This window comes from Candoia aspera, chromosome 5 (assembly GCF_035149785.1).
Source record: "Candoia aspera isolate rCanAsp1 chromosome 5, rCanAsp1.hap2, whole genome shotgun sequence".
Taxonomy (NCBI): domain Eukaryota; kingdom Metazoa; phylum Chordata; class Lepidosauria; order Squamata; family Boidae; genus Candoia; species Candoia aspera.
This window is the reverse complement of record NC_086157.1, coordinates 116,763,136-116,831,573: the sequence shown is the minus strand read 5'-3', so window position 1 is coordinate 116,831,573 and position 68,438 is coordinate 116,763,136. Positions and strand designations below refer to the sequence as shown.

General features: G+C 49.8%; 8 protein-coding genes, 2 non-coding genes and 1 pseudogene across 11 annotated transcripts; 2 read left to right on the top strand and 9 right to left on the bottom strand.

Annotated features, from left to right (window-relative positions):
* Window positions 1-247: 247 nt before the first annotated feature.
* On the bottom strand, window positions 248-1,357 carry LOC134499360 (olfactory receptor 52B2-like). The gene has a single exon (XM_063306053.1). The coding sequence runs from the start codon at window positions 1,276-1,278 to the stop codon at window positions 325-327; it is 954 nt and encodes a 317-aa protein (XP_063162123.1). The 5' UTR covers window positions 1,279-1,357; the 3' UTR covers window positions 248-324.
* Window positions 1,358-14,098: 12,741 nt separating this feature from the next.
* LOC134498623 (olfactory receptor 52E8-like) lies at window positions 14,099-17,710 on the top strand (annotated as a pseudogene).
* A 1,748-nt stretch (window positions 17,711-19,458) lies between these two features.
* LOC134498622 (olfactory receptor 51V1-like) lies at window positions 19,459-20,407 on the bottom strand. Its single transcript, XM_063304782.1, is given in 2 exon segments — window positions 19,459-19,984; window positions 19,986-20,407. Coding segments are annotated over 2 exon segments (948 nt in total).
* Window positions 20,408-26,929: 6,522 nt separating this feature from the next.
* LOC134499357 (olfactory receptor 52P1-like) lies at window positions 26,930-27,892 on the bottom strand. Its single transcript, XM_063306049.1, has one exon. It carries the CDS (start codon window positions 27,890-27,892, stop codon window positions 26,930-26,932), a length of 963 nt encoding a protein of 320 aa, XP_063162119.1.
* A 5,260-nt stretch (window positions 27,893-33,152) lies between these two features.
* LOC134499354 (small ribosomal subunit protein uS17) lies at window positions 33,153-41,117 on the bottom strand. Of its 2 annotated transcripts, none has more exons than XM_063306042.1 (5): window positions 40,203-41,117; window positions 34,951-35,082; window positions 34,786-34,861; window positions 34,309-34,438; window positions 33,153-33,327 (listed from the first exon to the last, which is right to left on the bottom strand). In XM_063306042.1, exons 1-5 carry the CDS (start codon window positions 41,115-41,117, stop codon window positions 33,204-33,206), a joined length of 1,377 nt encoding a protein of 458 aa, XP_063162112.1. In that variant the 3' UTR covers window positions 33,153-33,203. The 2 variants fall into 2 exon arrangements, with proteins under 2 accessions (XP_063162112.1, XP_063162114.1); XM_063306044.1 differs by lacking the exon at window positions 40,203-41,117 and adding an exon at window positions 35,187-35,273.
* On the bottom strand, window positions 33,935-34,029 carry LOC134499407 (small nucleolar RNA SNORD35). Its single transcript, XR_010068131.1, has one exon. It is a non-coding gene; the product is annotated as a small nucleolar RNA SNORD35 (small nucleolar RNA).
* LOC134499406 (small nucleolar RNA SNORD35) lies at window positions 34,559-34,647 on the bottom strand. Its single transcript, XR_010068130.1, has one exon. It is a non-coding gene; the product is annotated as a small nucleolar RNA SNORD35 (small nucleolar RNA).
* Window positions 41,118-47,429: 6,312 nt separating the features above from the next.
* Window positions 47,430-49,800, top strand: LOC134498621 (olfactory receptor 52K2-like). Its single transcript, XM_063304781.1, has 2 exons — window positions 47,430-48,360; window positions 49,745-49,800. The coding sequence occupies exons 1-2, from the start codon at window positions 47,430-47,432 to the stop codon at window positions 49,798-49,800; spliced, it is 987 nt and encodes a 328-aa protein (XP_063160851.1).
* A 3,885-nt stretch (window positions 49,801-53,685) lies between these two features.
* Window positions 53,686-54,684, bottom strand: LOC134498620 (olfactory receptor 51G2-like). Its single transcript, XM_063304779.1, has one exon. The coding sequence runs from the start codon at window positions 54,682-54,684 to the stop codon at window positions 53,686-53,688; it is 999 nt and encodes a 332-aa protein (XP_063160849.1).
* Window positions 54,685-62,091: 7,407 nt separating this feature from the next.
* LOC134498619 (olfactory receptor 51G2-like) lies at window positions 62,092-63,083 on the bottom strand. Its single transcript, XM_063304778.1, has one exon. The coding sequence runs from the start codon at window positions 63,046-63,048 to the stop codon at window positions 62,092-62,094; it is 957 nt and encodes a 318-aa protein (XP_063160848.1). The 5' UTR covers window positions 63,049-63,083.
* A 2,201-nt stretch (window positions 63,084-65,284) lies between these two features.
* Window positions 65,285-66,809, bottom strand: LOC134498618 (olfactory receptor 52K1-like). Its single transcript, XM_063304777.1, has 2 exons — window positions 66,736-66,809; window positions 65,285-66,290 (listed from the first exon to the last, which is right to left on the bottom strand). The coding sequence occupies exons 1-2, from the start codon at window positions 66,807-66,809 to the stop codon at window positions 65,285-65,287; spliced, it is 1,080 nt and encodes a 359-aa protein (XP_063160847.1).
* Between the last annotated feature and the right edge of the window lie 1,629 nt (window positions 66,810-68,438).

The window sequence follows — 68,438 nt, the reverse complement described above, 5'->3', positions numbered from 1 at the left end:
TGGACAGAGGGAGGGCAACTGACCCTTCTGCTGACCCTCCCCAGCAGCTGCCTGCGATTTTGGAGGCAGGATACTCCTTCTGGCACTCATGGACCACACCAGAGATGGATGGGCAAGGAGGGTGCAGCTTTAATGGACCTGGGGTCACACTAATCACAACAAGGAGGTTCCCTTGGGGGTAAGACACAAGAGTAACCACACCACAACGATTCTTGCTCATTCCAAGTTGCGGGTCCATCTCCTCCCTTTGACAAGCAGGCAGCTCTCATCCTGTAGCAACCGTCAACAAAAGGCTTCCGTTGGCGTTTGGCCAATGTTTCAGTCTTAGAAGCAGGTCCTCCCCATTTGTGAGAGCACATGGATAACCCGCTCCCGGATTTGCCTCGTTCTGACCCCATAGACAATGGGGTTCAGCATGGGTGGCACAATCACATAGAGGTCAGCCAGCAAGATATGGATCCAGCTAGGAATGTTGTGGCCAAAGCGATGCGTGAGGAAGGAGAAGAAGGCTGGCACGTAGAACATGAGTATGACACAAATGTGGGAGCCACACGTGCGGAGAGCTTTGCGTCGGGCTTCCTTGCAAGGGAGCTGGAAGACAGCCCGGAGTATCAAGGCATAGGAGGCACTAATAAGCACCACATCAACACCAGAGGACAGGAGGGTGGTTGTGAAGCCATACCAGATGTTGACTGTTATGTCTCCGCAAGCCAGGCGGGCAATGCCCATGTGCTCACAATAGGTGTGCGGCATTGTGCTGTGGCCACAGTAGGGCAGCCTCTTCAGGAGGAAGATGGGTGGGAACATGATTGCGAGCCCCCTGACGATGGCAGCGATGGCCACCTTCCCTATTGCTGAAGGCGTGAGGATGGTCATGTAGCGCAATGGGTCACAAACAGCAACGTAACGGTCAAACGCCATGGCTAGGAGGATTGTGGACTCTGCAATGAAGCTGAAGTGGGTGAAGAACATCTGGGCAATACAAGCATCAAAAGAGATCCTCCTGGACCCAAACCAGAAGATGGCCAGCATCTCAGGCACTGTGGCTGTGGACAGCATTAGATCAGCTACTGCCAGCATGGCCAGGAAGATGTACATGGGCTGGTGGAGGCTGCTGTCCGTGGCAATGAGAAAGAGGAGAAAAGCGTTCCCCAGGAGGGCCACCACATACATCAGGCAGAAGGGGACAGAGATCCAGATGTGAGATGCCTCCATGCCAGGGATTCCAGTCAGGACAAAGGTTATGGGGTCAAAGCTGCTGTCATTAAGGGTGGCCATGGGGGAGCAGCCTTCTCCGGTGGCGATCCTGGCTCCTGGACAGAGAAGTCGAAGTGAGAGTTGCGAGCATCAGCACTCTTTGCAAACCACCTCAAGGAGCCCTGTGCAAGAGCAGCCCAGCTGGGACCTGGGGGCGGGAGGAAGAGGAGGAGGAGGAGGACCACCAGTGCCCTTGCCAAGTGGTCTGGAGTGGCAGGAAAAAGCTGCTCCAAATTCTCCACCTCTTCAGTTTTCCTGCTTGGATCTATGGCCTTCCTGCAGCCCTTGGGCTGCTTAAATTGCTCCCTTTCTCAGGGCCCTGGAATGGGACTCCCTTCCTTGAATGGCCCGACCCATACCCTGCCCTGGACCCTCACTGGTAGGAGCATCATCCCCTTTTGGCTCAGGGCCACAGCAGGGCTTTCAGGGGCCTGCTGGACTCACCAAGGACATGTCTGGCCCGGACTTTGCAGCACCCACCTCTTCACCCCCAGCCTGCCCCGGCCCCCCACCCCTTATTGCTCAGCTCTCCCCCGCCTGTGTGCGGCTCTTGCTCCACCCTTCCCTGGCCAGGGTCCCCCACGCTCAGCGCATGCAGGAGGATTCTGCCCACTGGCCTCTGCTCCTCTGCTTGGCCCTCTCTTTCCCGAGCACCTTGGCTCAGACTTCTCTCTTTCCCTTTTACTGCTGTGATCGGCAGCCTGGCTGACCCCCACCCACTCCGTCTCTATTTTGCTCTTGTTTTCTTGCACTTAATTAACGCTGTAATTAGTTTGGGGTACAGGGACGCAAGAGAAACAGCTGCTGCTGCTGCTGTTATTTCTCTAAAATGTATATTCTGACCCTTTTGTTATCTGTGGGGTCCTCGGTGCTCTCTGCGCTTGGCTGTTGGCTTGCAGACGTTTCATCACTCGATTAGTGCCCTGATGATGTGACATGGTCAGGTCATGAAACGTCTGCAAGCCAACAGCCAAGCGCAGAGAGCACCGAGGACCGCACAGTTCAACCCTGAGCTCCAGAGATTCTCTTCTTCTGGAACCACACATGGGTGTCAAATGCTTCAGAAAGCATGCAAGTGGCCGAAACTGGCATGCGGGCAAACTGCCACCAAGAAACAACTATTTGTTCTACACGGATACCTATGGCACCATGCCCTGTCCACCAGTGTCATCAACTGTACAGCTGGATGGAAAATAGCCCTTTTGCTCTACGCACCCTGCAAAGCAGCTAAAACCAGAAACTGCATCAACCCACAAAGAAACAAAGGCAGCTGGTACAAGGAGAAAGCGCATTCTACCCATGTGTCCGCAGAGCAGAAACACTGAGCGAATAGGAATTTCACTCTGCACAGCTTTAAAAATGATTAACCCGATCATTATGTGGGTGCCCCAGGCTGTTCAAGACCCATTCTGGAAACAGATCCAGGAACCCCACCCCCACCCCACTGAGCATTAGGAGGCACTGCCAAAGTAAAGCAGGCTCCATCTTCCCAGTGACTCCCACACCAAGATGCATCCCTCTCTTCGCTTAGGGAGTTGTGGGAATACAGCCTCAGGTCTTTCCCTGACCTGGGTAAGGGTGTTGTGTGAATAAAGCCAAGGTGCTTGAACACCCATGGGCTGCCAAGTCTCCCACTGGCTTCAGAGCAGCATCGGATGTCACCCCGGCTCTAGATCCCCACTGAGGGTGTCCTTCAAGATCAGCCGGGAGGCCCTCTCCAGGCTTCTTTCCCATCCCTCCACCCCCCACCCCCCGCCCTTGGACTGCCCCCGTCCGAGGCGGCAGGCAGGCCGTCCAGTCCCCGCGCAGCGCAGCCCGCGGGGATCGCTGCTAAGCGAAGAGATCGCGGGGACCCTTGGCGCGTCCACCCAACCCGTCGGCCGGGGAGACGGGGCCCATCCCGCCTGCGGACCGCTCCGTCGCCCGGGGCCGGCCAGAGCGCTCGTCGGCATCGAGCTGCGCCCCGGCCGGCGGGCGCCACCGGGCGCCGCGGGGCGTCCACCCGGGGGAAGGGAGCCCTCCCGGCCCCGCTCCAGGCGCCCAGCAGCCTTCCAGGCAGGCACGAGGCTCCGCTGCCAGGAAGCCACCGCCCATCGGGCGTGGCCCGTGGAGCTGCCTGCCCGAGGCCGGGCGCTCGGCGGGCAGGAGAGGCGGGCGGGGGCATCCGCGGCAGCTCACCGGTCGGCGGGCGGGCTACGTGCCTCCGTGCCGCGTCCGCGCTAAGGGCAGCTGCGCGGGGAAGACAGCGGCCGCGTCGGAAGGGGCGCGCCAGGCGCCGGCTATTATTGCCCACCGCCTCCCTGCCTGGGAATTCCAGCCCGCGGATGCCGAGAGGCCGCAGGGACCGTTAACCATTAACTGGGCTCAGCTGCTTCCCGGCCTGACTGCCGGGGAGGGCCGCCTCCAAGCGCCCCCTCCCCTCCCCGCCCCGCCCCGCCTCGCCTCCCCGCTAGGGACGGCGGGCGAGGCGCCTGAAACCTGGCGGGGCTCGCCCTCCCTCCCTTGCCCGGCCGCCCCGAGGCCGCGCCCGGCACGTCGGAGGCTTGTGCCCGACCTTAGCCTGTCCCGCTTAAGCTGGCCCTGAGCCGCGGAGTGTAGCCCTTCGCCCTTGGCTCTCGCGCCCTCGGGGAGGTGTGGGGCCAGGGCTTCTGCGGGGCGGGGAGCGAGGTGTTCAGCAGCTGATCAGCTGCCACGAAACCCGCCCCGCATCAGCCCCGCCTGCGAATCGGCAACATCGGACCGGCAGAGCTGTGCCAACTCCTCCCAGCAGTGAGGTGGGGGCTCAGCGGGCCCTCCACTGAGGAGCGGCTGCCTGCCCACCTGCTGGCCTTCTCTAGGGGGACCTTTAAGGAATGCTAGATTGGGGGCTTTCTGTGGCCCGCTCCCTGAGCCCCAACAAAGCTCTGCCCTGTTGGCCAGCTGCACCTGCTTCCAGAAGAGGAATTCATAAGGCCTGGGGGAGAGCCGTCTCTAAACTCCCAGAAGCTTCAAACTGGGCAAGGGGGGGCGGGGCGGGGAGGGGGGGAGCGGAGGTGTCCGCCCTGGGCTGGTTTGCCCTGGCCCAGAACAGCCCAACACAGGAGCCACCTGGCTCTGCCCGTCCTCCCAACAGACACTTTCCGGGGCTTCCCAGAGAGCCCAGGCTCAGCCCCACTGCTGCCCCGTCCTTTTCTCTCTATCGCCTGGCCTGAAGGCCTGAAGACCTTTTGCTCCTTGGGGAGCCCAGGTAGCCCCCATCCAAACATCCTGCTGGGCCAAATGAAGTGGTTGCCTCACCTTGCAGCTCTCCCGGTCCTTCTTGATCTGCCAGTGGCCTTCTGGACCAGCCATTGTGGCATCCTCCTGGACTGGTCCAGTGTTGGGAGTGGGGAGCATCGCGTGGTGGCCGCTTCCCTCCTTCCTCCCGGCTGGTCTCCCGTAAGGTCCTTCTGAGGCTGGTGGGTGAGGTCATCCGAGGGCACAGGGTCCGGTATCCTCACCTACTGATGATGCTCCATCTTCCATTTTGGCTCCGTGCCAGTCAGGAGAGGCTGTTGAGGCTCTCCCCCAGCGCCTGGAGGCTCTCAGGGTTTGGATGGAAGCCCCTTGCATTTTGCATCTTGCATTTACTCGGGCCTTAGTGACCTCTTGCTTGGACTACAGGAGTGGGCTTTGCTCGGGGCTGCCCTTGAAGACCATGTTGAAGCTATAGCAGGTGCAGAATAGTTTTGGGTACACCTCACTGTGCCCACGGGACACCACCACTGTATGAGCTGCACTGGTTGCCAGTTGAATGGCTTCTGGGTGCCATTCATCCATACAGCCCTTCACAGCTTAGGGCTGGTTGTTTTCAGGACCACCTCTCTGATCAGCTTCCCCGGTGGGTCTTCCGGCTGCCCCTGGGCTGTGGGACCTGGTGAATTCACTGGTGTGCTAACTGCTTTAAATGTCAGTTTCCCTGGGTTCTTCTTTTATTGTAATACTATGTTTTTAACTTTTTCTATATCCCACCTTGAGTCATTTGATGATTATTAGACAGCCAGTCAATAAATGAATAAAAGTGGACACGTTGTAATAATGACATCTGGAAAGAAGCAGAAACAGATCCAGGGCCTGATTCCCAGCCTCCTTTGCACCTCCTCTCCCCCTCCCCCCATTGCCAACTTAGCCTCCTGATTGTGGTGATCTTACACCTTGTACAAGGCCCCAAAGACGACAGGCCTGTGAACTGATCAGCATTGCAAGGAATGGCTGCCCCAGACCAGGTTTACAGCTGGGCCACAACCACACAGCATGTGCATGCTCTCTCTGCACAAACACTCTCTGATCCATTGGTCAGTCATTGCACAGCACCATCATATCCCCCTTCAGTGGACCTTTCACAAGGCTGAATCTTCCCAGTTCTTCCCAGTTCTCTTTGTAGGATTTACACTCCAGTCTCCTGACCACCTTCACAATCCTTCTCTGAACCTGTTCAGGTTCTCTGAATATCTATCTATCTATCTATCTATCTATCTATCTATCTATCTATCTATCTATCTATCAAACTTTATCACTGCCCATCATATCCCCCACATCTTCCTTTAAGACTGCCCAGGACTGGAGACCATGCTGGAGGAGTTGGCCAGTCCACAATGATGCCGAACTCTTCCTTCCCCTGGCTTGGAAACTGCAGCAGATGAGGCTGGAAACAGCTCCTTGGAGTTCCTCTCTCAAGCCCAGAGATCCATCTCAGTTTCAGCTGTTTGGTCCCTTCTTCAACATCTTGCAGCCACTATCACAAAACATTCTGGTGAGTTTTACCTGTGCTATACTGTTGGCAGGTTGTTAGGAAAGCCTTTAGCCCAGGAGAGATCAGAAAAGTCACACACCAGGCATTTCTATAAAAATAATTTTATTTACAGAAAGCAAAACATCTTTAAAGGCTTCTGCATTCTTACAGGCTCTCAGTGAGAGCTGCTTAACTCAACTCTACATGCCTACACAGAAGGGAAAACTGAAACTAAAACAAGTCCAGGCAAGTTCTTCCCCCCAGCTGCAAAAATTAACATTCAAAAAGGGGACAGTTGAATTCAACCTTTTCACCCGGCCAAAATGATTAGTTACCATAGTAACTTTAATCTGTAATAGAAAACATTAACACTCCCCTTTTTATACTACAGAATAAGATGCAAACCAATTTTCTTTGACAACTCTGTATGTCTTTCCATTCACAATATTTTAACATTATCTCCCCTTTGGTTTTACAGAAAGCTACCATCCTTCTCCCTGTGTATTTCCAAACCTAGGTTATTTGTTACAGTTCCAAGGCTTTTTAATGTGAAATGGCTTTTCATGCAGGCTTCAAAATCAAGCCTTTGTTTTTCTGTTGGTGTGAACAGCAGCAAATCATCAACATAAATGCACAGATACATACAGCCTTGTTTGTCTTTCTTCATATATACACATGTATCTGCTTTTCCTTTTTCAAAACCAAAATTCTGCAGTATTTTTTTTCATCTAATTTTTGGTTTCAGGATCTAGAGCTTGTTTTAACCCATAGATTGACTTCTGCAGTTCACAGACTAGATTCTCCCCTTTTTCATAGCCAGGGGGTTGCTGCATGTATAATTTGTGGTCTAAATCACCATAGAGAAATGCAGTTTGAATGTCATAGTGGTGAACTGACATTCCTTTGAGTGCAGTAATTTTTAACAGTAATCTAATTGATTCACCTTTAGTAACTGGTGCAAAAGTCTTGTCAAAGTCTAAATCTTTCCTTTGAGTGAACCCTTTTGCAACTAACCTTGCTTTATATTTTTGGATTTTGCCATCAGCATCCCTTTTCAGTTTGAAAACCCACCTGCAACCCGGACAGCGTTCACTGGGAGGTAAATTTACTAGTTTGCATGTTTTGTTTTCTTTCAAGGATGCTAACTCCTGTTGCATGGCAGAATGCCAATTTTGTGCAATCTCAGCTGGTAAAGCATTCACTTGTTCTAAAGACTCAGGTTCTGTGAATATGTGAAATGCCTTTACTGTTTCAGCCTGAAAATGTGATGGAGGAATGCCTTTATTACTTCTCTGAGATCTGTGAGGTAATACAGGGCTTAAATTTTGACTCCTATCACTTTCCTGAGAAGCATCTGTCTCATCAGACAGATCTTGAGTTTGCTTTTCTGTTTTAGGTCCTCATCAGGCAAAAGATCACCATCAGCAAGTCCTTGCTGTTCTCTTGTGGTGGTCAGATCAACTGGAGAGCTAGAGTTTAATCTCCCCCAGTTTTGTTCAGCAAAAGAAGCGCTTTTGCTAATTATCAATTTCTCTCCCACTATGAACCTGTAGCTCCTTTGGCTTTGTTCATAGCCAACAAAGATGGCTTTCTTTGTTGTGGGGCCTCCTTTCCTTCTCTGTTGTTTTGGAATATGAACCCAAGCAGTGCTACCAAACACTCTAAGATGGTTTACCTTTGGTTTCACACCATAAAACAAATGGAACGGAGTGTCCTGAATCACAGAGTTATACAATCTGTTTTGTACATAACAGGCAGTAGATATTGCCTCTCCCCAATACTTAAAAGATAAATGTGAATCCTTAAGCATGCATTCCATCGCATTTTGCAAGGTTCTGCCCTTTCTTTCAGCAACACCATTTTGCTGAGGGGTGTAAGGGTTAGAAAGAATTTGTTCTATCCCCTTTTCTGCCAGGAACCTTTTGAATTTGTGATAAAGGTACTCTCCTCCCCTATCACATTGGAGTGCAGATACAGGCCTAGGGAATTTTCCATTTGCCCATGTCACAAAACCTTTAAATTTCTCAAATGCCTCATCTTTGTGTTTTAAGATGTAGATGAATGTGTATCTTGAGAAATCATCAGTGATGGTCATTGCATACCTTGCTTGTCCAAGACCTGGAGCAAAAGGACCAATAATGTCAGAGTGTACAATTTCCAAAGGTCTAGTTGGAACTCTGTCACTGTGCTTACTCACAGGAGCTTTTAGCATTTGGCATTCTTTGCAAACTACACAATCTAAGTATTTGTCACAGGGCTTCAGCTTTAGGTCAGCACACAGCTGTGGCATTTGTGCTATATACTTGAAATTAGCATGACCAAATCTCCTGTGCATCAGGTGTACACATTGGTCATGATATGGAGTGTTGCCAACTGCAGCCTTGCAGCTTGGCTTCCTTGCATTTTGCACAATGTACAAGGAGTCTTTTAACATACCAGTAGCACACAATTTTCCATGTTTACATATCTCACAACCATTTTTCTTAAATGTTATGACATACCCTGTTGCAGCCAATTGTGCCACAGATAAAAGGTTTGATTGTAAATTTGGCACATACAACACACCTTTTACAGTTTCTCCCAAGCAGGATAAATACAAGTCACCTTGTCCCATAATTTTGGTGACAGACCCATCAGCCAAAGATACACTTTCTCTTTCAGTTTTAGACAGTGACACAAAAGAGCTTTTACAATTACATAGATTCTGGGACCAATTGTCATTTAACACCCATACATCAGAATTACCCTTCTCAGCAACCTGTGCAATTTGGGTTGTCTGAAGAGCCTTCTTCTGTGTTGCCCTTGTGTTCTTCTTCTCTGTCTTTCTACTCTTGGGTCTCAAGGCACAGTCTTTCTGCAAATGTCCAGCTGAACCACAAGTGAAGCATCGCTGGCTGGCTAGTGCTGTGGCCTCAGCTTCCTTTCCCTCATTTTCTGGTCTTGCAGCTTTCCAGAAGAGATGGGGGGGGGATCTTTCCTCTCTCTTCTCCCATTCAGTGAGTAAGCGCTGTGTAACATACAATGGGGTGAGGTCTGCTTCAGGCATAGCCTCCAGGGTACAAATCAGTGTGTCCCACGTTTCATTCAGTGAGGACAGGAGGATATAGGATTTTGTGAGAGGTGTAAATTCCATTCCTCTCTCCTGCAACTCAACAAACAGCTGCTGAATATAATGCAGGTGCTCAGGAAGGCTTTCTCCTTCTGCCAGGTAGGCTCTGTACAGCTTTTTTCGTCAGAGTAACTTTACTCCCTGCTGTTGCCTTTACATATAAGTCTCTCAAAGCGTCCCAAAGTTGCTTTGCAGACTGCATGCCTCGCACGTGGACTAGCTGATTGTCCTCAACTCCCAGGATAATGGTGGCTCTAGCCCGCTCATCCTGTCTCAGCCATTCAGCACTGGGATTTTGGGGGGTTTGCTCACCAATTGGCAGCCAAAGGTTCTCTCTGCGAAGATACATCTCCATCTTCAGGGCCCAATTCAAATAGTTGGTCTCTGATAGGCGCTCCAGAGGCATCGCTGAGGGCTGGGAGGTAGCCATGGCTTCTTCCTTCTTTTGCAAGTCACCTCAGCTGGCTTCTTTGTCCTGTAGACTGGCAGTTGCTGGAAAATCTCCAGGTGGCTCCAAAGGAAATCTTCACAGGTCTTTGCTACCTGCCTTTAAATTGTGCATGAGGTGCGGAGCTGATCTCTCTTTTCTCTCTGGGTTTTACTGGGCTTACTGGGCTGTTTACTGGGCACATAACCTGTTGGCAGATTGCTAGGAAAGCCTTTAGCCCAGGAGAGATCAGAAAAGTCACACACCAGGCATTTCTATAAAAATAATTTTATTTACAGAAAGCAAAACATCTTTAAAGGCTTCTGCATTCTTACAGGCTCTCAGTGAGAGCTGCTTAACTCAACTCTACATGCCTACACAGAAGGGAAAACTGAAACTAAAACAAGTCCAGGCAAGTTCTTCCCCCCAGCTGCAAAAATTAACATTCAAAAAGGGGACAGTTGAATTCAACCTTTTCACCCGGCCAAAATGATTAGTTACCATAGTAACTTTAATCTGTAATAGAAAACATTAACACTCCCCTTTTTATACTACAGAATAAGATGCAAACCAATTTTCTTTGACAACTCTGTATGTCTTTCCATTCACAATATTTTAACATTATCTCCCCTTTGGTTTTACAGAAAGCTACCATCCTTCTCCCTGTGTATTTCCAAACCTAGGTTATTTGTTACAGTTCCAAGGCTTTTTAATGTGAAATGGCTTTTCATGCAGGCTTCAAAATCAAGCCTTTGTTTTTCTGTTGGTGTGAACAGCAGCAAATCATCAACATAAATGCACAGATACATACAGCCTTGTTTGTCTTTCTTCATATATACACATGTATCTGCTTTTCCTTTTTCAAAACCAAAATTCTGCAGTATTTTTTTTCATCTAATTTTTGGTTTCAGGATCTAGAGCTTGTTTTAACCCATAGATTGACTTCTGCAGTTCACAGACTAGATTCTCCCCTTTTTCATAGCCAGGGGGTTGCTGCATGTATAATTTGTGGTCTAAATCACCATAGAGAAATGCAGTTTGAATGTCATAGTGGTGAACTGACATTCCTTTGAGTGCAGCAATTTTTAACAGTAATCTAATTGATTCACCTTTAGTAACTGGTGCAAAAGTCTTGTCAAAGTCTAAATCTTTCCTTTGAGTGAACCCTTTTGCAACTAACCTTGCTTTATATTTTTGGATTTTGCCATCAGCATCCCTTTTCAGTTTGAAAACCCACCTGCAACCCGGACAGCGTTCACTGGGAGGTAAATTTACTAGTTTGCATGTTTTGTTTTCTTTCAAGGATGCTAACTCCTGTTGCATGGCAGAATGCCAATTTTGTGCAATCTCAGCTGGTAAAGCATTCACTTGTTCTAAAGACTCAGGTTCTGTGAATATGTGAAATGCCTTTACTGTTTCAGCCTGAAAATGTGATGGAGGAATGCCTTTATTACTTCTCTGAGATCTGTGAGGTAATACAGGGCTTAAATTTTGACTCCTATCACTTTCCTGAGAAGCATCTGTCTCATCAGACAGATCTTGAGTTTGCTTTTCTGTTTTAGGTCCTCATCAGGCAAAAGATCACCATCAGCAAGTCCTTGCTGTTCTCTTGTGGTGGTCAGATCAACTGGAGAGCTAGAGTTTAATCTCCCCCAGTTTTGTTCAGCAAAAGAAGCGCTTTTGCTAATTATCAATTTCTCTCCCACTATGAACCTGTAGCTCCTTTGGCTTTGTTCATAGCCAACAAAGATGGCTTTCTTTGTTGTGGGGCCTCCTTTCCTTCTCTGTTGTTTTGGAATATGAACCCAAGCAGTGCTACCAAACACTCTAAGATGGTTTACCTTTGGTTTCACACCATAAAACAAATGGAACGGAGTGTCCTGAATCACAGAGTTATACAATCTGTTTTGTACATAACAGGCAGTAGATATTGCCTCTCCCCAATACTTAAAAGATAAATGTGAATCCTTAAGCATGCATTCCATCGCATTTTGCAAGGTTCTGCCCTTTCTTTCAGCAACACCATTTTGCTGAGGGGTGTAAGGGTTAGAAAGAATTTGTTCTATCCCCTTTTCTGCCAGGAACCTTTTGAATTTGTGATAAAGGTACTCTCCTCCCCTATCACATTGGAGTGCAGATACAGGCCTAGGGAATTTTCCATTTGCCCATGTCACAAAACCTTTAAATTTCTCAAATGCCTCATCTTTGTGTTTTAAGATGTAGATGAATGTGTATCTTGAGAAATCATCAGTGATGGTCATTGCATACCTTGCTTGTCCAAGACCTGGAGCAAAAGGACCAATAATGTCAGAGTGTACAATTTCCAAAGGTCTAGTTGGAACTCTGTCACTGTGCTTACTCACAGGAGCTTTTAGCATTTGGCATTCTTTGCAAACTACACAATCTAAGTATTTGTCACAGGGCTTCAGCTTTAGGTCAGCACACAGCTGTGGCATTTGTGCTATATACTTGAAATTAGCATGACCAAATCTCCTGTGCATCAGGTGTACACATTGGTCATGATATGGAGTGTTGCCAACTGCAGCCTTGCAGCTTGGCTTCCTTGCATTTTGCACAATGTACAAGGAGTCTTTTAACATACCAGTAGCACACAATTTTCCATGTTTACATATCTCACAACCATTTTTCTTAAATGTTATGACATACCCTGTTGCAGCCAATTGTGCCACAGATAAAAGGTTTGATTGTAAATTTGGCACATACAACACACCTTTTACAGTTTCTCCCAAGCAGGATAAATACAAGTCACCTTGTCCCATAATTTTGGTGACAGACCCATCAGCCAAAGATACACTTTCTCTTTCAGTTTTAGACAGTGACACAAAAGAGCTTTTACAATTACATAGATTCTGGGACCAATTGTCATTTAACACCCATACATCAGAATTACCCTTCTCAGCAACCTGTGCAATTTGGGTTGTCTGAAGAGCCTTCTTCTGTGTTGCCCTTGTGTTCTTCTTCTCTGTCTTTCTACTCTTGGGTCTCAAGGCACAGTCTTTCTGCAAATGTCCAGCTGAACCACAAGTGAAGCATCGCTGGCTGGCTAGTGCTGTGGCCTCAGCTTCCTTTCCCTCATTTTCTGGTCTTGCAGCTTTCCAGAAGAGATGGGGGGGGGGATCTTTCCTCTCTCTTCTCCCATTCAGTGAGTAAGCGCTGTGTAACATACAATGGGGTGAGGTCTGCTTCAGGCATAGCCTCCAGGGTACAAATCAGTGTGTCCCACGTTTCATTCAGTGAGGACAGGAGGATATAGGATTTTGTGAGAGGTGTAAATTCCATTCCTCTCTCCTGCAACTCAACAAACAGCTGCTGAATATAATGCAGGTGCTCAGGAAGGCTTTCTCCTTCTGCCAGGTAGGCTCTGTACAGCTTTTTTCGTCAGAGTAACTTTACTCCCTGCTGTTGCCTTTACATATAAGTCTCTCAAAGCGTCCCAAAGTTGCTTTGCAGACTGCATGCCTCGCACGTGGACTAGCTGATTGTCCTCAACTCCCAGGATAATGGTGGCTCTAGCCCGCTCATCCTGTCTCAGCCATTCAGCACTGGGATTTTGGGGGGTTTGCTCACCAATTGGCAGCCAAAGGTTCTCTCTGCGAAGATACATCTCCATCTTCAGGGCCCAATTCAAATAGTTGGTCTCTGATAGGCGCTCCAGAGGCATCGCTGAGGGCTGGGAGGTAGCCATGGCTTCTTCCTTCTTTTGCAAGTCACCTCAGCTGGCTTCTTTGTCCTGTAGACTGGCAGTTGCTGGAAAATCTCCAGGTGGCTCCAAAGGAAATCTTCACAGGTCTTTGCTACCTGCCTTTAAATTGTGCATGAGGTGCGGAGCTGATCTCTCTTTTCTCTCTGGGTTTTACTGGGCTTACTGGGCTGTTTACTGGGCACATAACCTGTTGGCAGATTGCTAGGAAAGCCTTTAGCCCAGGAGAGATCAGAAAAGTCACACACCAGGCATTTCTATAAAAATAATTTTATTTACAGAAAGCAAAACATCTTTAAAGTCTTCTGCATTCTTACAGGCTCTCAGTGAGAGCTGCTTAACTCAACTCTACATGCCTACACAGAAGGGAAAACTGAAACTAAAACAAGTCCAGGCAAGTTCTTCCCCCTAGGTGCAAAAATTAACCTTTGCTTTTGTATTGTTTTTGTTTCTTATATTGTTTTTAAATCATTGTGAGGGTCATAGATTTGAGATGGCAGCTATATAAATTGAAATAACAAATAAATTAATAAATTTATAATAATAATCATACTCTGCTCGAACTGCCTCAAATCAAGCTTCCTGCCCATGCCAAGGAGGAGATGGGCTCAGTGCTCTTTCTAGGCTGCCCAGCCAATCCTCCTCGTTTCCCAGCAGAGCTTCCTTGTTGGAGCAAAAATCAAGGGAGCAGGCAGAGGGCAGATCCATTTTGGCGCCCAGCCCCACTAACACTCCCTCTCCCTCTGCTTGAGTCTGGGGCTTCTGGGAACTCTGCTAGGCATTTTTCTCTCATGTAGGGAGTGCCTTCTTCTGTGATGGTGGAAGGGCAGCACCATGTTCCTGCAGAACATCAGCCATTCCTCCTTCATCCTGCTGGGCATCCCGGGTCTGGAAGCCACCCACCACTGGCTGTCCATCCCCCTCTTTTCCATGTACCTCATTACCCTCCTGGGGAACAGCGTCATCTTGCTGGTCATCAAGGTAGAAGCCAGTCTCCATAAGCCAATGTATATCTCCCTCTCCATGCTGGCGGCTATCGACCTGGTCATCTCATCAGCCACGCTACCCAAGATGTTGTGTTCCTTCCTATTCCTTGACAGGGAGATTAGCTTTGCTGGCTGCTTGGCCCAGGTGTTTTTCATCCACTTGTTCTCTGTGATGGAGACTACTGTCCTTGTTGCCATGGCACTTGACCGCTATGTGGCCATATGCTCTCCACTGCGTTATGAAGTGATCTTGACCAATCGGCGGCTTTTCAAGATTGGAATGGTTGTGGTGGCCCGGGCTGTTGCTCTCATCATGCCACTCCCAGTTTTGGCCATGAAGCTGCCATTCTGTGCAAGCAACATGGTGCCCCACACATATTGCCAACACATGGCCGTGGTGAAGCTGGCCTGCGCAGACATCACTGTCAACAGCCTGTATGGACTGTGGCCCTCTATGTGGGGCCTTCAGACATTCTGCTCATCTGCCTGTCCTATGGCATGATCCTGCAGACAGTCCTTCAGCTGCCCAGGGAAGCCTGACTCAAGGCCTTCAACACCTGTGGCTCTCATATCTGTGTTATCCTAATTGCTTTTGTGCCAGGCCTCTTCTCCATTCTGACCCACCGCTTTGGGCACCAGCTTGCCCCCCACGTATGGGTCCTCCTAGCTAACCTTTACCTGCTGCTCCCTCCCACCCTCAACCCCATTGTGTATGGCATCAAGACCAAGGAGATCCGTGACAGTGTGCTCCGCCAGGTTGGGTGGAGGAAGAAATTCTTCTGAACGTACTGACAGAAATGAGGTGCATGGCCCCACAGAACCACAAAGACACCACATCTAGAAGCAGACGTGGGGCCTCTGATGCTAATCTCCATATTCAGTACCTGAAAATGATGAGGTGGAAATTACAGGCCATCATCCTTAGAACAGAAAATTAAGAAGGGATCTCTGCTATTGGAGTCAGCACTTTTAAAGTGACTTTAAAGTTTCACCCCTTAGAAAGCAGTCATTCTGTGGTTCAGAATTCCTGGGACGATAATCTTACATTTGGGGGAAACTGGCACTTTGATCTATTGCAATTCATAACCCTTCAAGTAGGAAGGACTTGCCTCACCAGAATAAAAAGGGATTGGCATGTCAGTATGAAGTAGGCAAGGGTTCAGCTGTGGGTTATTTTCTGAGAGGCAGGGTGGGAGGGATGAGCCCCAAGACCAGGCTCCGCTGAACTGCTGTGCATGATGCAGTTTGCCAGCTGAGGAAGCCCCTTAGGAAGCGACCGACAGTTTTATAACTTCTGGAGTAGTTTTAATAACGGCATTATCCCACTCCCCTGTTATGGTTTTTTCACTTTGTAATGGATTTGAATGGGCACAAACATTTTGTAAATAGGTTCTTTAATTTTTGTAAAATTATGTCAACTCATAGAGGGGAAAGGCCACACTGATACATTAAAAATAACTGTGGGTCACAAAGGAACAGCTGGCCCACCAAGCTGTTTGGTAGCTGGCGGTGTGGTGGCAGCCATGGAGCTGGCAATGTCGGGGAGGCCTGGAGGCACTTGGCAAAGTGTCCTTTGGGGCGGAGGTGGCCGTGAGAAACTAGGTGGCAACGGGAGATCCCTCCTGGTGCCCGTGCCATTTGGCAGCCGTGGGTTTGCTGCTTGGTGGACTGCATGTGACCCACGGGCCCACACGTTGTGCAGGCTGCTTTAAACCTTTGTTTCTGGTCTTTTCCACTGCAAAACTCTAATCTCTCCAAAGTTATTTTTTCTTGCAACATCATATTCAACAAACAAAACAAATGGCTTGCTTCACTGTTTTTGCTCCACAGAAGAACATAAATAGCTTTCTCATGCAAGCGCTGACTGGAGAACTTGGTTCAGTTTGTACCACAATATTTGGCAGTATGCAAAAGTAAATCCAGTTGCTATTTGAATCCATCAAAGATTTTGCAAATTGTATTCCTGTAAAGCGTATTAAATAAGACACAGAATTCTTAGAAACCAACCGTTTGAAGGGGTCGGGTCCCTATGCTTTGGGGTGTGGGCATGGGGTGGTTGTGACATGGAGTTGGTCTTCTGGTCAGACGTATTATTTTTTGATGTAGGCTGTTTTCGTTCCTTGTGAGCCACCCAGAGTGATTGGGGAGCTCAGCAGCCTGGAAACTGCCATGCACAAATGAGAGGCAGGGCGGTGATTATGGGGATGTGGCCAGCGTGGGAAATTAGCCCTTTCTTCCCTCTTTCTGAGGGGGGAGATTGACTCATCTCACAACTGATCAATAGAATCAATCTCTTTTTTAAAAAGAAAATGGAGGGTAATGCCTTTTTAATTTTAAGTAGTCACATGTAAGACATTCATTGGAAAAGGAAATAAAAATATTTTTATTTTTTTAAATAAACAGACAGCATCTGAATTTTTCTGTGTGCGTGTGGGGCAGTACCACAGGGTGATTTAAGCAAATTAGGATTTTGATTGTTGGCCCTTATTGTTCTGGGGGAGAGGAGAGCAGCAGATTTACAAAACAAGAAATTACAGCCTGGCAGCCTAGATTTTGCTTAATGTGCATGCTGAATCCTTTCCATTGCCCAATTGCCCAATTGCACAGTACTCAGTCTTTGCTGCAAAGCTCAACAAAGAACAAATGCAAAATTTTGCATGTAGCAGCGAGGATGCTCAACTGCACAGCAATTCAGTATTCTCTGAAATACACACATATAGGGCACTCTTTTGCATTTGGCACCACAATCTGCCTGAAAAAGGAAGTACAAAGCATGGAGAATAAAACAGATGACAATGTCACATTATAACTCATGAATTACAATGTCTGTGTAGCTTAACTAATTAGTAATGCAATTAATTATTGGAAGCATGCATTCAAAGAAAGAAGGAAGCGTGAACATGCAGGATGGGTACAATAGAAGGGCTAAAAATTAGGCATACCATAGAAAAAGTGGAACATTGTTGTCCCCTTTCAAATTATTAGAAACCAATGGGATTAGGAAAAATTGCACCCAACCCATACCAGATCCATGGCTGACAGCGCATTCCAACACATGCCTGATTAGAAGATCATGTTGAATTCAGTGAGATTTACTCCTGGGAAAGTCTGTGCATAGGATTGCATACTAATGTTGTAGTCTTTTTCAAACTGATGTTCTCTAGATAGGGTGCAGTCCCTAGAATTCCTAGCAAGTGCCAGCACACCTGGATGGGGACTTGGTTGAGAAAGGCTGGCCTGCTGTTCTTCAAGTAGCAACTGAGATTGCCCACCTTGTCAGCAGGATGCAAATCTCGGCTTGCAAAGAGCCACTGGCCTGTTTCTCTGCTGCCAGTAGCCAACACAAGACTGCTCTCTCCAGGATGAGAAATCTGAGGATGGGGCACCCCTCAGCATCCAGGAGCTGAAGAAGCTCCTCACACTTGGGGCTGAAAGGATGAGTGTTACCTGGTGGGCTTAGAGAAAAATGGTCTACAGTGCTGTAAGCAAGAACCTCAACATCCTTTCTAGTTGAAAATGTGTTTCTCAAGATACTACTGCAGGAACATTGCACCTTTTTAAAATTTTAACAATTGGTGTGTTTCTTTTCCCCTATTCTGTTTTTTTTCCTATTTTTCTCCACTTGGAGAATAAACATATGAACTGAAAAATGAATTAACTGAACAGGTACTATCTGCATACGGGTGGCCTGTGAACCATCAAGAGCGACTCCACAAAGCAGCTCGCTGCCTCAGAAGACACCAGCCAGAGCTGCGGGAGAAACATCTGGCCCTCAGAGAAGTAACCCACAGCCATTTGGCCTGAAAGCTCATCACTGCTTGACTGGCGCCAGTGTATTGACTCTATTATCGTACCGGGAAGTAGAGGAGCTCAGTTATAATAGCAAAGACATGGCCAGAGGCTGACTTTGAAACAGAGCATGCCCTGCTCATGTGCAAATTCCAAGTTAAGCCAAAGAGGAGGAAGGAACCAACCTGTTTCCATGACATGATCTTCAGCATAAAGGAGAATATCAGGAATCTCTGTGAAGTCCTGAACCTCATTGAGAGAGAACCAGAGGAACCGTGGGATGAACTTAAAGAAGTTGTTACAGAAGAATGTGAAAATGCACTGCCAAAAAAATGAAGAAACCGAAGAGACGTGCTCACTGTCAGAGCAAACCATGGAAATTGCCAAGAAGGGAAGAGAAGCCAAAGGCAAAACAAAAATCTCAGAAATGAATTTAACAAAGAGTTTTCAGAGAAAGCTGTTCAAAGAGGCAAGAAGCAGTAGTACAACAACACCTGTAAAGATACTGAAGATGGAAACAGACATGGAAACACAAGGAAAGCCTTTCAAAAGGTCTCCGAACTTAGAAGAAGGTTCCCACCTTGAATTAGTGTGCCTGGGGATCCCAGATGGTAACTGATTCCAAGAAGATCAAAGATGGAAGGAGTATACTGAAATTCTGTAGAGTAGATATGTTCTTATCCAAGAAAGCTTAGAAGATATTCCCTACTTATAAGAACTTCTAGTCCTGGAAGAGGAAGTTAGATCAGCACTCTGATCAGTACCAAGTCAGAAGGCTATAGGACTGGAAGGAGTATCTGTGGAAATACGGCAGGCAACAGAAGAAGCATCTGTAGAGGTTCTAACCGAACCATGCCAGGAAATCTGGAGAACGACACAGTGGTGGTCAACAGTTTGGAAGAAGTCAATCTGCACTCCAATACCAGGAGAGGAGACTTTGCAGAGTGTGCAAATTATCATTCAATAGCCTTAATTTCACTCTCTAACAAAATGCTGCTCAGGATCATCCAGTGCAGATTGGAGCCCTACGAGAAAAAGATGCCAGATGTTCAAGCTGGCTTTAGAAAAGGCCGAGAAACATGAAACATTATAGCTGACGGAGGGTTGTTTTTTTTAAACGGAGAAAGCAAAAAATATCAAAAAGGAGTCAATATGTGCTTCAATGATTATAGAAAGGCTGTTGATTTTATTTATCATATCAAGCTGTGGAACGTGCTTAATAAAATGGGGGTCCCAGAATATCTCACTCTCCGTGTGCACAACCTATCATTGGGGTAACGGTAACGTCACTAGGTGCAGGGTCGTTCTAGTCCCTGCTTGGCCACTTGACAATGAAAGGATTTACCTGCAGGAGGCCTTGAAAAGAAGTGTGCCATTCTCTTCCAGTGCAGAGATTAAGTCCCCTTGCCTTCCCTTCTGCTAAATCTTCCAGAGGTTCCTGAGCATTCGGAGGAGCCGGCTAGAGATCTCCTTTGTTTTGATGCTGTAAATTAGGGGATTCATAAGGGGCGGGAAGAGGATGTAGACATTGCCCATGAGGACGTGGAGGAGGGGAGGCGCATGCTGCCCAAACCGGTGCACAACAGACAGGCCAAGCACAGGGATGTAGAAGACCAGGACAGCACAGATGTGCGAGACACAGGTGCTCAGGGCCTTGAGAGGGCTGCGGCCACTGGAGACCATGCCCAGGACTGCCTTCAGGATTAGGCTGTAGGAAATCAGAATGAAGAGGAGGTCGCAGCCCATGGTGAGGAGGATCATGCTGAGGCCATAAATGTTGTTGAAGGTGGTGTCACTGCAAGCCAAGCGAATCAGGTCCTGGTGCAGACAGTAGGAGTGGGACAATCTCGCAGCTGGACAGTAGGGGAACTTTGCAAGGAAATAAAAAGGGGGCACTATGATAAGTGTGCTCCTCATAAGGAGGGCAAGGCCAATTTGTTTGACTGGTGGTGCTCAGCAGCTCAGAGTACCTCAGTGGGGAGCTGATAGCCAGGAAGCGGTCCATCGCCATGGCAAAGAGCACAGCTGACTCCATGAGAGGCAAGGAGTGAAGGAAGTAGAGTTGGGCAACGCAAGCTTGACTGGTGATCTGCCTTAGTCGGGACCAGAGGACACCCAGCACTGTGGGTACTGTGACAACACAGAGGCCCAGGTCGGCGGCAGCCAGCATAGCCAAGAACTGATACATGGGCCGATGCAAGCTTGGCTCCACCCAGATGATGTAGAGGATGGTGCAGTTGCCCAGCATGGCAACCAAATAGGCAGAGAAGACAGGGATGCCAATCCAGCCATGAGCTGTCTCCAGTCCAGGAAAGCCGCCCAGGGCAAACACTGCCATGCTGACATTTGTAGGGGTAACTGATGCCATGGTGAGTCATAACGAGTGCCTGCCACTGCCCTTCACTGATCTCCTAATGCCCTCATCTGTGCCACAGGAGTTCCAAGCTTTTGTGTTACCTCACTAACCCACCCTTGTGAAGCTTTTTCCCTGCAGAGCCAAAAAAGCAAAGAGAGAGAGGGAGAGGGAGAGGGAGAGAGAAAGTCACAGCATAGACCACAATGAGTTCACTAGGGTGCAATACAGCTAGAACAAAGTACAATAGTGGTCTGGTTTTTCCACAGTTTAGGCAGGTTTCAAGAAAAATGGAAATGCTCAGCGTTCACCCTTAAGGATGGAATGACATCAACATCCCTGCAGAACCGCCTTGAGACTGTCCTTCACTGAAGAACAAAGTGAAAAGGGAACTCTTGAGCCTGGTGCCTGTTGGAGATCTTGCTGACGACCTTCCCTGACTTCTTCTTGGGCTAAAAGATTAACCCAGCAGCTCCTTCGCTGGAACCAAGAAGTGTAGCCTCTTTCTGCTTTTCCGAGGTGGAATGTCTTCTGCTTCAGCCCATCAAGGAAGGCTCTTTTCGGCAGAGGCTCGGGCTGTTCTCCAGAGCAGACGACCAAGAGGTGCTGTGCTAGAGGCTGGAGGGGAAAATCCAACTGATTTCCCTGTTCTTCCCTGGAGGGAGGGTCATTCCTAGCACTGGATGGAGACTGGATTGCTAGAAGTGCTTATAAAAGGGAGGTGGCCGTGGAGGGGAGGCACCTGTGCGTCTTCAGCCAAGAGGAGAGGGGGAAGCCCCTAGGGATTGGAGTCGCTGGGGCTGGGCTCTCAACCCCCAGCCCTGGGCATCAGCGGAGGTACCTCTTCCAGTCCCTCTGGCGAAGGAAGTGCTGCGAAAGTGCTGCAATCCCATAAGGGGAGTGCTCTAAGCAATAGAAGGGTTGCTTTCTCTTCCAGTCTGTCTGCTGTGGACTCACTAAGCTGTTGCTGGAGCATCTCCATGACGTGATTCATCCATCCATCCATCCATCCATCCATCCATTCATTCATTCATTCATTCATTCCACAAATTTATATGGCTTCCCATCTCATGGAAAAGTGACTCTGTGTAAAGTTCTGACACAGTTGACCCAACAAAATTCTGACTCAGGCATCCCGATGAGATGCAGATGTCAGATTTACCGATGATGTGTACAGATGCTAAGCAAAAAGCCACGACTAGAGAAGTTCTCATGCAGCTCCCTGACAAAAGGCACACGGGCACGTCAAACCTCCCCCCCGCTCCCCCCCCCCGCTTTTCCCTTAACCATCCAGCATCCACCCCCGGCCGGCCGGCACGACCTTGGGTTTCCTCTCGCTCTCAGCAACTCCCCCCTCCCCCCGCCATCCGGAGCCTGGGATTTGTTGCTTCAGTGGCCGAGAGCACCATCAACGGATCTAACAACCCTTTGATTGTGGGCCCTGACACTCTGGGTGGCATACAACAAGACAGTTAAAAAGTTCATATATAAAAGACAATTGTTATTTAAAAAATTAAGCAAACACAAGGCTAAGAGAGCACAACAAGGGTTAATAACAGTGGAGCCACCTCAGCATTGGACTAGTTCCCTGGGGCCCCTCGGCCTGAAGGCATAACCAGGGTTTGAGGGACTTCTGGAAACTCAACAGGGATGGGGCCAACCTCAGTTCAGGGGGAGGAAGTTCCATGAAGCAGGCAGCACGGCAGAGAAGGCCTGCCTCCTGGGACCTGCCAAATGTAGCTCCCTAGCCAGGGGGACCCATCACATGCCTATTCTGCTGGATCTGATGGGATGGGCAGATATAATCAGGGAGAGGCGGTCCCGCAGATTACACAGCCCCATGCCATGGCAGGCTTCAATGGTCAAAACCAGCATCTTGAATTGGACCCAGAAACAGACTGGTAACCAGTGTAGCTCATGGAGCAGAGGTGTCATCTATACTCTTCTAGAAACACACATAACTCCCCACACTGCTGCATTTTGCATCAGCTGAAGTTTCCAGATACTCGTCAAGGGCAGCCCCATGTAGAGCACACTATAGAAATCCACATGGGAGATGACTAGGGCTTGAATAACCATGAGCAGAGGCCCCTATCTAGGAATGGGCACATCTGGTGCACAATATGAAGTTGTGCAAAGGCCCTCCTAGCCACAACAGCCACCTGTTCTTCCAGCAGGAGCCATGGGTCCAGGAGGACCCCCAGGTTGTGCACCAGGTCTGTTTGGGGCAGTGCAACCCCATCCAGCACCAAATATAGCATAGTCCTAGAACCGGCAGGCCCCAAACCCAAGGCCACTCAGTTTTGCCAGGGTTCAGCTGAGGCCTGTTGTTCCCCATCCAGGCCCTCACAGCCTCCAGGCACCGGGATAAGACGTCCATGGCATCATTTAATTTGCCAGGGGCAGAGAAGTATAATTGGGTATCATCAGCTTACTGATGATATCTCACCCCGTGGTGATGGATGAGCTCACCCAACATCCTCATGTACTGTAGGTGTTGAATAGGAGTGCACTGAACCCTGAGGTACCCAACATAGTGGGGGCTGATGGCGGGATCTCTCCCCTGCCATCACCTCTGACTGGAATCGACCCCAGAGAAAGGAGAGGAATCAGCCCAATCCCGTGCCACCACCACCCCGCAATCCTCTGAGTCAATCCAGAAGGATACCATGGGTGAAGGAATTGAAAGCTGCTGAGGGGTCAAGTAGGGCAAGGATGGATGCACAACCGCCATCCCGCCCTCTCCAGAGATCATCCAAAGGCATGACCAATGCCATTTCCATCCCATACCCAGGCCTGAATCTTGACTGAAAAGGATCCTGATAATCTGATATTATCTGCTTACAATGGTTGCAGCCGTTGTGCAACCCCCTTCTCAACCACCTTCCCCAAAAAGGGGAGGTTAGATACTCAATGAAAATTGTCCATTATAGTGGGGTCCAGCAATGGCTTCTTGAGAAGGGGGCAAACCAAGGCCTCCTTGAGAGGTAAAGGAGCAACCATCTCACTCAAAGAATTCATCACTGCTAGAACCCACTCACATGACCCTCCAAGGGCCACTTACCAAGCCAAGAGGGGCATGGAGCCAAAGAGCAGGTGGCTGAGCTCACAGTCCTAAGGACCCTGTCTTCTTTCTCAGGCCCAGACCATTCCCAGATAACCAGGCAAGATTCCTCCTGTGACATCTCCTCCAGACCTGCAACAAGGCCGGCATCCAATTGTGAGTGAATTTGAGCAACTTCATCTGACACATGCCATCCAGGTTCAACAGTCACTTGAGGCAGACCGAGGACTTTGTTACCTGCAGCATCCAATTGCATGTGATGCATGAGTCTATATGGCTGCCCTTTAATCCCAACCTCCCAATCTAGTCTGGAAATAATCTTTCTTTCTTTCTTTCTTTCTTTCTTTCTTTCTTTCTTTCCATTCATCTAAAGTTAAATTTGTTGGTATTTCAGGTTGTTGTATAAGGAGCAATTCACAGAGAGGCCAGGTAGCCTGGTTACTATGGTAACAAATCACTTGGCAGGGTGAGAAGGTCAGACTTAATTGTCCTCAGGTTGGGGTGTGAAAAGGATGACCAAATAAGAAAAAGCTGCTGTTTGGGGAACTTGCCTGGACTTGCTACCAGAAGGTTTCAGTTTCTGTCTTGCAGCCTCTCTTCCAGTCCAGCTCAGCACATGTGCATGAGCTTGTAAGTAGTAAGAAGCGTTTGTGCCTATCCAGGGCTCTGGATATGGAAACTGTTTATGTTTTATGCTTTCTTTAAATACACTTAGTTTTACAGAAATGCCTGGTGTGTTTCTTTCTGATCTCTCAGGCCAAATGCTTTCCAGCATTCTGCAACAAAATCTACAGCAGAAGCACCAAGTGCATCCATCAAGCGTTTCTGCCTGCATGGATGTTTCAATACTTCACGGTCACCAGTTCTATTGGTAGCAGCCAAGAGTTTGGACCCCCTTTTGATGCAGATGCATCTTCTTTCCTTTCTCAAATATAAACACTTGATCTATACTCACCTGGGGCTGCAGCAATCTTCCTTCCACTTGAAGGCTTTGATTTGATCCTTCCACAGGATTGTACTAAAATGCCCACCCCCCCTCCAGCCAGCAGGCATGAGGTTGAGGAAGCCTGAACGCTCACCCTGGAGCCACTAGATGTTGTGCTTTAAGATAATGGTTTTTTCCCTCCAGATTCACTTTTCTCTCAATATATTCTTTGCATTTCATTTTTTCCAATCTCCTGGGGTTTTCATTTGAACCTTAGAACCCTAACCCTAACCCTATTTCTCTGCAGTAGTTTAAATTTTACTTTTTTACTCTTATTTATATTTATTTATTAGAATAAATTTATATTTGTATATTCTATATCATTGTGTGGTTATTGTTTTAACTGATTATTGTAAACCACCCAGTCCCCCAATGGGAGGAGATGGGCGGGGACAAACTGAATAAAATAAAATAAAACAAATCTTCAGCAAAATAGCCCAGATCTTCTTTTTGTTTTCTTTTCTTACCCTCTTGAACAAACACATTTATTTGCATACCAATAGATGATTTCTTTATTTCCGATCTTTATCGCCATATATGATGTCTCAGTTGAGTAAAACCTCCAAACTAAACAGTTCAAAGAACATGTGAAATAATCAATAGAAACCCAGTATTGTTGTAAACCACCCAGAGTCTCCCAACAGGAGATGGGTGGGGATAAATTAGATAAATAAATAAATAAAATAAAATAAATAGCAAGTTCCCAGGTGGGAAGAAATATAGGCTTGAAGGCCCTGCCAGAGACTCTATAAGGTACTAGCAGGGACTGTGGTGGAGGAACTGAGGGTACCAGTTGTAGGAGCACCTGGCCCAGGAAGAGAGAGAAGAATACTGGAAACGAACTACACAGATGGTGCCAACAGGAATGGTTTTGATTCTTTGAGAATGGGATGGATTTTGGAGGTGAGGAGCCCCTGGCAAAAGATCTGCTGCACCTCACGAGGACTGGGAAGATGGTGTTAAGAACCTGATCCCAGGGGCTTTAACTTAATGCCTGCAGGTGACAGAAATACCTAGTTGTGGACTGGGTGGGTATACATGTGAAAAAGAAATTTTCTCAGGGCATACTGTATGTGTCTGCAGCTGCTTGTGACATCACCCTTGCAATCAACCACTGTTTCAGTAAAATGAGATTGCACCCATCCCAAAAGAAAAGATTTACATGGAGTCTTTTGGTCTACCATTCTGGGAGACTTGGTGGCTACCCAGCTGATCACCCAAATCCATCTGTAGCATCACAGCAATGCACAAAAGTCAGTCAATGTGTAAGGGGGTCACCCATCAGATCTTCTCTGCATGGGCTTGGAAAATGGTCTGTTGACAATGTACTCAATAGGGCTGTTTACATTCTGAGTTGGAGAAGCAGCAGTTCTCGGGGAACTGCATCAGAAACATGGTGTTAAAATTCTGTCCTGCATGAAAATCCTAGCCATAATAATTTGCTAGCATTTCAGGCTCAGCCGTTGCTCTGAAGCAAAGAAAAACATTGGCTGGCTGAGACACAAGCTCTCAGGTTGTATCTCAGTTACGAATGCCTCCATTTAGGGTTACAAGATACAAGAGTTCAGGATCTCAGGCAGTGATGAAGTCTCCAGGGAACACACAGCACACAGAGAGCCTCTGCTAACCTGCAAAAGCTTTATTATTTACAACTGCTTAACCATCATACGTGCACCTGTGCATACACACGCATACTCACTTGTCCTGCTACACTCAGGCTGAGGGAATGTTCCAGGACTGGGGAAGACAGGAGCACTCTGTAGATGATAGTTGTGTGCATGGATTGGGGTCTTCCAACAGAGACCAGTCCAGCTTGTCCTTTTATCCTTTGCCAGAAGCATCCATCGTATATTCCTTTTCACATCATCTCAGCCTTTCATTCACCTGTTTGGTTGCTGGGTCAAATGTGAGTTACTGCATGGCAGTTAACTGTTAACCTTCTTATCTCTGGTTAATGTCCTCTGGTCCTTGTCTCATCTTGATGGATTTTTTTCTCTGTGACCTTCTCCATGGCAATTCCTATCTCCAGTAGCTAGTACCCAGACCTGGTCCAGAAGCTTTCTTGTTTTTGCTGTGTTGGATCTGTCTAGTTCCTTCTGAGTGACTCCCTCACAAGCTCAACACAGGCAGGATCTGAGCACAAATGCATCTGTCCACTCTGCATATCTGCATCTGTCCTCACATTCTGTTCATCTATTTCTTGCAATATCTTATTTCTTGTACAGTAACAATGGCATGAGCAAGCATGGTGACTGGAGAAAATCATTTTTCTAAATCTGGTGATTAATACATGTTGGCATCACTGTTACCTGAAGCAATTTCTCTAACTATTACCTGCATTCCTTGGTGGATCTTAACTCCACCGTGTGGCTGAGGAATCATGGCAGCCTACAAACACTGCCTACATTTCCATGGATCCCCAACCTATCCCACCATCCAGCTGCAGCTAAAAGGGCAAGAGGGAGAAGGAGATTTGGGGAGCACCGATTCAGACAGATCTGGATTTGACAATGACCCTGCTTGGCAGAAACACTCTAGTGACCTGTTCCCGAATCTCCTTGGTTCTCACACCGTATACAATGGGATTCAACATAGGAGGAAAGAGAAGGTAAAGGTTGGCTAGTAGGATATGGATATGGGGAGCCACATTGTGGCCAAAGCGGTGGGTGAAAAAGGAGAAGAGTGCTGGACTGTAAGAGATTAAGATGACACAGAGGTGTGAAACACAGGTGCCAAAGGCCTTGAACCTGGCCTCACTGGAAGAAAGGCGTAGCACTGCATGGACAATGAAGACGTAGGAGAGGCCAATGCATAGAAGGTCCCCTCCAATGACGATCAGGGCCACGCTTAGCCCATAGACACGGTTGAGGCTGGTGTCTCCACAGGCCAACTTCACCACAGCCATATGTTCACAGTAAGTATGATGAATAACATTTGTCTGACAGAAGGACAGCCTCTTTATCAGGAAAGGACATGGACACATCAAGAGGGTTCCCCTGACAACAGTTGCTATCCCCATCTTGGCAGCCAGTGAGCCAGTGAAGATAGAATTGTATCTGAGAGGGAAGCAGATGGCCACGTAACGATCTAGAGCCATGGCCAACAGCACTGCTGACTCCATCATACATAAAGCATGGATAAAGAACATCTGGGTCAGGCAGCTATTAACCTGGATCTCCCCAGCCTGGAACCAGAAGATGCACAGTATCTTGGGCACTGCAGATGTGGAGGCTGCTAAGTCAATAGTGGACAGCATGCAGAGGAAGTAGCACATGGGCCTGTGGAGGGCAGGTTCTGATACTATCACCAGTAAAATTATGCAGTTCCCAGCAATAATGATCACATAGCTAGTGCAAACTGGCACTGAGAACCACATGTGATATGCCTCCAACCCTGGGATGCCTTGCAACACAAAGGCAGAAGGCCAGGAATGTGTCAGATTGGCCATCATTCAGATCATCAGAGATGCACCAACCACTTTGGCCACCAGCTTCACTGAAGATCGTAGGACCTGTCAATCAGAGCAGAGAAACAGAGAGGTGGGGAAGTGCTCGAAGCTGCAGGAAGCCTTCTTTTCTCCATCTCCTATGACACTATGCAGGTCTACCTCTATGCTAAACCATGGCTGGGCTAGCCCTTCACCCTGCACAAAACTCCTCTCCGGCAGAAAACTGGGAGAGCTTCAAAAGGAGACAGCTCCGGTCCCACAGCAGCAGCAATGAGCTGGGTGGATCCAAAGTACAACTTTACGAATGAACTGAAAAATGTTGGCTTCGGATGACGGAACTCAACCGGGTAGCCAACCATCCTAGCAAACAGGGTGCTTGAACTGTTGCCTCTATTGAGCTTGAAAAACTCACCAGGCAGAGAGAGTTGTTGTCAAGTCCTTGAGGAATGAGGGTGTCATGCAACCTCCGGGGCACTCTTTGTGTAGCACAAGTGTTGTGCCTTCCATGAGAAAGGAATCTTTGTAGGTTCAAGCAGCCCAAGCAAGAGCCTCGCCAGCCCCGACCCTGGAATCCCAACTCAGCACTTCTCAGCTGTTCTAGTTCCTCCTTATTTTTAAAGCCTGCCCCTCTGGGAGAAGCTGCTGGCTGCTTTGGGGGCCCTCAGAAGGCACAGCAGACCAGGGTGTGTCTACATAGATCACTGGAGACGGGGGGGGGGGCAGCTGAAGAGCTCTCCCTGCAGGATTGCTGGCCCTGAAGACAGCCGAAGGAGCACAGGAGCCTCCACGGACCGGCACTGCCCATCGGCAGGAGGAGCAGTTGGGACGCAGTTGGACTGGAGGCCTCCTCCTCCCCAGGCACCACCTCAATCTGCCTTTTCTGTTAGCCCCTGGATGGGTTGTTGCAAAACACTCCCAAAAGACTGTTTCTCTTCCTGTGGCTCCACAGAAATAGTGCAAGAGAAAATATGGTGTTGGTTAGGACAAGCAAACCAGCCCCCCTCCACATTACCTTCTCAGGTCTTGGTAAGCCACAACCACATCAGTTTGGCCACATAACATTCTGAAGGCCAAGGGGTATTGATAAAATGGGGAGAGGATGCTGGGAGGTGAGCAAAGGCTCTGGAATCGAGGACAGTGTAAGATAAACCCATAAACACGACTCCCGTGAAAGTACAGTCTTTCTGTTGTCCCACTACTCCATTGTTTTTGTAGTTCTCTCCCATTGCCTCAAAGAATCCATCCACATCTGCCATCACTAACCGTTGTCCAATCTTTCCTTGAAAACCTCCAGCGATGGAGCACTCACAGCTCCGGGGGGCCAGCTGTTCCACTGCTTAGTAGCCCTCACTGTCGGGAAATTCCTCCTTGCTTCCAGGTTGGATCTGCCTCTGAGGAGCTTCCGCCCAGGGCTTCTTGTCCCACCCTCAGGTGCCATGGAGAATAGGCCGACGCCCTCTTCCCTGTGGCAGCCCTTCAAGGATGGGGAGATGCCATCGTGTCTCCCCTCCGTCTTCTCTCCGTTGAGCTAAACCTACCCGGTCCCTTTAGCCGTTCTTCATAGGATTTGGCCTCCAGGCCCCTGGTCATCCTTGCTGCTCTCCTCTGCACTCTTTCCAGGGCCTCAGCATCTTCGCTCAGCATTTGACACAGAGAGTTTGCTGGTGTTAAATGGGTTGTTCCCCACCACTTTTTTTTTTCTATGTCATGAACAGATGAAAATTGGTGGCATGGAAGTGCACAGGGCTCAGCTGTGTTGTAGGCGTTTGGGGGTGGGATCCTGTTTGGGGGTGGGATCTGCTTTATAGCCTAGGGAATCTAAACTGTGGCAGTTTACACATTTTATACACACATACACACATCATTAGAGAGCCAGTTTGGTGGTGTGGTGAAGGCACCTGGCTAGAAAGTGGGAGACGGTGAGTTCTAGTCCCACCTTATGGATAAAGCCAGCTGGGTGACCTTGGGCCAGCCACTCTCAGCCCTGGGGAGGAGGCAATGGCAAACCACTTCTGAAAAACCAGGCCAAGAAAACTGCAAGAAAACTGGGAATCGGACACGACTGAACAGATTAAAAAACAACAGATCACTGTTTTGCACTGAGAGAGAGCAGCTTGTGGGCCAGCCTGAGACTTCAGAGCATCCAAGATTTGGCTGTAACTCCCTGACTCCCTCAAACTGGCCCCAGACTGATTCTTCTAAAGTGGTGAAAGGGGGAAATGATTAAATGTGGGAAACATTGATAATCAATTATATTTTATATTTGATTAATTTGAACTGAATTGGATTTAAATTACATGAACTCAGACGTAGGTTTTGCAGGGGGGACTCTGTCCTGACAGTCAAAGGCTCAGCTCAACCTTCAGCCCCACAAAGGTTTTGGAGGCAAACACCAAGTTCCTCTGCAAGCCGAGAAGTGACCTCAGGATTCCAGCTCTTACAATCTCTAGCCAGTGTGAACAAGGACAACACCGAAATCAGATTGACTACATCCTTTGCAGCCAAAGGTGGCGGACATCTGTACAGTCGGTAAAAACAAGACCTGGAGCTGACTGTAGTTCCGATCATGAACTTCTTATTGCACAATTTAGGATCAGACATAAGAGATTAGGGAGGACCCACAGATCAGCTAGATATGAGCTCACTAATATTCCTAAGGAATATGCAGTGGAGGTGAAGAATAGATTTAAGGGACTGGACTTAGTAGATAGGATCCCGGAAGAACTATGGACAGAAGTTCGCAACATTGTTCAGGAGGCAGCAACAAAATACATCCCAAAGAGAAAACCAAGAAGGCAAAATGGCTGTCTGCTGAGACACTAGAAGTGGCCCAAGAAAGAAGGAAAGCAAAAGGCAACAGTGATAGGGGGAGATAGGCCCAATTAAATGCAAAATTCCCGAGGTTAGCCAGAAGAGATAAGGAATTATTTTTAAACAAGCAATGCGCAGAAGTGGAAGAAGACAATAGAATAGGAAGGACAAGAGACCTCTTCCAGAAAATTAGAAACATTAGAAATATGCCAGCAAATTTGGAAAACACAAGAATGGCCATCAGACTGGAAAAAATCAACTTATATCCCCCATACCAAAAAAGGGAAACACTAAAGAATGTTCAAACTATCAAACAGTGGCACTCATTTCACATGCCAGTAAGGTAATGCTCAAGATCCTGTAAGGTAGACTTCAGCAATTCATGGAGCGAGAATTGCCAGATGTACAAGCTGGGTTTAGAAAGGGCAGAGGAACTAGAGACCAAATTGCCAATATCCGCTGGATAATGGAAAAAGCCAGGGAGTTTCAGAAAAACATCTATTTCTGTTTTATTGACTATTCTAAAGCCTTTGACTGTGTGGACCATAACAAATTGTGGCAAGTTCTTAGTGGTATGGGGATACCAAGTCATCTTGGCTGCCTCCTGAGGAATCTGTATAACGACCAAGTAGCAACAGTAAGAACAGACCATGGAACAACGGACTGGTTTAAGATTGGGGAAGGAGTACGGCAGGGCTGTATCCTCTCACCCTACCTATTCAAGTTGTATGTAGAACACATCATGCAACAAGTTGGGCTTGAGGAATCCAAGGCTGGAGTTAAATTCTCTGGAAGAAACATTAACAATCTCAGATATGCAGATGATACCACTTTGATGGCTGAAAGCGAAGAGGAACTGAGGAGCCTTATGATGGTGAAAGAAGAAAGTGCAAACGCTGGCTTGCAGCTAAACCTCAAAAAAACCAAGATTATGGCAACCAGCTTGATTGATAACTGGCAAATAGAGGGAGAAAATGTAGAAGCAGTGAAAGACTTTGTATTCCTAGGTGCAAAGATTACTGCAGATGCTGACGGCAGTCAGGAAATCAGAAGATGCTTTATCCTTGGGAGAAGAGCAATGACAAATCTCAATAAAATAGTCAAGAGCAGAGACATCACACTGACAACAAAGGTCCGCATAGTTAAAGCAATGGTGTTCCCCATAGTAACATATGGCTGCGAGAGATGGACCATAAGGAAGGCTAAGGTAGATGCTTTTGAACTGTGGTGTTGGAGGAAAATTCTGAGTGCCTCGGACTGCAAGAAGATCAAACCAGTCCATCCTCCAGGAAATAAAGCCAGACTGCTCACTTGAGGGAATGATATGAAAGGCAAAGCTGAAATACTTTGGCCACATAAGGAGAAGACAGGACACCCTGGAGAAGATGCTGATGCTAGGGAGAGTGGAAGGCAAAAGGAAGAGGGGCCGACCAAGGGCAAGATGGATGGATGATATTCTAGAGGTGACGGACTCATCCCTGGGGGAGCTGGGGGTGTTGACTGACAGGAAGCTCTGGCGTGGGCTGGTCCATGAAGTCACGAAGAGTCGAAAGCAACTGAACAAATAAACAACACAGTACTGTATTATTACTGTATGCAATCCTGTATGCAAAAGCATCTCCCTGGAGTGGGGTGTCAGATACTGCACATCAAAATGACAGCTGTTACGAGACTGAAGCCCCACCTTTTTAAAAGTGCATTGAGATACAGTGAGAGATGCTTTGTGCCCTATCTCTGGAGAACAGCAGGTGTGGGGGGGGGGGAGTTACACAGAGCTCCTCCAGGTCAGCCCAGTTCCCCACCACCTGGAAAGAGGACCCTGGGTCCCCCCTGGGGAGGAGGGTGGCACTACACAGATCAGCAAAGCCGCTTTGAAGCAAAACCCTTTCACACCGCACACAAATCTCGGCTGAAAAACAGGCAGCCTACAAAATGTGGAAGGTGGCAACTTAAGTGTCCCCTTTGGGCCTGGGCCACACTTGCAAACTCAGTTAACCTGTCAGTAAAGTGGCACCAGGTCCCAGTCAGTATTAAGGAAGCTCATATCTGCTAGAAAGGGCTGGTGGGGGAAAGAGAGAGCAACCACTGACAAATTCTCCTGCCACCCTTCCAAGGGCCTAGGCAATTCTGGGCTTGTTCAACCCTCCTCAGAAAAGGTCTTGGCCCATTTACCTAAAACTGAAGACTTCCTCATGGGAAAGAACTCCAGCTTGACCCATTTCTAACTTCTGGTGCATCTGGTAGCAGCTGACCTTGCTGTGAATCCTTTCTGGTCCCTTCTTCCTAAGGCCCACATCATCTCCCCAGCACAGGAAACTGAGAAGCTGCACAGCACCCACTGCTTCTCTCCCCTGGAGCCATGGAATCAAGTCTGCAAAGAGGTGTTTTCGCACCCATTTGCTTGCTCTTTCAAAAGTTGGGGAATGTTCCTGCTGTTAACCAAAAGGAAGCATTCAAATCACACCCATTTGTTTATTGATACAAAGAAAACTACAAATAGCCTTTAGAACTTCTGGAACTGTTTCTTGGTGCCAGCAGCCTTGGTCACCTTGAGGACGTTGAACCGGACGGTCTTGCTGAGCGGGCGACACTCTCCCACCGTCACGATATCCCCAATCTGCACATCCCTAGGGGTGGGAGGAGGAAGAGGAGGAGGAAAGAGCTTTAGACTGGCTGGACAAGAAATCAAGGCACACTTGGAAGCAGCATCCATGAACACAGGAGCAGCAGGTGAGGCTTCAAGCTGCCCAATTTAAAAGTAGCTGCCTGTGAGTCAAGCGCAGAATGTGAAAAAAAAGAAGGGAAGCTGGGGAGGAATCATGCGACGTTAGCATCTTCTTCTCCAAACGCCAACATGCACATAAAATTGTATTTTATATTCAATATTTATATTGCATTTATGGTTTTATATTATTTTTAATCTTTGTAAGCCGCTCAAAGTCATTGTGTACGAGATGGGCGGCAGAGAAATTTAATAAACAAGCAAGCAAGCCATGGAAGAAATGGGGCTGCTGGGATGAGAATCCCCTCAACACCCCAAACAGGGAAAGGGTCAGATGGCACCAGCAGCAGCACAAACAAGAAGTGTTGAGCTGAAAGGGGGATGTGCAATTCCAGGGCCAGAACAGTGACCACCAAAGCACGGTGGACAGGCAGAGCCAATCCCATTGTGGTTGTGGAAGGAAGGCCTACCAAATTGCCAGTCATCTTGTGGCCGGGACAAGCCACAGCAAGCTCTTTGGTTCAGTGAGTGCCAGACTGGCGCCTTCAGCAGCCCCCCATTCACCCGAGGGCTCTGCAGACCATCGTGAGTTCATACATCATCACCAACAGGCTTGCTTTAGGCCAACCAGGCTCAGGTATAAAAATGCAGGCAGCGACTGCCCCACCTTTCAGGGCAGGAGACAAGGGGAATCAGAGCATAACAGCTTCTGTCCTGAGATGTGTGCTGCTTATACTACCCAACACAGGAGGAGCTGCCCTGGGCCCTTACATGACGCACAAGAGAAAAAAGAAGTTTGCAAGGACCCCCACGAGGCGACCAGCTCCTTGGCTCCCATCGCAAGCCCTCGGCCACCTCGGGGGAGCCTCTTCTGGCACTTCCTCACCTGAAGCAGGGAGACAGGTGCACCGACATGTTCTTGTGCCGCTTCTCGAAGCGGTTGTACTTGCGGATGTAGTGCAGGTAGTCCCGGCGGATGACGATGGTGCGTTGCATCTTCATCTTTGTGACCACCCCTGGGGAGAGAGGGAAGTCCGGTGAAGGCCTCCTGCTCCCCTCCACGTCCTCCCCAAGTGCCAGACAGCAATGCCCAACATCCCCAGCCCACAGGGCAAGACTGGAAGGACCCCGAGGCCGGGCAGGCATCAGTTTGGCCAAAGGGCAGTGTCGACAGCGCCCGTTCGCGGGGGCTCCGCAGACCATCGTGAGAAAAGCATCCCTTGCCCCAGCGGCCTCGGGGGGGGGCAGCCTGGCAGCCCCCAGCAGCACTTGGGAGGGGCGCTCGCACAACAAAAACGGGGGAGGGGGCGGAATCTGGGGGGGGCCCTTTGCAGGGTAGCGTAGATCCCCTCACCCTGCCTACCGGAGAGGATGCGGCCCCGGATGGAGACGTTGCCGGTGAAGGGGCACTTCTTGTCGATGTAGGTGCCCTCGATGGCCTGCAAGAGAGGGAGGGAGAGGGAGACGCGCGTGACTCCTGCGCCCGCGGCCCAGCGCCCCCTTCCCGCCGCCCCGCGCCCGCGGGCACCTCCTTGGGGGTCTTGAAGCCGAGGCCGATGTTCTTATAGTAGCGGGGCAGCTTCTCCTTGCCGGTGTCGCCCAGCAGCACCCGCTTCTTGTTCTGGAAGATGGTGGGCTGCTTCTGGTAGGCCCGCTCCGTCTGCGGGGGCACGACAGCGCGTTCAGCGGGAGGCCGCGACCCGCCCGCCACCCGCGGCCCCCCGAGCCTGGCCCCAACCCGAGCCCCGGCCCTCCAGCGCCCACCTGCGTGTCCGCCATCTTGGCCGCGCGAGGCGAAAAAGGGCCGCGCGCGGCACGCCGGGAGGCTTATCCTCGCTGGGGGAAATGACGCCCCCGCCCCGCCTCTTCCGCCTCCCGCCCCGCCCCCCCCGAACGCGCGCCGCTCGAGCCTCGGGCGTCGGCGCTGGGGAAGGAGAGGCCGGGCCGCGTTCAGCGGGGTGGACTTCAACTCCCAGAATGCCCCGGGCCGCTTTGCGGACGGGGGCCAGGCGGTCGAAGTGGGCCGTGAGGAGGGCGCGGGCGCGTGGGCTGCGCCTCCCGCTCTTCCGCCGAGGGAGCGAGGCCGGTCGCGCTGTTTCTCCGGCCCTTTTCCTTCCAGACGCCGTTCCCTGCCAGAGGCAGCGTGCTCCTCGTGCAGCGCCGCGGAGTCGCGCGGGGCCCCGCTCGGTGCCCCCCCCGCGTCTCCGCAGCAACCCCCTCCGTCGCCCCCGGAGGCGCTGCCGGTGGACCTCGCTGGAGGCCACGCGCGAGGGCTCCCGCTCTCCCTCCCCGGCTGCGGCGCCTGCCCGGCGACGCTTTTGGAGCGCTCCGCCCGCGTCCGGTCCTGGCGCGGCCCTCGGCCGCCCTTCCCCGGTGCTCCTGCGGCGGTGGCGCCCCAGCCGGGTCCGCGTGCCTGGCGCTCCCGTCCCGCGGGTCCTGCGGAGCGGGCGCGCGGGCGGCCTCTGGCCCGGGAGCGGCGTAGGTCTGGGCGGGCCGCGGCTCCGGGCGCGAGCCGTGCCTGGGCCCCGGCGTCCGCTTTCCTCTGCAGAAGCGGCCGCCCGGGCCGGCGCCTCGCGCCCCAGGCCCCGGTCCAGTGGGTGTCCTGCTCCGTGCGTCCGTAGTCTGGCTTCCCTCAACTTAGGCCGATCATGGCGTGCCGCGGGGTCCGGAATGAGAGGGGGGGTCTTCTCCTCCTCCTCCTCCTGCGTGACATCCCCTTGATCGCCTCGGCTGACCCGACCGTCGCCAGATGCAGTCCTGCTGGTCCCAACGTGCTTTCCGTTTGTCTCAAATCCTGCTTTTCTTCCCCAGCTTCGGCCAAAGTCCTTGACCATTGGATCTTCCCATCTCTTTGGAGGTGGGCTGAAAGGTCTTTTTACTTCTCTTGGGTAAGGTTCAGCAACTGCTGTTGTCCAGCGGCCATCCAACATGCGTGCGACCTGTCCTGCCCAGTGCAGCTTCCGTTTTCGATATTCGATGATATCATTTATTCCATTCCGTGTTCTAATCTGGCTGCTTGGGATGTGGTCTCGGAGAGAAACTTTCAGCGTGGATCTTTCCACGGCCCTTGCTGCTCTTGAAAGCTCTTCTGCCTTTGTTAGCGGCCACGTTTCACTTCCATAGAGCACCGCCGATAAGACAGTCAAATTAAAAAGATTAGCATGCAGTTTTCTGTGTGACTGTTTGTAATATGTCTCCCCCCTACCCTGGTAGAAGATTTTACATACATAGAACTTAAATACAAATGTATTTCATATTCATATATTTTATATGTAGTGTTCATATATTAGAGACCTTTGCACTTGTATTATGGCCCTGAAGCTGTGTTGCATTTCCTAGAAGAATTTTGTTGACTTCCTTACTCTTCCTTTCTAGCAGGCCTTGATAAATAGCTGTGCCTATAGAAACAAGATAAGGTGTACATTCCAAGGACAGCTTCTCCAGAGGAAAGGCGTTCTTTAATAACGGTCAAGGTGCCCTAGCAAGGATGGAAGGAAGTCCCTTATATGGAATGATGAAGGAAGGAAGGAAATTCCTAATATGGAATAAGGTTAAGGTGGAGTATGGGTAGCTGCGGGAGGGGCCGTATTCTGAAGGGGGCATTGAATGGGAGGTACATAATCTGCTCTAAGGAGGGGGTCCTGCACGGCTGCCCAGCTAACGGCTGGCTGTCATCGCTTTTGCTCTTGGGTGAAGAATAAGGAACTTAATTTCACGCAACTGCCTGTTTCGTTGGTTCCGGCTGGTATGAACCTGGTAAAGGAATTTTAAAAAATTCTAACAAACCCTTCCATCATTTCTCATAGCCAACTCCTTATTTCTCTTCATAGGAAGTATCCTTAGTGGTATCTCTGTATTACTGCAGGATATTCAATTCCCGTTTACTGCATTATTAGGCGACATTTATGTTTCTTTAATTGCTACCACTATAATTCTAGTGAGAGCCAGTTTGGTGTGGTGGTGAAGGTACCGAGCTAGAAACCAGGAGACCAGGAGTTCTAGTCCCGCCTGAGGCACAAAGCCGGCTGGGGGACCTTGGGCCAGTCATGCTCTCTTAGCCTTAGGAAGCAGGCAGTGGCAAACCGCTTCTGGAAAACCTTGCCAAGAGCACTGCAGGGATGTCCAGGCAGCCTCCAAGAACTGGACACGATAGAACGGATAAAAAAAATTCCAGCAGTCAAAGCAGCAACCAATTACTCATTTTTAAAAACTAAATACATAAACTGTATTTTTAAAAGGGAGGAAGCAGTGCAAGCTTCACTGTATGGAGAAATGTCCTGTCTAGAGAAAGTCATCACGACTTTCTTGAACAAATGGCCAACCATCTAAGCAGGGCTGGGGGCTGTCTGCAGAGAGCAAATAGCCTGGGAGTGGATGGGAGAGCAGGCCGCCTCTCTGCCGTTGGCACCAGAAGGATGGCTGTAGGAATATTTCCAGCATCTCTCTCTGCCGTCTTGGAAGAGCCTTTGCAGAGGGGAATGGTGGCAGAGCAGCACAACTGGTGTCCGGGATGGTGGGAGCCGTCACTTGATGCAGCTGGAAAGCACCCAGCTGGGGAGGGCTGGGCTGGAGTGACAGTCCCCTGTTTGCCATTCGAAGAAACTCAACTCGTTTGGGCCTCTTCAGTTTTCATCTCCAGCGAGCCTCAGTGTCATTCAGCAGCTGCCCTTGAGGTTCAGATCTTCCAAAGGAGGCTTCCAACTTAATGCAGTTACAGTATAAATCAGGTTACAAGTTTTAAAAGAACAACGTAAATGGATTTTTAAAATCTAGTGCCAAAATATGATAGTCATCACAAACAGCGTTTAGCTCAGTAAGAAGGGCAAAATAAAATAATTATGAGTGGCTTTAATGCAGCGCGTAGAGCAACTCAAAACAGTTTATCATCTAGGAGAGCCATTAGTGGTGGGATACAGATGTCACATGTACTGGTGCATCAGGGATGGTCCCCTCAAGATAAAGCTACTGCTGAACCAAACCCCACTAGCTTGAACTTCTCCAGGTAGCCCAGAGTCCAAAGCCAAAGCCAGCATGTTCCTGCTCATGAGTTGGGCTAAAGTTGAGGGTATGGGCCTAATGTACCCAAGCTTTGCCCCAGTCTCTCCATGTGCCTGTTTGTAACATTGAGCACCAAATTCTGCAGAGGGCTTGTAGGTGCATTCATCATAACCACAGACCCTTGCAGATTTTGGTGGTGCAGAACTGAAGACAGCAACTGAGTTGGTTGGGGGAGGGCAGGGACAGGGGAGTTTTGCTTGTGTGCCCACATAACCTCTCTAACGTGCAAAGGAGTTCCTAAACTGGGCTAAATTTTTATTTTAGGGGTTTAGGGGTCTTTCACTGAGAAATTCCACCACTAAAAATGGACTCTAAGCTTCTGTCTAGGGAATTCAGTTATGCATGGAGTAATATTTAACCTAATTATGCTTGGGTGGATCCTTTTAGCCATCCCAAAACTGTCTCTAAACATGGGTTCAAGAATTTTACAGCAGCAGCCCTGGCGTTTGACCCAAGCTGGAATTATTTTGCATACCTTAAATGCATGACTGTGACGTAGAAGTTTTCTAAGCACCAGTTTCGGAGCCTGTTCTCCAGGAAGGAGTGGAACCTTAATAAAACTGTGCCTCCTAAGCCTCAGCAAGATAACCTGTCTAGCAACTATCATAGTTAATGATGTCAACATCTACTAAGAAGTCCAGAAGAAAAGGAGCTTTGAATTTAGCTTCTCTTTTCCCAGGTTTTCTCAGGGTAACCAAGACTATTACTGCCCCAAATTGAACCTAACACCAGATTGGAATACATCTAAATATTTGAATTAATTTATATACTTATCCTAATTTGTGCATACTCTGGAACAGCCTTTCTCAAACTTTTGACCCTGGAGGAACCCCTGAAATACTTTCCAGGCCTCGGGGAACCCCTGCCCATTCAGGCTCCAATTTAGGCCAGAAGTTACAAAACTATTCTATTCGTTTCATGGGTAGGCCTGTCTGTATACATTAACGGTGTTCTTAAAAATAAAGAATGAAACTTACCTCTTTAATGTGAAGTTGCCTGAATTTGAATTTTTTTTTTAAATAAATTGTGATCTCCCAGGGAACCCCTAGTGACCTCTCATGGAACCCGAGGGTGCCACGGAGCCCTGGTTGAGGAACTCTGCTCTAAAAAGAGATGGTTCTTTTAACCCTGTGGTCTAAGATGTGCCTGTGGGAAGAAAGGGTAAGAGTTCCCTTTGAGGTGAAGCTGTTTGGACAACAAAGGGAATGGTTCATTCATACATGGTCATCCTCAGGCCACTGATGAGTTCAGTGGGCCTGCAGTGGCATGAGAGTCCAAAAGGGCCAGCCAGTCCAGACAGAAACATGCTGAGTTAGAAAGCATAGTGAGTTCCCCAAATCAGCCGTGAGCCACAAGGCTCCTATTGCATGTTTTGCCTACTGTAGGGACATCACTAATTTATAGACAATCTCTTATGCGTTTTCTGTTGACAGATATTCATTAGGTTCTTCCAGATTAGGGCACTTTTACATATAGTAAGGACTTTGCACCACTTTGAAAGCTGCTTGAGATCCCTGTGATCCCACAATGTTGGTGCTGAGGGGTGAAGAGGCTTCAGTTACTGCAGAACCTGCTGCAGCTCAGGACTGGGATGGTGGCTTTTCCTCCTTTTTCTCAGTGTTTCAGCTGACTTCAGACAGTTTTTGAGGGAAGCAAGAGTAGTGTAGAAAGCCCTTGTGACATCCTTCATGAAAGGCCCTTCCTCCTAAGAACAATGGTGACGACTCGGTCACGGATCTCCTTGGTCTTCACTCCATAGACAATGGGATTCAGCATGGGAGGAAAGAGGAGGTAGAAGTTGGCCAGGAGAATGTGCACATGAGGTAACACATGATGGCCAAACCTATGTGTCAGGATGGTGAAGAGGGCTGGTGTGTAGGACACCAGGATAACTACAACATGAGCTGCACAGGTGCTGAAGGCTTTGTAGCGGGCATCTCGTGATGGCAGGGCCAGGACTGCCCTGGTAATCATGCAGTAGGAAAAGGCGATAAACATCAGATCAGCCCCAACCACAAGGAGTGCTACAAGAAGCCCATAGACCACATTGGCCAGGATGCTTGAGCAAGCCAGTTTCACCACAGCCATATGCTCACAGTAGGTGTGAGCAATGATGTTGGTTTTGCAGTATGAAAGGCGTGCCACTAAGATGATGATAGGGGCAATGAAGATCGTACCTCTCAGGACCACCACAGTGCCAATCTTGATCAGCAGTGGGGTGGTTAGGATGGAGTCATATCTCAGGGGGTTGCAGATGGCCACGTAACGATCAAAGGCCATGGCCACCAACACGGTTGACTCCATGACAGAGAAGGAATGTATGAAAAACATCTGGGCCATGCAGGCCTTGGAACTGATTTCTCCAGCTTGGAACCAGGCTATGCAAAGCATCTTGGGCAGGGTGGAGGAGGACAGGACCAGGTCTATGGTGGCCAGCATGCAGAGAAAGATGTACATGGGTTTGTGGAGTCTCTGCTCTGTTGTGATAACATACAACATGGTGCTGTTTCCTAACAGTGTCACAACATACATTGATGAGAGTGGGATGGAGATCCAATGGTAAGAGGCTTCAAGACCAGGAACACCCAGCAGGATGAAGGAGAAAGGAGGGCCATAGCTCCCATTAAACGCAAACATTGCTCCTCGGAGGCATGGTGCATGCTGCATACACTGGTACCTTTGTCATCTGCTGCAACGGAGGGAGAACCACAAAGCAAAAGGTGGTGAACTTTCTGTTTGTTGTACCCTAAACAAAGGCCCACCTGCCATATCATGTTGGTCACCACCAAGGTGTACGTTTGACAGATTAATTTCCATTGGAATCCCTTTCAGATGGACTTAACAGTAACCTCAGCATACCTTGTAATGGGTTGCAAGGACATTTCAAAAGCCTTTGTTAGCACTCACTCACTCACACAGACAGACACACACACACACACACACAACCCCATAATCTGGGGAAGCTGCATCTTTGATTACAGGATCAGAGGTTCACCTGCTTCCTAGTGGTTTCCCCGCCCAATATTTTAAGTTGTCTTTCCCATCAGATGATACCAAATGCAAGGGGTGGAATACACTTCTAGGATTCCAGAGGGGAAACACACCAGGACCTGGGTTCAGGAGGCTCTGCACAAAGTGTGTTTTTCTAGCCCGCTGGCAATGCAGAGATGCCCTCCGCTCTTCCCCCATGGTGTGTGTGGGTAATGGCAGAAAGTCACAGAGAAGTGATGGGCAGAGGCTCATGCCTGCGGGCCAGACCTCTGATGCACACCCACTGCACCGTTTTGTAGGGAGCTGAACTATGCAAGCAACAACTCCAGTCTTTACACAGTCCTTATTTAAGGCCCGTGAAATAGCAACAGTGACTCCTCCAGGAATTAAAAATCAAAAAGGAGCCCAGAGGACTGGGGCCAACAATGGTGGGCTGCAGCTAACCCTTCCCCACTCCCCAAATGGGGTACTGAAATTGCTTTAAAGCTTGCAGTTTGATTTACTTACTTTTACAGCATTTAGAGGCGTCAGTTCAAGAAAAAAAAGGTAGGTCCAAAAAGCCAGCTTGGGGGTGGAGGGTCGGGGGAGGAAGGCGACAGGGATTTCTGCCAGCTTCTCTATTTCTCTGAACTAACCAGCCTCTGCAGCAAAGCCTGGCCAGTCTGTTGCTCTGCACCCAGCACTCCGGTGGCTGCAAGAGTGAGGGGCTGGCTGGGCTGGAGCCCGGGGACAGTGACCAGCACGCCTGCCTCACTCACCCCAGATCCCGGGCAGCTGGTCCTGGCAGTGACCCTTGCCACAAGCAGTGGGAAGGAGAATCAGCCGCTCTCTCTGGGAGGTGGCATCCTTGGGCTCCTCCAGCAGGCTCCTCTCAGGGTTTGAGGGTGAGGAGCAGAGAGCGGAGAGCAGAGCATTTATTTGTGCCACCTCCAACTGCGCTGGACCGGCACAGAGCGCGCCAAGGCTCTGACAGCCTCCTTGAAGGCTGTTCTCTGACCAATCACCGAGCAGCTTTTTCCTCTTCCCTCTCCTTCCTTTGGGCACAGGGCTGCACGGGGAGGAGGATGGGCTTGTGTTCTCCCTGCTGTTGTGAGCCCCCCCCCCCCGACATAACCTGGGGTGGGCAACCTGCAGCCCAGGGCCTTCTGGGACCCTTGGGGCTTGGTGGTGTGGCTCCTGCGGCTCCCTCTGACCATGAGAGCTGAAAGCTCACAGCAGAGCTTCTGGCCATGGAGAGTAGGAAGCACGTGGCAGTGGGAGCGTAAGGCTCCAATGGGTAGATCCCATTGAAAACAGAAAGACCCCCACTCCCACCCCAACCAGCTAAAATGCCGCCCACCCCAATAAAATGTAATTCAGGCAAGTGAACTGGTAATGAGAGGAGGAGGAGGCCGTAAACTTTGGGGAGTACCCCCAAATGCCTCAGGATCCAGCTCAGCCGCCTGGAAAGAGGCCTCCTGCTTTAGCTTGAGCCAAAGACGAGGCCACATCTGACCTGGCTGCATCTTTCCATCTTCAGGTAGAACCATGACACTCCTACAGGGACAGAAGAACAACGTCCTTGATGCTAGACGCCCTGGCCACCCGTCCTCCTCCAGCCTGACTGAGCCCCCAATGCTTTCACTGAAGAAAGGTCTTGTAATGCTTTTTTAACAGAAAAACCTTATTTGTGTCCACCTACCTTCCTCTTCAATTGCTGTCTGCTCCCCATGACCTTATGGTCTTCTTCTGATCTTATACCTTCTTTTCTTCAGATCCTGGACCTGTCCATATAGATCTATTACTCCTGGTTGACAGATCTCTTCACTCTGATATGGTACCTCTCTGGTCTTACAGCTCCTCAAAACTAAAACAGTCCTTACTTACAGCACTTCATTACAAGCTTTGAACCTCGCTCCCCTCCCAGCCAAAGGCAGAGACTGCAAACCTGCAACCTGAAGGCCTCCCCTCTTTGCCCAGCCTCGGTCCACTACAAGGCCGTTGTGGTGCCTGTGCTGGCTTTCTTAAAACTGGGCCACACCCGTGACTCTTTTCCCTGTTAAGGGTCTCTCTCCAGGCTTTGCTGATAGCATGCATCCCATCAATTTGATCAATAAAATAACCTTGGTTCTTTTCTGTATCTCGTGAGGTGGGCTCTGGAGCTGATACGTTGGCAGCCCCTATGACTTATCACGGCATACCCCACCTGTGTGCTTCTGAAAGTGCCGACATCTGGCATCACGGCAGTGTTTTGGACTTCTCCAAAAGTCACCTCATGTGATCTGGGGGTGACTGCTAGGTGACCCTGGGCCAGTCCCTCTCTCTCAGCCCTAGGAAGGAGGCAAGGGTAAACCACTTCTGAGATCTTGCCAAGAAAACTGCAGGCACTACTCCAAGCAGTCACCAGGAGTCAAAAAACTGACTTGAAGGCAGACACACACTTGACACACACTGACTTGAAGGCAGACCCTGTTTAGCATTGTAAGTGCCTTTGGGAAATTCTGCATCTGGATTTGGGTTCCTTTCTCTTTCATCAAAGTCTTCTCCAGCGACTGCCACTGTGTGCAGATGTGGGTGGAAGTGCACTAGCTGTGGAAACCAGAGAAACACCAAAGCAAGTTGGCACCAAGAAGAATCTTGAGCTCAGATGTTTGGGGGCGGGGTGGCATTTAAACCTCTTAATAATGTTGTGTTCTCTGGCTGATCCAAGGACCTTTGTACATTTTTCACTGCGCATCACTTGTTCAATTGTAGCGTAGAACTCTCTTGGTCACAGATACGGTATGTTTTTCTGGCCTCAGCCTTTGCTAGGTTGTTGCTGCAGACACGTGGTTCTTTTGTTAATTAAGCCAGGGCAGGAGGGCCACCGTGATCCAATGCTGCTTCCAACATGGTGCCTGCATGGGGGTGGGCTTGTGGGTGCCCCAGGCAGTAGATGGCTAGCTCTACCCCTCTGTTTCCTGCAGCACCTTATGCCTCATCAAAGGAGATGGAGGAGAAGGAATCTGGTCTACTGCAGGGAAGCAGACACCGCTGGCCTTTTCCCTTGCAGGCCACCGGTCCATTTCCTGAGGTTCGCCTCCCTTAGCTGGAAGCCACAACTCTCCGAGTGGCATTTACAAAACCTGCCACTCCAGCTGTCTCGGACTGGGAAGGGCCGGGGGCTAGCCCTGGATCCTACTGCAGGCAAAGCAGGGGGTCTCCTGCATCTGAGGAACTTTTTGCCCCACCCCACCCCAGGGGTTCTACTGCCGTTTGGAGAAAACTGCCCTGGAAGCCTTCCAGAGGGTCAGGCAGGTTTGAAGGACTACGAGGTTCACCCCTGGAACACATGATGCCTTTAGATTTGGGGGCCAGAAGTGGGACGGGGTCAAAACTGGATGGGCATCAGCTCCTTCCAATTCATCTTAAACCCTGAGATGGGGTGGTAGAACTTCCTGCAGCAGAAGTCCAAGTGAAGCCTGGCTCAGGAGAGAAAGCATGAAGATGCATTTTGTCCTAACAGTCAGGAACCATGCTGAGATGAGGAATAAGTCTCTAGTGTTTTATTACTGCTACATTAGACAGAAAATCCTAACAAACTGAAGAAGCGTGGGAAAACCCAGACAGATAAACCCCAAAAGTCAAGGCGGGTCTGTTCTGTGTCTCTTTGAATGACTGCTCAACTCCTCACTACTATGCATGCATTTTCCCCCCTGGATAGGGGCCCCCTCCTGCTCACCATCAGTGCTCATGACACATTTCTTCCATTCCCTGAAGAAGAGGGTTTAAAGGATGTTTCCTGAGATCTTTCTAGTCCTCCCTCGGTAAATGATGGGGTTCATCCTGGATGCATTTAGAGCATAGATGTTGGTGATGATAATGGACACTGGGAGCAGCCCCATGGCCAAAGCGGTGGGTGAGAAAGGAAACAAGTGCGGGGTTATACAAGCTCAACATCAGGGACGTGGGAGCCCAGGGGCTGAGCCATTTGATTGAATGGTGTCCAGAGGATGATGATGTAGGATACGGGGGTGGGGGTGGGGGGGAATCCAGGCCTCCCATTAGAAGAGACCCAGTCAAGCTGCAAATGAGTGTCTTCACCCGGGGCCATGAGCTCACACTAAGGTGACCAGTGATATCCTACCATAAGGGAGCTGTGCAAATAGAAAAGGGTGTCGGCACATGAGCACAATCCTTCAGATCAAGATGGACAAGCACCTTAGCAGTGGCACTTTTTAAATTGGGAAAAGTTGGCCATTCAAGAGCACCCCAAAATCCCTAGCCTCTTCCTGCAACCCTGACACACAAAGTGCTTTGTCCAGTGGTGTTTCCTTACACAACGGCCCTGTCTCCAGAAGCGACTGATCTGAGGGATGAAATTAGGGGCCATCCATGGAAGAAGGTGATCACCAAACTGATGCAAAAGCATCGGGGCAGTCCCTGTGAGACCGAGAACACTGGATTAGAGGAACCTTGGCCGGGTTCGGCTTTCTTCTGATGATGCTTGAGTTCTGGAAATACTATCTGGCCAACCTCCCCCCCTGAGAAAAGGGCTCCAATAAGCTCCCCACCTTCCCAAAGATCTGGCTACACAATGCAGCTGTAGAGTGATTCTCACCCTCTGTGTTGTTTGTGGCCAATCTCAGCAGATGGTGCAATTCTGCTGGGATCTGGTCTTCTCCCTGAGCAGGGCTTACAAACTTCATGGACCCAGAAGCTGCCTTCCCCTTTTCTCTGGTTCTCCCCTGCGGCTGGTTGGGCTAGAAGCACAAGGAGGCTCTTCCTGACACAGGAGCAGGTAAACGGATGGGGTGGGGCAGGGGAGGGGAGGGCATCACAAAAGTCTTTGTGGTGCATGGTCCTCAGGTCAATAATGGGAGGAGGAGTTGGTGGATTACCAGAGAGAGAAGCAAGAGAGTCTTGGGGTGAGTTCACGAGGAAGGGGAGCTTCTTGCAAAACCGTCTCTGGGCTACAGTCCCTCCAGCAGCCGCAGGAGATTGTCCTAGAACTCTTCCCTTTGTGGGTGAGCGGGAGGAACAGAGATCTCACAAGGGACCATCCCAGCCACGGGCAATGAGACTCTCCCAGGATAGAGACCAGCTGCCTGATGAATCACCCCCACCAATTTGCCTCTTTTCCTCTTCCTCCTCCTCTGCTGCATCTGACAACTGTTCTCCAGCCAAGAGGACGTGAGGAGTCTTCCCCCAGCCCCATCTGTAAGGTGGGTGGGCAATAGAGACAAAAGGGGATGCTCCTCAAAGCGCCCTGGACTCTCGGTTCTCAGGAGCTTGAAGCCGAAGAGTGAGGGACCTTCCCCTCATTGCCCAGCCTCCTGTGAAGTGGATCAGGGAGCAGTGAAGCTCAACCCCACGGAGGGCTCTGACCCTGGAAAGGAGGAATCACCGGGATCACAAGTTATGTAGCTGTCTGAGGATGAGGAACCCTCCAGCTGATTCTAGGTAGACATGCGTTGAAAGAAAGGTAGAAATAGGTACAGAGAATCAAATCAAATCCCTTACTTGATGTTGACCCCCTGCTCCCCCCGGTCTGGATACCAGACGAGCTAGACTGGCTCGATAAATGCTCTTGGGATCCTGATTCTATAGGATCACACAGGTTGATTTAGTTCAATTAGCCCAGGATTCCCAAAACAAGCTGGCCCAGCAGGGACATCAGGGACATCATCAACAAAACCAAGGGGCTTAGCTGGGCTTTATGCTGTTCAGGCGGGCTCAACAATTAATTCTGGGGGTCTTTGGTGAACTTATGTTTTGCTCAGAGGATGTACCTGAAAGTCCTTCCACCTCATCCCAGAACCTCCATAGCATGCCCTCTTCTTCTTCTGGCAGTGTTGAAGGCCTGGGTGGCACCATGTTTGGTGTCCATGCTTGGCCTCTTCTTGATGAACCAGTCATGTGTAGAAATCCTTCTGCTTCATTTCAGGATCTGAGAGCTGTCACATGGTAGAACTGAACGGGCTCACCACTAATCGGAGCATGTCAGCCACGAACTGGACTACCCTTCACCCTTCCTTCTTTATTCTTGTTGGGATCCCAGGCCTGCAAGATTTTCATATCTGGATCTCCATCCCCTTCTGCTCCATCTACATAATCTCCCTTTTGGGGAACTGCTTTCTTTTGGGGGTTATCAAGAGTGAACCAAGCCTCCATGAGCCCATGTACTTGTTCCTCTGCATGCTGGCAATTGCAGATCTCACAGTTTCCACCTCCACTTTACCCAAAATGCTCAGCATTTTCTGGTTTCAGGATAGGAGCATCCATCTTGATGCCTGTTTAACCCAAATGTTCTTGATCCATTCCATTTCCACCATGGAATCTGGATTCTTTGCTGCCATGGCCTTTGATCGCTATGTGGCGATATGCAACCCACTGAGGCACTCTGCCATCTTGACCAACCGTGTCATCACTCAGGTGGGCTTGGCCATTTTGATCCGAGCGACCATCCTCCTCTGCCCTCATCCCTTTGTCGTCAAGTGGCTCCCATTTTGCAGGGGAAATACCATCGCTCACACCTACTGCGAGTTCATGTCCCTGGTGAAACTGGCATGTTCTGACACGCGGCTTGCCAACGTTTTCAGCTTGACTGTGGCCTTTCTTACGGGAGGCCTGGATTTCCTCTTCATCGTGACATCCTACGTCCTGATCCTCCACACCGTGTTCAGACTTCCCTCCAAGGAAGCACGAATCAAATCTCTGGGCACTTGTGGGTCTCACTTCTGTGTGATCTTGATATTCTACACTCCAGCATTTTTCTCCTTCCTTACTCACCGATTTGGCCACAGGATTGCCCCCAGTGTCCACATCATTGTTGCCAACCTCTATATCCTGGTTCCACCCATGATGAATCCCATCGTCTATGGTGCAAGAACAAAAAAGATCCGGGAAAGCGTCCTTCGGATCTTCTGGATCTCATTTTCAGAAGATCCAGGAAAGGGAAAGTAATGCTTTGCCTGTCTTTTTAGGATTCCTAGAATCCTAAAACAGTAATCCTAGGATTACTGGTACTATCCTAGGATTACTATACACTTATTAGCGGCAGTTGTTTAGAAGGGTAGTGAATTGGAGGAACTAAGGGTACCAAACTTTCCCAGTTCTCACTGGGGGTGGGGGTGGGCTGTTCCCCGGGAAATCCTCCCCCCCCCCCCCGGCCATATTCTCCAAGATACGTTGTTACGGTTCTTATCCAGGCAAGGAAATGGAAGAGGGGAATTTGTAGAGGAGAAAGATGGACTGAGCCTTCTGGGTTGCTGAAGCTTTCTTGAAGACCACTTGTAAAAAAACATCAAGGGTTTTCTCCTGCTTAATACTCAAAAAAGGGAAACTCTAACTTAGTTGAGGCAGGGGGGCCCTCAGCACTGGCTGCTGGGAGAAGAGGGGGGAAGGGGTCTCTCACCCTCCAGCCCTCTTCCAATGCACCCCGCTGCCCACTGTGGGACACAGAAGGCTGGACCTGGTGGTCCAAGGGCTGATCCAACCTTAGAGCTCGTTTGTGCTTCTTAACTTCACAGATCCACAGAAAATGGCCTGGGAGATCAGGCAACTTTGGGGGGAAAACGGTCATGACCACCCCCCATCCTGATCCTGTCAGAGATCATCCACAAGAGGGATCAATGCCATCTCATTACTCTGTCCTTGCAAAGGTGAATTCCTTTGTTTAAACTTGGAAGCAAACAATAATACAGAATTATTTTCTTACTTTGGGAGCATTCTCTTCCATCTAGTGTCACAACGTATGCTGACTTTCAAGAATTTTCTTCTGCTTTTTAGACTTCCTCCAGTTTAGGAGTTATTAAAGGATACCTGCATGATTTGTAGCTGGCTGCACGAATTTTTGCTTCCCAATTCTTCAGTAATACCCAAACTCACAGAATCATGACAGTGTAGAGTTGGGAGAGGTCATTTGGGTCACTGGGTCCAGCTAAGGGGGTTCTTCCTCCCCAGCTAAATGTAAGGTCTAAAATAACACAAATTTAGAGGGAATGATCGTTCTTTGTGTGGGTGGGAGTGAAGAGGCTGTGAACCCAGGATTGTGGTTCTACTACACTGATGTAGGAAAACAGTTTGATGGTGGTCATTCCGGGTGATAAAAGCAACCAATGTCCAGAGTAATCGGTTTACAGACTGTTGGCTGTATATAGCTATAAGTAATGCTTCCTTATCTCGATCATGATCTGTTAATCAGTCACAGAAATGTCTAGTTCTTTCTTTTCTATCTGCCCAGTTGTTGAAGAATATAAGTATCCCATCAATGATTTAGTGAACGTCCTTCATGAAGTATGAACATGGCTAATGAGAGCAAGATCTCCTTGTGCTTGTCTCCTCTTCACCTTGTCTGAACTGGTTTTAATGGTGGATCCATGTAATTCTCAACCTTTGTGTTGGTTGATTGATTGATTGATTAGGTACCATCAAGTGGGGTTAGCAACCACATTTCTCCAGGCTGATCCACCTCAGCCCAGCCCTTTAGGTCCTTTTTGTTACAAGGTCTTTGTCATTAACAGCCTTTCACCAGCCGCTTTGCAGCTGGTGATTTTCCACATTATCTTACTTGATCCTGGCAGCTGCCTTCCACATTTCATCCCAAACTAGTTTTAGGGAGATGTGAAGTATGAACGGTCATCATGAGCCAGCCTCCTGCTCTTGAAGGGACAGGAGTCATAAGAGGTCCTTATGAGCATGGTGCAACTGATCTGAGCAGCAGCCCCAGATGCAGCCGTGAAGAACTGGGAAGTCTGGTAGGATTAACCCAATGGGGTGAGGAGAGCAACTGCAGAGCCAAGGTCCCTGAGCTACACCCATGTTCTTTGTAGCTCGTTTGCCATTTGTAAAATTGTCCTTTGCAAATCCAAAGACCTTGCATAGGTGAGAAGCAGTGAACCCTCCCCAGGGGCTCTGTGCCGGACAGTGGGGTCAGGCCCACCCCAAGAACGACGAAGGGTCAGTCCATTCAAACTCCAGGTCTTTATCAGCTCACACCATGTAGACAGGGTCTTGCCAGACTCTACCTAACCCACGGGGAAGTAACCTGGGAGAGCTCTGGGGCGGGGCTATCCTGAGCCTCTGTGTTCCCCCACCGTTGCCTCCTCTTATCTCCTCCATCTCCTTGGAATGTGCTCCCTCCTTCCTGAGGACCAGTGACACCCCTGGAATGCACCACAGGTGGGCAGGACAGGAGCTGAGACAGACGCAGACACACAGGCAGCACTTAGACAAGTGAGGGATTTTATTCTGGACACTAAGATGCTTTTCCCAATAAAGTAGTGCGATCTAATGATACGTACGTGGGAAAGTATTACATACAAAAACCTAGTGTGTTCAGACGCGTATGATACAAGAAATAGCCTACTTAATTTTCTCCCCCTCGCGGCTCTTTCCCTCACTCTCCGCTTGTGCCTAATTTTGGCTTCTTCTCTCCTCCTTACCTCAGTGTCTGATACTGGAGTTCCTGGGAGTTTTCTCCCTTGCTGCCAAACAATGCCTTGAACCCACAAGGCTCCACCGTCCGGCGTCTGCACAACACAGTCCATCCTCCTGGCCTTTCCGCTTTCTCACGAGCTGCTCCAGGCTTCCCTCCTCTCTTCTCCCATGTCCAGAGCTGGATCTCTGGACTTGGCAGGCCAGGTCGTGCCCTGCCCCGCCCCACGTTAACCAGGTGGTGCCCCCTCCAGCAGCAGGTCCTGCAGCATCCGGAATATCTCCCCCTTTTCTCTGCTTTCCTTACTCAGTTGATATTCTGTACCTAAGACATGCACGTCCCACTCTCCGGGGGCCTTCTGGCATTTCCCCTTCTCTGCCTGCGTGCGCCTGGTCTGGTGCTGAGTCACCTGCCTTCCCCAACAAATCCACGTCTTTGGCACAGACCCAGCTGCTTTCCTCCAGCCGGGCACTTCACCCTGCCACGCCGTCTCTCTTGAACTTCCTTCTCTCAGCCTTTCCGTGATGGGCACTGACAGCCATTTCTCCAGTTGCCCTTGGCCTGTGTTTACCAGGCAGTCCTGGCTGTTTAGAGAGCCTCTGTCTTTTGCCCTTCACAGAAGCTCACCAGGCCTCTCTTGCCACTTTGCCACGGAGCCGGGAGGGTACATGTGGCTGTGCCAATCTCCCTTTGAGCTGGGATGGAGGGGCTGTTTCTAGGTGCAGCCAAGATTCTGTTCCTCTGCTCCCAATCCCGACCGAGGCTGAATGCACCGCAGGTGGACACATTTGAATGGTTAAGGGCTTCTTAAGTGGCAGAGGATGGTGGCATGGTGCCCAAACCTGGACAAAAGTAAAGCTGCATTTAAGGGCATTTGTGGGTTTTGATTGGCTCGCTCTACCATGGTTGGATGAGCACCCAATGAAATGCAGCCTCCATCTCGCTGGCTGCAGCACCATGTCTCTGCAGCAGCCATGGTGACAGGCCTGGGGTTGTCAGGAAGCCTGCGTGCCCCCTGCTCCCTCAACCCAAGAGAGCGGAGCTCCTGCTACAACCTCTTCAGTTTCCCACCAGGGTGCTCTGTGGAACCACCATACCCGCTGGACTGTGAGCAGAAGACAACTCCCCTCCAGCCTTGCCCCTTGAGCACAGGGGTCCCATCTTACTGCACGCAGAGCACCTTGCTAGAATGGAAGAGCGCTCCCAAATGAAAAGTCGGGTTATGGCACTTTCCTGGGTACATGGGGGATGATGGGCTGTTGTGGCATTGAGCTGGGCAGCAGCAGCCAATGGGGATGCCTCTTGGGGTCTGTATTATTTAATATTTCATGAATGACCTGGATAATGGGGTTGAGGGGCTTCTTGTAAGATTTGTGGATGACATAAAACTGTGAGGTCTGGCCAAGCACCCAGACTTTAACCTGGGCAGTTCAACCTGCAGAGGTTGGCCAAGGGGTGCAAGATGTCTTTCAACAGGGAGAAAGGTAAGGTATTAAATTTAGGGAGGAAAAATATAGCGGACCCCGTACAAAATGGGTCTTCCTGGCTTAGTTACATTGCATAGAGAATGCAAACTGAACTTGAGCCACCCGTGTGAGGCAGCAGATAGAAGGCTGCTGCATTGTGGGCTGCCTCAGAAGAAGCATCACATCAAAGACACCCAAAGTCCTTATTTCCTTCTGCTCTGGGAGGGTGAGACCACGAATGGAATACTATACATAATTCTGGGTACCATCTTTCCAAAAGGCTATTGAGAGGTTAGAACACATTCAGGGAAGGGCAGCAAAGATGATGCGGGGTCTTGAAGAGATGACCTATGGGACAGAATGAAGGAATATGCAGTGTGGAGTCTTAAGAAAAGAAGACTGTGGGGAGACACGATAGTCGTGTTCGGTGTTGGAATTATCAGGGATCAACTCAGCATTGTCTCATAAGCATAAGGGGGTCACTCTAGTAAACACATCTTTATTATGCTTGTGGGATGTCATGCGGGTCACCTGATTTCCACTTCCTCCTTCTTCTTGGGCTTGGGGATTAACAGTCTCCATTTTACCCTTCTGGCAGACCTGCAAGCAGGTAGTGCTGCAGAAATGCAGCCCTCCCCCTACCATCTCACCGTTTAGAAAATGTCTACAAAGAACCAGTGATGATTAAGTGCTTTCTACCATGAACCTACCTGTATCCAGATGTACTGAATAAAAGTAAGCTATCTCTATTTTTCTTCATCTAACTACTGTGTGAAGACTGAATTTATTTCTGAACACAATTAAGCTTAACGTGCAAGTTCTCTTTTTTGGTTCACGCTTCTACTCTGCAAGATTGCTGTTAGCTGCTTGGAGTTCTTTTATTAACCTTTAAAAACTCCATCATTCGGGAACATAAAGGGAAGCTACAGGGAAGATGGCCCTCTTTTGCATGACCACAGAAACTAGGAGCAGAAATAATAGAGGCAAGTTGCAGTTGTCTAGGCTTCATTTAAAAATAGGGAAAACCTTTCTGAAAGATCTGTACAGCAGTGGAACAGCCTCCATACAGAGGTTGGTGGTTTTCCCTCTTTGGACATTTTTAAGAAGAGGCTGAACCAACAGCCCTTTTGTGGAAGTTAAATTGGCTTTCCTGCACACTATGAAGTATTTGACTAGACGATCCTTGGGGTCTCTTCCAACTCCACAATTCTATGAGTCTATGAACCTTGATGTTCTCCACACTACTGATCATGGCTGAGTCCACAGTAAAAGGCCCTCTGAAACTTTTGGAAGACTTGACCTGCCTTTCATGATATTTTCACCAGGGAATTGTAGACAAATATAGTTGGTATTAAGAACAGAAGTTCCTGGCATTGGTGTACCACTTGAAGAATATTTGGATTATCCTGGCTCGGATTTGCTTGGTTTTTACACTGTACACAATGGGATTCATGAGGGGCGGCACCAGCAGGTAAACATAGCCCATAAAAATGCGGACAAGGAGAGGGGAGTCGTTCCCAAACCTGTGTATCACAGACAAGCCAATCATTGGTGTGTAGAAAAGCAGGACTGCACAGATATGAGAGCCACAAGTGCTGAGGGCTTTGAGGCGGTCTGCCCATGAAGTGATGCCCAACACAGTCTTGAGGATCACAAAGTAAGAGAACAGGATAAGGAGTGAGTCCACCCCCACTGTGGAGACAATGACAAACATGCCATAAATGCTGTTGACGGTGATGTCCGAGCAGGCCAGCTTCATCACCTCCTGGTGAAGACAGTAGGAGTGGAAGAGGAGGTTGACTCGACAGTACTGATGCCTTCTGAGAAGGAAGGGCAAGGGGAAGATCAAGGCCACACCTCTGACCACAAATGCCAGTCCCATCTTCCTTATTCTTGACATGGTCAAGATGGAGGCATATCTGAGGGGGCTGCGGATGGCCACGACGCGATCAAAAGCCATGGCCAAGAGCACTGAGGACTCCACAAATGAGAGGGAGTGGATGAAGAAGAGCTGGGCGAAACAGGCACGAAAGGTGATACTCCTGGCATTGAACCAAAAGACGCCTAGCATGGTTGGCATGGTGGAGATGGATAACCCGAGATCTGTGATGGCCAGCATGGAGAGGAAAATGTACATGGGCTGGTGGAGGCTTCGGTCTGTTTTGATGACAAAAAGAATAACAGAGTTCCCCAGAACAGAAATGAGATAGATGGAGCATAATGGGATGGAGACGAAGACGAGGTTGGATTCCATACCCGGAATCCCAGTCAGCCAGAGCACTGATGGCTTTAATTTGGAACCATTGTGGGATGCCAAGGGGTACAGGGCAGCCTCAGGAACACCCGGCATGCTCCTTCAGGCGATGAGTGACTCCTTCTTGGCCATGGGCATGGAAAAGGGGGCTTTCAGACTGAGATTGGGAAGGGCCCAAAGAAACATTTGGTTTCTCCTGACTTGTTCCCTTCTTTTCTTGCGCAGATCTTAATCCTGAGAAAAACCAGAAAGAAGGATATTAGCTGAGATCTGCATTCCTGAAAACAGTATGAAAAATAGACCCACATACATGGAGGGTGTTAGTTGGCAGGAAATTGACTTTCGCATTATATAACAGGACCTGAAAACGGTTTTTGAAGCCACCAGTTAAACTTGTCTGTCAGTTTAATAAGATGCCTTATGTTTGTGAATTGAAGACATTCCCCATTTTGCATAATCTGTTCTGCTCCTTGCAATCACGTGATTTCTGTAGTGCCAGACGGCATCTCCTTGACAGTTGGATTTCTTCTAGATGCCAAGATTTCACCCAGCCGATTTCTCTTTCTCCTTTCCTATCTGTGTTCCCAGTTGGGAACATAAGACACAGATAGAAGAGCTGTCCTGGATCAGATCAAGGTCCATCTGGTACAGCAGCCTGGTCCCACGGTGACCAGACAGGACAAAACCTCAGAGGGATCAGCTTCCTGTGCCACAGATTTTGGGAAACATGCTGCCCAGGACTGGAGATGAGCTCTGGTTAGTGTTTTCCTCCCTGCATTCATCTAGACCAGAGTTTCTCAGCCGTGGTCACTTTAAGAGGTGAGGACTTCAACGCCAAGAATTCCCCAGCCAGCCTGCCAATCGAGACTTCTAAAGGGCCAACAGCATTCGGGGCGTAGCTAACTGTGGTGACATCCAGTTCCATGATTGATTTCCCTAACCCCTCTCCCTGGGTGACCCTGGAGCCAGGCCTCCTACGGGACGCAGAAAATTCCCTCCGTCTCCTTCCTCCACCCTACGCCTAAGGTCATAGAACTCGATTCCATATCCACGTACTTGCTTTTTCCCTGAGAAGAAATCCAGAACCATTCTTAGCTTTCACCGCAGGGAAAAGTGCTCCAGCCCTTGGAACATTTGCACGGACTTTTTCCTCACTTGGACCAACTCTGCAAGAGCTTTCCAGCGTCCAGCCGCTGCAGAGAATTTCAGTCCTTCCTCGTCTTCCAACTCCTGGAGAGTAAACCTTCCACCGACCCCGGGCGTAATAAAAATTCAGAACAGGCTTGGGGAGAGGCAAGGACGAGGACCGGGGGAGCAGAGAGGAAGAGACTGAAGGGCTGGGGGGTCTGAACCGTGAGAAGGTTGAGGAGCGACCCGAGGGCATTTTTCAAGGACCTGGAAGGAGGCCGCAGAGAGGAAGGTCAAGACTCGCCCCCTCTTGTCCTGGGTGGAGAACACCGAGCGGCGGGTTTAAGTTGCAGGGAGGCCGTTCTGGCTAACGTCGAGGAAAACATCCTAGCCGTAAGAGCAGCTGGACAGGGGACCACCAGGGTCCCAAGAGGTGGGGGGCTCCCCTGGTTGGAGCAGACAGGCAGGAGCCAGGCAGCCTTCTCTCTGGGGCACATTTGGATTTCTGCTCTGAGTGGGAGTTTGGACTCATCCGCCCCTCTTCAGCCCCAAAATGCTGGAATTCTGGGACTCCCAGGAGGAGACCTGCTTTGGAGCCCAGCTGATGTTCTCATGAGCACCCCGCCCCCGTCACTCCCAGACTCCCTTCTGGATTGGTCATGGCCATCGCAGCCCCCCTCCATTTATACAGGATACGCACATAGCTTTGCCCTCACCCCCATCAAGCTCATTGGCCACTTCATGGTCTCCTGGCAGCTCTTTGCAATCCTAGCTTTGATTTTACACCTCTCAACAGTTTGGCTGCTTCAGACCCCATCTCCAGCTGTAAATCGTTCATCTAGAAGTTAAAAACCCGAGTTCCCCAAAGAGGAGCTTTGCAAGATCTCCCTTGTAAGACCTGTTTCTTTATTCATTGTTCCTGCGTTTTATTTCTCCCCAGTTAACGGCTGAAGCAAGCAATGAATTCAGCCACTCAGTCGAAGGTCTGTGTTTGCTCCAGTCACAAAGTGACCCAAAGGGCTACAGACAAAGAACACGCGAAGCCAGAAAGCAACTAACCAAGGTTGACAGTCACCAGGCTTGGCATGTTGTAAGGATGCTTTTGCTAGTCTTTTGACTGACCCGGTTGAGGGGCATCACATGTACCCAGGTATTCATTTATGAAAGGACGGCTTTTCTTACCTTATTATGGCTAAGGGTGCTCAGGAGTATTTCCTCTAATGTACTTCAAAAGCTGAAATAAACCGCGTCAGGGTCCACACACTGCACCAAGCCGCTATTGGCTTTAACTCAGGTCTCTTGAACGAGTGACGATGGGCTTTCCATGCATCTGGCTCAGCTGTAGGTGGTGTGTGGACTGTGATGGGTGGGTCCAAGGATGTCCCTAAGCCCAGCCCAGGCCGTCCACCTTAGGGCTCTCGAATCGCTGCATGTCTGCCCGCACTCCCTCCCAGCACCCGGCAACGCAGACGGACACCTTGTGTGCAGCTTCCCTCTGCTGAAATGAGACTGACAGCATGGGAGGAATCCTCCTTCAGCCCTCCCCCCCATTGCCTCCTTGGCATTTTCCCCACCAGGGATCCCCACCAAGCAGGCTGGCCGGCAGGCAGATCCGAGCCTTCTCCTCACCCTGCTGGCCAGCGTGTCCTGAACGGTCTCCTGGTTCCTCCAGTCCAGCTGGGCAAGAACAGCAGGGCTTTGGCACTGGAGAGGTGGCTGTGTGGATGGACTCAGCTGCCTTTATGAACCTCCCTGGCCACCAGGGCCCCTCCCCAATGAGGCAGGTGCAGAATGCAGCTCTCCTTGCAGGGGCAGCCAGGGGTCCCATGAGGGCATGGGCCATTTGCCTACCCCTGCCAGGGTGTGTGAGGTCAGAGAGTGGCAGCTCTGCAGGGCCATCCCCCCTTTGGCCCCCCCAGGGCTTTCCAAGAGCCATGGTCCCCCCCCACCCTCCAGGAAAAGAGAACCTCAAGGCAACTTCCAAACCAGTTGAGTCGGCCTCTCTTCTTCCCAAATGCTGAAGAAAGGCCAGACCTCCAGGTTGCTGCCAGGCCTCCAACTGGCCAGCAGAGCCTTCGGGCAGCAGAGCCTTTGGGCTGTGGTGGCAATGCGGAAGACCATTGCGTTGCGAGGAGTGAGGTGACATTTTTTAACTTCTCCTTCAGATTAAGAAGGGCATAGAAGTTTGGAGTTCATTCTGAGATAATGTTTAGCTGGCTTGTTTTTACTTTTCCTGGGAAATAAGGGAGGAATCTTCACACAAGACTGTTCAGGTTGCTTTGGCTTATCTGTGTGGTTCCCAGACATTCCACGCCTTTTTAGTTCACGCGATGAGAGGTGCACCATCCAGTCAAGGTCAAGCCCTGCAGTCTCGGCACCTGGAAAGAGCATCATGAGGTTTTAGGGCCAGACTTTGGTAAAAACCTTAAGATTGCCCGTTGGAGCTTGGAACTTCAACACAGACCCAGGTACTGGGTGCTGTGTGAATTGGCTGTCCTTGGGGTCTCTCCGCTGTTGTTCACTGGGGCTCCCGACGGCTGAAGGCAGATGGGTTACCATCTTGCTTGGTATGTTATGCTTTCTTGTGTTTCTGTTTAATCTGCCTGCCACAGTTGAACAATAAGGCTTCATACTTACTGGTCTGATCATTGCCCCTGGATCCTTAAAGGAACCAGTCGCCTGGCACCCGGGCACCACCTGGACATCTGGCAAAACGCCGGCTTCTCTTCCGCACACCTCCTCCTCCTCCTGCATTTTGGCCCAGGGCGGAGCAAGGCTTACCCGAGGGGGAGCCGGCAAATGGGGGGCCATGAGAGACACGGAGGAGAGATGAGTTGCGGGCCTTCGGGGGACCGACAGGGAAGAACGCCAGGCTGGTGGACCCACCCCGTGAAGCTGTAAGCCCGGAGGGAGCGGCGGAGGCCACACTCAAAGGCCATCTGCCCGTCAGCAAAACTGGGGAACCGGGAAAAAATAATTCAGAGGAGACTCCGAAAGGGTGCAGGGCAGTTTGGGAGGGAGGCCGCGACTCCTGGATTCGATTTTGGAAGCAGAAAAATGCCCAAAGAAGACATATGGCGTGTGTCCGTGCATGTGGGTGGGGAGTGTCCTCCTCCGTCGCTCTCTCAGAACACGGCGTGCTGCAGTTAAACACCTTCCGTGCCGCAGAGCAGGCGAGTGTCGAGGTCTCAGGGAGCAAGCCAGGAGGCAGGAGGTAGACCAGATCCAGCACCTTTGCTAGAATGCATTCTACAAGCACACAAGCTCACGCTCATGGACGTGATGTATCAGGGAGGGAGAGGGGAAAAGACAGACAGGCAGACCATCTCATCTGCTAGCCAGGAATCTGGGAGATTCAAAATAGCCCTCTGAAGGTGAAACTCAGCTTTTCAATAGCTTCTGTCCATGTTATACAGTGTATACTGTTTTTCAGAGTTTTAGTCCACACTTCGTTCCGTGCCCGTACTTTTCCTTTTGTCTGATGTTTTCTGGTCCTTTCTCAAGGAAACAGCAATAAATGTCCTTGCCTATTAGCACTGTCCACACGGTCATGACACACAGTTGTCGTCTTTAGACTGCTTCCCTTTCCTGGCTCGAAATGGTGCCAGTTGGAGGTTACTGTCCTCATCCTGCTGCTCTTTTGTCTACCCTTCTCCTCGCCCTCTTATCTGGTTCGTGGTATTGGAGAATATGGTGGGAGGACACACAGAGAGCACAGGGGAAAGGATAGGGCTATCCTTTACGTAGAGAGAATCCACGCCTGTTTCATATTGCTGCTCCCTCAAACTCCCTGGGAGAACTTCGTGGGCTCGGACTCCGCTTCGCGGGATTCTGCCACTGTTCCCTGCAGGTCACCTGCTTCTTGGGTGAAGAAGGGGCAACCTTTGGGGAAGCGGAGCAGCCAGGATTCCCTTAACGGAGGCAGGTCCCGTGGGATGTGAGCCCAAGAGAAACTGGGCCTCCTTTGGAGAGGAGAGAAGAATCGCGCAACCTCTTGGATCTTCCACTTTCCATAGAGTTGGATTCCCAGATAATGCTGGGGTCACTGAAATCCCCGACCACAGTGGTGGGATTCCTGGATACCTTGGCCACCTGATTGGCAAAGATCTCATCCATATCCTCTGCTTGACTGGGTGCTGCAGTGTCATTATTGTCCCTTTCCCCCTTAATATTTGCCCAGACACTTCCAGCAGGGTTTTCATCCTTGGTGTCACAAATACTGTAACCCTACAGGGGTAGTCATTCTTTATGCAGAATGTGACCCCCTCCTCCCTTCCATTAGGCCAGCTTCTTCTGAAGAGATTATACCCTTCCAGGGCTAGCTTGCAATCATGAGGTCCGTCCCATCATTGATGTTTTCAGCTCCTTTCTCAAGGAAACAGTAATAAATGTCCTTGCCTATTAGCACTGGCCACACAGTCATGACACACAGTTGTCTTTATTTTCTTATATATCAATTTTATTAAAAGCTTTGCAAAGAACATAAAAACCAACACAAACTAATAAGGCGTGAAAGAAGCAAAGAAAGAAAAGGTGCAGAAAGAATTTTTAAAAATAGAAAGCTTCCAATTTCCTTTTCAGCCACTATAATTACAAAATTATCTCTTACTCTATGATTACAAAAAAAAGCTCACTTTTTCTGTTATCCAATTTTTTTCTAATCATCAAAACTACAAATCACAAGTGCATTTTTTTCTGTTTTACGTAAAAAGTCTATAAGGGGTTTCCAATCAGCCAGAAATGTAGATACTGTTCTTTCTCTGATCAAAGAAATCAATCTGGCCATCTCTGCAAGTTCCATCAACTTCACCAGCCATTCCTCCATTGCAGGGAGCGTTGAACCTTTCCACTTTTGAGCATATAATAGTCTCACTGCTGTTGTCATATATAAAAATAAAGTTCCATGAGTTTTTTTCTAGTTGCCTATCCATTAGACCCAAAAGAGAAGTCTCTGGTTTCAGGTGTATTTTGACCTTTAGGGTCTTCTGTATTAATGTATGTATTTTTACCCAATTTTTTTTAGATGGTTTGCACGTCCACCAAACATGATAAAATGTCCCTTCATGTTGTTCACACTTCCAGCAAAGATTCGAGGTAGCTTTATACATTCTAGTGTTACACACACACAGGCTCCCAGGTTCGGCTTATGGTCAGTCACTCACAGACTCACGGCCTTGTCAGCCCCCCTTGCTTTCTACCTGGGTTTTCCGGAGAGGTGCGGCTTGAGCAGGCAAGACACACAGCCCTGGCCAACAGCCAGGGAGTAATTAGGGACACACACAAGTCACTTCCAACTGACCACTGAGGCACAACAGGCTCTTTGGAATACACGGAGACCCAGTGAATTTAGAGTAGCAGCAAAACTTTACTGGTTGCAAGGCACATTTGCTCTTTCTCACACGCACACACACACACACACACACACACACAATCATCCACACTTACCCATGTCCAACTAAGCTGCCAGGCACTAGCTAGAGGGAGGGAAGCCACCAAGTCTGGATCCAAAGAGTGGGTGGGCTTTGGGATGCCTTTTATCCCCAAAAGTCCTTGCTTTGTTGATTTCACAGGTTTGGTAGCTGTTGATGGGATTGGGGGGGGGGTTCCATGTGCTCAGGCCCAGCTTCCTTTGTCTGGTTCAGGTGACATTTTTCCTTTGTTTCCTTAACGACTTGCTTCCTTCTTGTTTACCTCCCTGAAGGGATCTTTTGGACAAGTTTCCTGGCTTTTGTCCTCTCTGCCTATGTGCCTGCTCCATCTTTAGATAATGGCAGCTTCAGTCTAGTCTGACACTAGACAGTTTCTCAGGTGACAAATACCAAACATACATCATTTTATAAAAATTCTCTTTAAGGCTGGAACACAATGTGAATTTCAATCCTTTCAACCACATATTTTCCCATTGATCCATGTGTACATTATAGGCAACGTTTTAGCCTATTATAGCATATATTCTTTCCTTTATTCTTCTCCTGTCTCATATTTCAATAAAAGTTTATACATTGTAGCAATAACATGTTCGTTGTTAGTACATAATTCTATTTCAAACTCAGTCTTATTTTGTTCAAAACCGTAGATCTTTCATCCACTTCAAACCTTTCTGTTAGTTGTGCATAAGAAAATTGACAAGCAGATCCTTCTGTTGTCAAATCTTCTCTTCATTTCATTTTACAATCCCCTTGAGAAACTTCTAGTACACCTTGGTAAGATAACAATTTTGAAATTTTGAATTTGTGAATAAACCAGAGAAATGGTTGGCTTATCAATTGTGAAGAGAAAGATGAAAGAAAATGACACTGAAATTACAAGAGGGAGATAAAATATTAACAGATAATGCAGCCATACAACAAAGCTCTCTTGCACCAGAAGCTAATTCTAAGAGGCCATAGTTGACTCTTTTCTTTTCAGGAGACTTTTAAAGATCCTCATCCGAATCTGCTTGGTTTTTATACTGTATACAATGGGGTTCATAAGGGGCGGCACTAAAAGATAGACGTTGGCCATGAGGATGTGAACAACAGGAGAAGCCTTTTTCCCATATCGATGGATCATTGAGAGTCCAATCATTGGCGTGTAGAAGGTTAGGACGGCACAGATATGGGAGATGCAGGTGTTCAAGGCTCGGACACGCTCTACCCTAGAGGCAATGCTTAACACAGTTTTGAGGATCATAATATAGGACAAAACAAGCAATACAGAGTCAAGAACCATAGAAGACACCACCACCATCAAGCCATAGATGCTGCTGATTCTTTTGTCTGAGAGGACCACCTTCAGAATATCCTGGTGCAAGCAGAATGAATATGAGAGAACATTCATCCTCCCATACTCCAGACGCTTTAGGAGGAAGGAAGCTGGGAACACAAGTAAGGCAGCTCGAAGGGCCACCCCCACCCCAATCTTGATTACTGTCTCATTGGTCAAAACACTTGTGTATCTCAGAGGGTTCTGGATGGCCACCAAGCGATCAAAGGCCATAGAGAGTAGAATACCAGACTCAGCAATGGAGAAAGTATGGATGAAGAACATCTGGACCAAGCAGGCATCAAAATGGATCACACGGTGGTTGACCCACAGGACGCTCAGCATGGTGGGCAAAGTGGCAACGGATAAGCCCAGGTCTGAGAGCGCCAGCATGGAAAGGAAGTAGTACATGGGGGTGTGGAGAGATTGGTCCGTCTTGAGGACAAAGAGGATGGTGCAGTTGCCTGTGATGGCCACGAGGTACATGCAGCAGATGGGGAGGGAAATCCAGGAGTGGTGTTTTTCTAGTCCAGGAAAGCCCATCAGCAGGAAAATCGGGAAGCTGGCAGTCTTATTAGAGGATGTCATAATGCTGTCCGAAGAATGCCTTCTGTAGTCTTTGATGTGTGCTTCAAGGAGGAGGAGGAGGAGGCATGTAGTAAATGAGCAACTCAAAGATCTCACTCCTTTAACTGCCTGGCTGAGACTGTTCTTCAAATATGTTTATTTGGACAGATAAGACAAAGACCCAGCTCTCCGGAGAAGGATCTGATGCTGGGAAAGATGGCGGGAAAGAGAAGAAGAGGATGGAGTGGGTGCTCCATCGCTGGAGGTTTTCAAGAAAAGATTGGCCAACCGTATGTCCGAGATGGTATGAGGATTCCTGCCTTGGGCATGGGGTTGGACTTTTAGACCTCCAAGTTCCCTTCCAACCCTATGATCTATGATTCTACAACAGCAGCAAGGGGGATGGACTGAGCTACAGATATGGGAGACCGGAAGGGCCAGGCTGGGGTCAGTTTGTCATGGAGAACATCTAATGTTCCAGTGCCCAAATTACACCCTCAGCAGCAAAGCAGTTGTAACCAATCCTCATTAAACGTTCTGGGAGATGTCCAGTGTAAATGAAACAACTTATACTCTTCCGCTAACTGCATTTCAAGATCAGGAGGTAATACTGGGGTCACTAGTTTTGGGGCTCACTCTTTTTTCTCCTTTCTGGAAGAGGGGACAGTTGGCCTCCTCTAGTGCCTCCTCAGTTCTCCAGCACTCCCGAAAGTCCCCAGCAGCTCTTCCACCAGTTCCTTCAGTATCCTGCGGGAAGGAACGTCATCAGCAGGGCCGGGGGACCTGAAGCCATCCAAATCAGCTAGAAGGTCCTTTATCACATCTTCTCTGCACTCTTTCTTTTTTCAGTGTCACAGCAGTTCACAGGGAGGGAGGGAGGGAGGGAGGGAGGGAGGGAGGGAGGGAGGGAGGGAGGGAGGGAGGAAGGAAGGAAGGAAGGAAGGAAGGAAGGAAGGAAGGAAGGAAGGAAGGAAGGAAGGAAGGACTCACCCTGTCACTCCTCCACTGTTAATTCTGCCCCTCTGGTGAGAGTTCTTGGAAGAGGCTGAGTCAGGCTAAAGCCGTGGGAATTCCTTAGACCTTAGTGAAGAAGACACCAAAGAGGAGGGGAATCCTCCCTGGTCCAGGACGAGATCCTGCAAGAGCCACAAGGCAAGAGTTTTTATGAGAAAGACTTAGGGAGGCACTGGCTGCTTACATCAGAGAAAATTGCCTCTGGGAGCCGCTCAGGGCCATGTCCTTCATCACGTCGTCCCTCAAGAATTCCCGGCAGCCCAGCTAATTATCCGGCTCCTGCCCAGCAGACTGAATAGAAAACGCTTAAGCAAGTGCTCAGAATCCAACAAGTCCTGATAAGTGAATTTATTGCAGAAAAGCTAAGAAGCTGTCAGGAAAGGCTTCCAGTGGCTGCTGTGTGTCAAACGCAAGCACTGTTTATAATGGAGTTGATGTTCAAAGTCTCACTGCTCCGATCTTCACAAGACCTTCACGTGTGGACAAGCGCCTGGGAAAGAGCTGCGTTGTGGGTTTGTCTTCACTGGTGTTTTACACAAGCATCACATAAAGAAGAAAAGATTGACTGGCTGCAAATAGGGGTACCATATTTGGGCTACAAAATCCAGGCAACCCCTGACAGCAAAGAGATGCGGAAGACCCTGGTGGTCATCCGGGTCTTCTAGCCCAGATCGAGTTGCTCTATTCTGAGCATGTTTTAAGTGCAGCTTTACATCACGGACGTTTCATACCTACCAAAAAGGGCCATGCCTTCCTAAAGATGGGGACTGTTGGAGGTTGGCCGAGAGCTGCTGCAATTTTTACGATTACAGGATGCATTTTTTTCACACACACACACCCAGGAGCAAACTTGCTCTTTTAGAGTGAGTGTGAAGGTCCCCTCTTGTAAAACTTCAGTCACCCCTCTCTGGATTCTGGTAGGCTTCAATACCCTCCGAGGGTCAGGACTGTGCCAACGAGCTTGCTTGCACAAGCTGCCCGGTGGAAGAGCAGGAATGTTTCCAAAGGTGCCCTTAACCCTAACCCTAACCCTAACCCTAATCTTTTGGGATTGCTCTAGATCAGCCTTTCCCCTCTTCCCATCAAATGTGGTAGACTTCAGTTCCCATTGACCAGGCCTAATTGGACAGGAATTTCATCTGACCACATACAGAGGGCTTTTCTCCACAGCTACATCTTTGCATGGAAACCCTTTGGCAGATGTGTCATTTGACTCTGCTAATAGCAGTTCCTTTTTTCAGGATCAAAGGAGCATCTTTCTCCAGAAGACCTTAAGAACGTTGTCCCTGATTTCTTTAGTTCTCATACCATAAATGATGGGGTTGACAATCCATGGAAGGAACAGATAAACTGCACTGATGAAGTTGTGGACATCCTGACCGGCAGACTTGGCCAGGCAGTACACCAGGGAGGAGATGAGACTGCAAGAGTAGATTATGAGGATGACCATGAGGTGGGTGCCACAGGTATGAAAGGCCTTGCGCCAGAGCTGGCCAGATGTTATACGCAATGCCACGTGGATGATACGGCTGTAGGAGCCCAAGAGGACACTGAAGTCAAAAATAACGGTGATAGATCTTGCCACCAGGCCTACCACTTTATTTCTAGAAGTATCACTGCAAGACAGTTTCATCAGAGCCATGTGCTCACAGACAAAGTGACCGATGATGTTGGACTGGCAGAACCTCACCCGGGAAGCCAGGATCACCCCTGGGCTAACGACAGCCATGCTGCGAGCAAGGCCCACAAGGCTAAGCACCACTAGGAGCCTCTTCGTCACAATGTCCACACAGCACAGTGGATGGCAGATTGCCACGTATCTGTCCAAGGCCGTGATGAGAAGGATGTTGCACTCTAGCATGAGCACGAAGCAGAGAAAGAACGTCTGAGTGAGGCACAAGGCCAGGGAGATGTGGCTGGCTCCAAGCAGGAAACTGCGGATCATCTGAGGAAAGGTAACAGTGGTCCCACAGATGTTAACTGAGAAGAGCAAGGCAATCAGGCAGCACACGGGGGTGTGGATGCTCTCTTCCACCTTCACCGTGTAGATTAGAACGGAGTTTCCCACGAGAATGACGACGTGAAGGCAGGAGAAAGGAATGGCAAGGAGGTATCTGGCCTCTTGAAAGCCTGCGAAGGCCAGGAGGAGGGACTCCGTGTACGAGACGTTGGCCGTTCCGTTCTGGCTCCCCCCAGACACCTTGCTGCTGCTGAATGATGACGCGGTAGGAAGAGAGTCATTCTCAATGCTTTAGAGAAATTCCCACGGGTGAGCATAACAGCGGCCCCACGCTGCAGCCCAGAGAAGATCTGGGGAGGTTTCTTGCTCGGAGGAGGGCCTTGGCCCAAGGGTTGCCTAACTGACCCCTGCTGTGCCTGCTAGCCACGAGGCTATCTAGTTGCATCGTGCATTCGCTGCCCTTCCACGGGCACGTCCACCTGGCACGCCGCCCACTCCCGACCCCCTCCGCAAAGCATTCAAAGTCGGCCACGAGACCATCTTCCCGTCTGCTGACCTTGGGATGGGGAGGACCAGCAAGGGGCCACGATCCAAGCGGTGCTTCCTCTAGGCAACCGAGGAGGGCGCAGCGATAACTGTTTAGTCACTGCCCCCCCCCCGAGCTGTGGCACCCTTTCACTCCCCCACCCCCACCCCAAGAAAAGGTCCAAAGGAAAGGAAACATGCTTCCGTGCCTGCCGGCTGCCAGTCTTCCGAACGTCCGTGCTGCTCGCGTGGAGGGAGAGGTCTCTCGCCAGCAAGACGGCATCCTGCGTGCATCTGGATCTGCACCCAAAGCTGTGGCGAGGGCAGGGCTGCCCGCTTTCCAACCAGAACCTTCTCCAGCACTTGCTGCCACCAGGGCTGTGGGGAAGATTATGGGATGGCTCGCTTGAACCAGAGACGGGAGGCTGGAGAAGGCAAGGGTCCCATGCAGGCAGCTTAGGCAAGCAGGGGAAACCAACCTGGGCATTTCTTTCTGCGGGGACGGTGGCCCTGATTAAAAGCTGGACAGGTTCCCTGTGAAATCTGTGGGGCATCAGGAATCTCTGGGCAAGCCTTCCTGGCCCCTGCCAGGCCCTTGGCGCTCTAGCATTGCAACTTGCAGACTGAAATTTTGCCACTGGAGTTGGGACCGAAGGAGCCCAAGAGAAGTGGGGGCGCATGGAGCTGTTTGGGGGAGGCAATGATTCCCACTGCGGGAAGTTGGGGATGGCTAGTTGTCCTGTCCAGGAAGCATTCTGACCTTTGCCCTTTGGAAACGGTTGGGAACAGATTCCCCCTCACTTTTTTCTCTGCTTGCAAAATGATCACAGCTGGTCTCCACCAAGGCTGGTTTTCGGAATGGAGAAACAGCCACTGGGCTTTGGGCAAACTGGCCCATTGCTTCCCCAGTGAGGTCTCTCCCCCCTCCAGCCTGCCTCTCTTAAGGAATGGTGGGCACTGAGCTTTGCAGACTGCCTGCATGTTTTCCACTTTGGGGTAAAGCCCCTCTTTCTGGCTGAGCTCTCAGTGAGACGTCACTCCGCCACTGGCCAGCCTGGACCTCCCAGGAGCGTCTTCTGGGGTTCCCCCTCCAGGAGAGGTACATGGGGTGGGGTGGGGGCCAGGAGGAAGACCTTCTTGGGGGTAGCCCCCGGGGTTTAGAGCACCCTTCCCCTGGGCGTGTGTTTGGGCCTGATCCTTTCTGCTAGCATTTGTGTGTCTTTAAACTTCCTCCGTCCACTTCTGCGCCTTCAGTAAGGTTCTGCTATTGACCAGGCGCGTGGAAGGCGGCCCTTGCGATGTGGCCTTTCCTCTCGCTGTCGACGGGATTTCCTGGCCGAGTGCGGAGACTTCGGCACAGCCGGTGCTTCCCTCCGGCCAAAGGCCGCTCCTTGGAAGCCCCCCGCGCCCCCCCGCCCGGCCCGGCCCGGCCCACGGGACCAGGGGCTCCTCCGCTGCCCCCCTCCGCAGGCAGAGCCCTCCCGCAGGGGCGGCCCGGCGCGGCTTTCCCCGCCGGCTTCGCCTGCGCGCTCAGACCCCCGCCCCCGCTCCCCCGGGCGAGGCAAGCGGCCGCGGAGCCGCTCCTGCCCCGGGGGCCGATCAGCCGCAACGCGCCGGACGCCGCGGAGCCCCCAGGCCGGGCGTGGCGGCGGCGGCGGCGCCAGGAGAGCGGGGCTGGCGCAACAGTTGCCACCGCGCCCACTCCCCCCCCCGGGCCGGCCGGCGGTCCAGCCGCTCCTCCGGCCTCCTTTGCGCGGAAGCTTCTCCGGCGGGCTCGAGGCAACCTGGCGCCCGCCCCACGCCCCCGGCCTTTGCCCGGAATCCGCGGCCGCGACCGTGGAAAGCGGGCCTTGGAGCGGGGGCGGGGGGGGGCCGACTCTGCTGGGGGCGAATTCAAGCGGGGGGGGGGATG

Coding starts and splice junctions, on each gene's coding strand:
- LOC134499360 (XM_063306053.1), bottom strand. CDS start 1,278: ATGGCCACCCTTAATGACAGCAGCTTTGACCCCATAACCTTTGTCCTG.
- LOC134499357 (XM_063306049.1), bottom strand. CDS start 27,892: ATGATGGCCAATCTGACACATTCCTGGCCTTCTGCCTTTGTGTTGCAA.
- LOC134499354 (XM_063306042.1), bottom strand. CDS start 41,117: ATGTTTGCGTTTAATGGGAGCTATGGCCCTCCTTTCTCCTTCATCCTG. Junction 35,083..40,202: donor AGGAGATCCGTGACCGAGTC/GTCACCATTGTT, acceptor GTGCCCCCGCAG/ACGGAGCGGGCCTACCAGAA. Junction 34,862..34,950: donor GCTTCAAGACCCCCAAGGAG/GTGCCCGCGGGC, acceptor CCTCTCTTGCAG/GCCATCGAGGGCACCTACAT.
- LOC134498621 (XM_063304781.1), top strand. CDS start 47,430: ATGTCAGCCACGAACTGGACTACCCTTCACCCTTCCTTCTTTATTCTT. Junction 48,361..49,744: donor CGTCCTTCGGATCTTCTGGA/TCTCATTTTCAG, acceptor AACATGGCTAAT/GAGAGCAAGATCTCCTTGTG.
- LOC134498620 (XM_063304779.1), bottom strand. CDS start 54,684: ATGCCGGGTGTTCCTGAGGCTGCCCTGTACCCCTTGGCATCCCACAAT.
- LOC134498619 (XM_063304778.1), bottom strand. CDS start 63,048: ATGACATCCTCTAATAAGACTGCCAGCTTCCCGATTTTCCTGCTGATG.
- LOC134498618 (XM_063304777.1), bottom strand. CDS start 66,809: ATGCCGTCTTGCTGGCGAGAGACCTCTCCCTCCACGCGAGCAGCACGG. Junction 66,291..66,735: donor GGAAGACTGGCAGCCGGCAG/GCACGGAAGCAT, acceptor ATTTCTCTAAAG/CATTGAGAATGACTCTCTTC.